At 43.1% G+C, this 70555-nt stretch overlaps 2 protein-coding genes across 12 annotated transcripts in view; both read left to right on the forward strand.

The window, feature by feature from the left end:
- Positions 1-9838, forward strand: part of LOC115616516 (myosin heavy chain, skeletal muscle, adult-like) — a 15760-nt gene extending 5922 nt beyond the window's left edge. The window contains exons 14-38 of one of the 5 annotated variants that reach the window (XM_030505839.1): positions 333-646; positions 765-843; positions 1355-1442; positions 1535-1652; positions 1820-1943; positions 2029-2165; positions 2267-2522; positions 3419-3661; positions 3874-4050; positions 4133-4278; positions 4368-4458; positions 4547-4936; positions 5083-5209; positions 5314-5432; positions 5702-5898; positions 6294-6477; positions 6564-6729; positions 6902-7026; positions 7237-7545; positions 7699-7902; positions 8268-8393; positions 8490-8660; positions 8747-8851; positions 8980-9075; positions 9677-9838. In XM_030505839.1, the coding sequence (XP_030361699.1) occupies positions 333-646; positions 765-843; positions 1355-1442; positions 1535-1652; positions 1820-1943; positions 2029-2165; positions 2267-2522; positions 3419-3661; positions 3874-4050; positions 4133-4278; positions 4368-4458; positions 4547-4936; positions 5083-5209; positions 5314-5432; positions 5702-5898; positions 6294-6477; positions 6564-6729; positions 6902-7026; positions 7237-7545; positions 7699-7902; positions 8268-8393; positions 8490-8660; positions 8747-8851; positions 8980-9075; positions 9677-9832 (4248 nt within the window). In that variant the 3' untranslated portion in view covers positions 9833-9838. Of the gene's footprint in view, positions 1-332; positions 647-757; positions 844-1354; positions 1443-1534; positions 1653-1819; positions 1944-2028; positions 2166-2266; positions 2523-3418; positions 3662-3873; positions 4051-4132; positions 4279-4367; positions 4459-4546; positions 4937-5082; positions 5210-5313; positions 5433-5701; positions 5899-6293; positions 6478-6563; positions 6730-6901; positions 7027-7236; positions 7546-7698; positions 7903-8267; positions 8394-8489; positions 8661-8746; positions 8852-8979; positions 9076-9676 lie in introns of all 5 variants that reach the window. The other 4 variants (XM_032920283.1, XM_030505838.1, XM_030505840.1 and 1 more) reach the window with 4 other exon arrangements.
- Positions 9839-24973: 15135 nt separating this feature from the next.
- Positions 24974-40892, forward strand: LOC115616517 (myosin heavy chain, skeletal muscle, adult-like). Of its 7 annotated transcripts, none has more exons than XM_030505849.1 (38): positions 24974-25177; positions 25267-25410; positions 25510-25666; positions 26311-26338; positions 26437-26551; positions 26645-26737; positions 27877-27940; positions 28033-28131; positions 28225-28328; positions 28408-28546; positions 28783-28901; positions 28995-29144; positions 30053-30223; positions 31371-31677; positions 31807-31865; positions 32308-32395; positions 32488-32605; positions 33152-33275; positions 33361-33497; positions 33599-33854; positions 34751-34993; positions 35206-35382; positions 35465-35610; positions 35700-35790; positions 35879-36268; positions 36386-36512; positions 36732-36850; positions 37142-37338; positions 37618-37801; positions 37883-38048; positions 38221-38345; positions 38550-38858; positions 38959-39162; positions 39528-39653; positions 39750-39920; positions 40007-40111; positions 40240-40335; positions 40698-40892. In XM_030505849.1, exons 1-38 carry the CDS (start codon positions 24974-24976, stop codon positions 40851-40853), a joined length of 5808 nt encoding a protein of 1935 aa, XP_030361709.1. In that variant the 3' UTR covers positions 40854-40892. The 7 variants fall into 7 exon arrangements, with proteins under 7 accessions (XP_030361709.1, XP_030361708.1, XP_030361703.1 ...); XM_030505848.1 differs by having other exon boundaries at positions 31371-31661; positions 31788-31865; XM_030505843.1 differs by having other exon boundaries at positions 31371-31681; positions 31793-31865; positions 40698-40853.
- The last annotated feature ends 29663 nt before the right edge of the window (positions 40893-70555 follow it).

Genomic DNA, 70555 nt, shown 5'->3' on the forward strand with positions numbered 1-70555 from the left:
TCTGTATAACGTAGGAATTTGATTAAAATAGAGAAACTGGAGTAAATATACAATAGACACATTTGTGGAAGATATTTTTAAATAGAATATTTCTCCTCCTGATTTTTTAACATAGTTTTTGGCAGAAAAAGCATTCCTGAAGGACTCTGCCAAACTGTGATTAGAGCAGATGAATCTTTCAAACACAGCTTTTTAGGAAGAAGTATTCTTCATGGCAAGGGTATTGGTTCGTTTCTCAGCTTCCTGTCTTTTACTATATACTCTTTAAGAACAAGTAGTGATCACATTGTTCTACAGCATTTTCTCTTCTTTATTGTACTATCATCCTCCAGCCCATGGGCATCTTCTCCATCCTGGAAGAGGAGTGCATGTTCCCCAAGGCAACTGACACCTCTTTCAAGAACAAGCTCTATGACCAGCACCTGGGCAAGTCCAGTAACTTCCAGAAGCCAAAGCCTGCCAAAGGCAAGGCTGAGGCTCACTTCTCGCTGGTGCACTATGCTGGCACAGTGGACTACAATATCACTGGCTGGCTTGAGAAGAACAAAGACCCTCTGAATGAAACAGTTATTGGGTTGTACCAGAAATCATCTGTGAAGACACTGGCTTTACTTTTTGCCTCCTATGGTGGAGCAGAAGCTGGTTAGTTTTCTAAAATTCTTTCTTTCCTAAAATTTTTCTTTATGAACATTTTTTTATATGAAAAAGTGCAGAAAAAAACCTCCATAATATTTAAAAACTATTTTTGTTTTTGAAGAGGCTAGCGGTGGTGGTGCTGGTGGGGGAAAGAAGGGTGGCAAGAAGAAGGGTTCTTCTTTCCAGACAGTCTCAGCTCTTTTCCGGGTAAAGTATGAATTGCATTACCAGTAAATTGACATGAACATGGTTTCAAATCTGATCTATATAAAATCCTGTTCTTTTCATGACATTGGTTTTATGATGAAACAATAGAAATTGTTAATTGAGCAGACATTATTCCCTGCTTTTTCCCAGTAATTGTTTGTTCACATTTGGGATTTATTTCAAGCAGTCTTCAGCTGGCCCCCTGAATTTTATTAAAAGTTCACTTATGTTCTTTGTGAAAAACATCTTTTAGAGTCTGGGATGTAATATAAATATTAATCCTGTAAAGCCTTGTGTTAAAATATTCACACAGTACTGTTTATTTCTTCCAGATTAAGGTGAAGGATTTAATATTTTTTTTTTAATGAGAATACAAAAGATTTAATTAAATCTATATTTTGAATTTGACACCTACTTCCTCCTAAGATTCACCATATTAGTTTTGTGGCATGAAGATACAGAATATAGAGAAGTAAAATTTTTACCTAAACTACAACACATGCTCCCATAGGAGAACCTTAACAAACTGATGACCAACCTACGGAGCACTCACCCCCATTTTGTGCGTTGCATCATCCCAAATGAAACAAAAACACCTGGTAAGATGTTCAAGCAGAAAGAGAACATGCTCTGATATAGCCATTCCCCTCCGCAGTGGAAACTAGTGTTCATTTATGGTCTACATTGCTAGGTGCCATGGAGCATGAACTTGTACTTCACCAGCTGCGCTGTAATGGTGTGCTGGAAGGCATCAGGATTTGCAGGAAAGGTTTCCCCAGCAGAGTCCTCTATGCTGACTTCAAACAGAGGTAAGAGCTCTGCACTTCTAAGCATCGCTAGAAGTAACTCTGGTTCAGTCATATGGCTTATTCAGGCTGTGTTATGTTGCCACAACTAGTTACATTTGAGCTGGCGGATTCAGTAGCTAGTGGGTACTGAGCAGGAAAAAGTACCTTTCTCCTTTCTCCTTTGACAGATACAAGGTGCTCAATGCCAGTGCGATCCCAGAGGGACAGTTCATTGACAGCAAGAAAGCTTCTGAGAAGCTTCTTGGGTCAATTGATGTGGACCACACCCAGTACAAATTTGGTCACACCAAGGTATAAACCTTTCTTGAGTCATTCACTGCATCTCTGTGCTCTGCTCTACCTGCCAGTGACGTGCAGCAACATTCCCTTTCTCAAGGTGTTCTTCAAAGCTGGGCTGCTGGGACTCCTGGAGGAGATGAGGGATGAGAAGCTGGCACAGCTCATCACCCGCACACAGGCCAGATGTAGGGGCTTCCTGATGAGAGTGGAGTACCAGAGAATGGTGGAGAGAAGGTAGACGTTCCTCATCTGCAGTTAAAGTCATTGTACTTGGAGGAAAGTGTTGACACTTGTCCTCCTGAAAATATTTAATGTACAATTTAATTATGCTTCAGGGAGTCCATCTTCTGCATCCAGTACAATATTCGTGCATTCATGAACGTGAAGCACTGGCCCTGGATGAAGCTATTCTTCAAGATCAAGCCCTTGCTAAAGAGTGCAGAATCTGAGAAGGAGATGGCCAACATGAAGGAAGAGTTTGAGAAAACCAAGGAAGAGCTTGCAAAGTCTGAGGCAAAGAGGAAGGAGCTGGAGGAGAAAATGGTCAAACTCGTGCAAGAGAAAAATGATCTGCAGCTCCAAGTGCAGGCTGTGAGTAACTTTTTTTATTTTTACAAAATATTTTACATTACATACCACGTAAAAAACGTAAAATTCAGGCCACCTTCTTTCCCACTCAGTCTCACCATTAGAAAGTGGAGTTTAAGCTAAAGAATCACTTTTTAGTCCTAACGCCTACACGTCTCCATGCAAGTTCATGACATAAAGCCTCAGTACAGTCACTGTTGTGTGTTTAGTGGAGTAGCGACAGTGATTGGATTGACCAAGTATGCCTTCATTCAGTTGTCAAAATGAAAATCCTACTGCCATTTCTTACAGCATATCTCACCCGGGCTCCTGTAGCTATTGCTCCCAGAAGACACAGATGCTCATTGCATCCTACCACACAAGCCCAGCCTTGTATGTTTGCCCCAGAGCCATCTGGCCTCTCGGGAAACTTAGCCAGTATGTAGGCAGTATCCTTGAAGTGTCCATTTCAGAGAAAGGTGAATCTTCTTCTAGAACACTGACTTGTAGTATCCACTTACTGTATTGGCAGGGTATAAATCTACTAATGGGAGTTTCAAACATTTTCTCAGGGGTGGAATTATTTACGTTTCTCAATGCTTCTACATAAAATTGAATATGTGGAATTATAAAATACTATCACTCATAACTTTCTGAAGGAGAAAAGGAAAACATCAATTAAATCCAAGTAAGCCACCCACATACCTGCAATAAACCAGGTGAAATGTGATTTATGTAGACACAGCGTGTGATGATGAAAAAGGTCAGGAAAAAATAAAAGTGATCAAAACAATTTTCAAAATTGCTAATTTGCAATGTAATTAATCAGTAATCTTTTCCCAAAAAGTAATCCCAAAGGTCTTGCTGATGCACATATGTTCCTTCAGCATAAAATAAACTTTCCCATATTTTACCCCCAGGAAGCTGATGCTTTAGCTGATGCTGAGGAAAGATGTGACCAGCTCATCAAAACTAAAATCCAGCTTGAAGCCAAAGTAAAGGAGGTGACTGAAAGGGCTGAGGATGAAGAAGAAATTAATGCTGAGTTGACGGCCAAGAAGAGGAAACTGGAGGATGAATGTTCAGAGCTGAAAAAAGATATTGATGACCTCGAGTTAACGTTGGCCAAAGTGGAGAAGGAAAAGCATGCCACTGAAAACAAGGTACACACAGAGGGAATCACATAAGGGATCAAAAAATCATTGCTTCTTGGAGCAAAAGAGCCTGCTGCCCCAGGATGCGTTGGCTTTGGAACATCTGAGCTGGCCCTCACTTGAGTAGCAAAAAGAGAAATGCAACTCCTGGCTAAGTACTGCAAAGTGAACATTTCGCTGCATGTTTTCCACCCCATTTTGACGATTGCTTATATCTGTAGGTGAAAAACCTCACAGAGGAGATGGCAGCCCTGGACGAGACCATTGTCAAGCTGACAAAAGAGAAGAAAGCCCTCCAAGAGGCCCATCAGCAGACACTGGATGACCTGCAGGCAGAAGAGGACAAAGTCAATACGCTGACCAAAGCTAAAATCAAGCTGGAGCAGCAAGTGGACGATGTAAGTAAAGATGCATATGAGAAGACTAAAGCTGTTACACAGTCAGACACTACCAGCAGAACACTGATGGTCTTTGCTTTAGCTGGAAGGGTCCCTGGAGCAAGAGAAAAAACTGCGCATGGACCTCGAGAGAGCTAAGAGAAAACTCGAAGGAGACCTGAAGCTGGCCCAGGACAGCATCATGGATTTGGAAAACGATAAGCAGCAACTGGATGAGAAACTGAAGAAGTAAGTGTGGCTGTGGGGCACCTGAGCGCTGGGCTGTTGCACTTGTGGTTTTTTTCTTTCAGTTCTAACTCGGTTTTCTTTGTCCAAAGGAAAGACTTTGAAATTAGCCAGATCCAGAGCAAAATCGAGGATGAGCAAGCCCTGGGCATGCAATTACAGAAGAAGATCAAGGAGCTGCAGGCAAGTCTCTGTTCCTTCCCCTCTCTCACTCACCCTCAGGTCAGGTAAGAGGAGGGCAGAGGTGTGAAGGGTCCCTGATGTTCCCCAGGCCCGTATTGAGGAACTGGAGGAGGAAATTGAGGCAGAGAGAACCTCTCGGGCAAAAGCAGAGAAGCATCGGTCTGACCTCTCGAGGGAGCTGGAGGAGATCAGCGAGCGCCTGGAGGAAGCAGGAGGGGCTACAGCAGCTCAGGTTGAGATGAACAAGAAGCGTGAGGCCGAGTTCCAGAAGATGCGTCGTGACCTCGAAGAGGCCACGCTGCAGCATGAAGCCACGGCTGCTGCCCTGCGGAAGAAGCACGCGGACAGCACTGCTGAGCTTGGGGAGCAGATCGACAACCTGCAGCGAGTGAAGCAGAAGCTGGAGAAGGAGAAGAGTGAGCTGAAGATGGAGATCGATGACTTGGCCAGTAACATGGAGTCCGTCTCCAAAGCCAAGGTACGCAAATACCTTCTAGATATTCCTGCCCCAATAGAAATCTAGAAAAATTTTCTAGAGAAAACTAGAAAATAGGACTTTTTGCAGCTGCTGTTATTAAGTGTTTGCATTACAAAACCCCTCTGCTTCCATCTATTTCCACACAGGCAAATCTGGAGAAGATGTGTCGCACGCTGGAAGACCAGCTGAGTGAGATTAAGACAAAGGAAGAAGAGCATCAGCGCATGATCAATGACCTCAGTGCTCAAAGAGCTCGTCTGCAGACAGAGTCAGGTGAGAGAACCTCCTCTGTGTCCTTGAATAGGAGAGAATCCCAGAAAAGGTTTTTTGGGTCACAAATGACATTGCATATATTTCCTTTATTTGTGCTTTTCTAGGTGAATATTCACGCCAAGTGGATGAGAAAGATGCTCTGATTTCTCAGCTGTCAAGAGGCAAGCAGGCTTTCACTCAACAGATTGAGGAACTCAAGAGGCACTTAGAGGAAGAGATAAAGGTAATGACTTCTCCTGCAGCTGGCCAGTTGAAACATTCTAACCTCCACACTACCTAGCGGAAATAGGGTGTGCTTAGTACAAGCCCTAATGGGGGAAAATTTAAATTTCTGCAGGGAATGTGATTACTGGATTCTATCCTCAGGTCTACATCTGTCCTTCATTGCAAACACTCTCCCAGATGTCATCATATTCCCACTGTTAAATTAATTCACTGGGAGAGATTTCCCAGGATTTTAGCATTCCTGTCACAATCCCACTCTCTACCCAGGCCAAGAACGCGCTGGCCCATGCCTTGCAGTCTGCTCGCCACGACTGTGACTTGCTCCGGGAACAATATGAGGAGGAGCAGGAAGCCAAGGGCGAGCTGCAGCGTGCCCTGTCCAAGGCCAACAGTGAAGTGGCCCAGTGGAGAACCAAATACGAGACAGACGCTATTCAGCGCACGGAGGAGTTGGAGGAGGCCAAGTATGTGGGAAAGTTGGGGAAGACAAAAAAAGGGGTACACTAACTAAGGAAATTGAAGACACAACTGTGATATTGTCATAAAAAGTTAAAACTGTGCGCTGGGGCAAGGTAAGTCCTGAGGTAAGGTATATGATCCAAAGGCTGTGGTGTAGGATATGTAGAGGAAAACATTAACCTGACCCAGAGAATGGTATAGAAAACCTGTGGACAGTAGATATAGAAGGTACATTGTTTACTCAAGCCTGGAAATCAGAAATATTAAAAAAAATGACTGGCTAGTAGTGGGCATCTGTACATAGGATAAATACTCACAAAGTGTTAAAATGTCCTATAATGAAAAGCCCATCGGCCTCCGCTTTGCTTTCAAATCATGAGCTGTGCTCATCTCCTTCCAGGAAGAAGCTGGCACAGCGCCTGCAAGATGCAGAGGAACATGTTGAAGCTGTCAATGCCAAATGTGCCTCCCTGGAAAAGACAAAGCAGAGGCTGCAGAACGAAGTGGAGGACCTGATGATTGATGTGGAGAGATCAAATGCTGCCTGTGCAGCTCTGGATAAGAAGCAGAAGAACTTTGACAAGGTCTTTTGGGGTCCAGCCTGGGGGCTCCTGGACAGAGCATCCCCTCCTGATTGCCACGTCCCTCCTGACACCCCATTTCTCTTCAGATCCTGGCAGAATGGAAGCAGAAGTATGAGGAAACACAGGCTGAACTAGAAGCCTCCCAGAAAGAATGTCGCTCTCTCAGTACGGAGCTGTTTAAGATGAAGAATGCCTATGAGGAGTCCTTGGACCACCTGGAAACGCTGAAGCGTGAGAACAAGAACTTGCAGCGTAAGTCCCTGGCCCTCTGCTCCTGGCAGGGCTTTCTCACCACCCTCCAGCACCCACCGCTTCACATGGCTCTGTGCCTGCAGGTGGGCAAAGATGCCTGTCATCTTGGTGTGTCAGGGCCCTTCCCATTCTGCTCTGTGCCCAAACATGCCATTGATCCTTGTTCCCACAGAGGAGATTTCCGACCTCACGGAGCAGATTGCGGAGGGAGGAAAAGCGATTCATGAGCTGGAGAAAATCAAGAAGCAGATTGAGCAGGAGAAATCTGAAATCCAGGCTGCCTTGGAGGAAGCTGAGGTACATGTCTGTATTCATTGCTTTCCAGAGAGGCCTACTGACAAACAGTGTGAAACATAAAAGCTTGGGGCTGTCAAGGAACGTCAAGGCCTCAGTTTCCACATCATCCAAAGAAAAAGAGCCCCATTTTTTTTTCTGGAAGAGGTAGTTTGGAATAGAACAGCTGTATATAAAATTCTTTCATTGACACCATGCTGCTTTCTTATTCAGGCATCCCTAGAACATGAAGAGGGCAAGATCCTGCGCCTCCAACTTGAGCTCAACCAGGTCAAGTCTGAGATTGACAGGAAGATAGCAGAGAAAGATGAGGAGATTGACCAGATGAAGAGAAACCACCTCAGAATTGTGGAGTCCATGCAGAGCACCCTGGATGCTGAGATCAGGAGCAGGAATGAAGCCCTGCGGCTGAAGAAGAAGATGGAGGGAGACCTGAATGAAATGGAGATCCAGCTCAGTCATGCCAACCGCTTGGCTGCCGAGGCACAGAAGAACCTGAGAAATACACAGGGAGTGCTCAAGGTACGGCACAATGAAACAGGTGCTCACTGGCTTATGAATCAGCTAAATATTTCCCTGTTGTGCAATTCTATCAGATCTATAATGATGTAAAAATAGGAAAAAGGAAAATAGGAAAAAAAGCCACCTCACAATCTTTCTTATTTTCCTGTCCAGGATACTCAGATACACTTGGATGATGCTCTGAGGACACAGGAGGACCTGAAGGAGCAGGTGGCCATGGTGGAGCGCAGAGCAAACCTGTTGCAGACTGAAATTGAGGAGCTACGGGCAGCCCTGGAGCAGACAGAGCGGTCCAGGAAAGTGGCTGAGCAGGAGCTTCTGGATGCCACTGAACGTGTGCAGCTTCTCCACACTCAGGTTGATTAACGCAGTTCAAAATCTCAAGAGCTTTTTTTGTTTCCCTTTCCAGATTTTTCATCTGTGTGAATTCTTAAATCACCTCTTGTAACAAAAAGCTTAACCTGAACCAGAACTCTTACACTTGTACAAAGAATTGGGTTATCCCTAAGTGAGTAGGATTGTACTTACAGGAGTCAGAAATATTTCTTAAAATTTCAAGAACTCTCTGCTCTCTAGCTGTGTAGTACCTGACAAGATGCATCATTTGAAGGACAATGCTAATATTAGATACATAGATCATAACTTTAAATTTACACAGTCAATTACTAAACCCAGTGTTTGGTTCTGGAACTAATGGGACAATATTTGTGGTGGTTCAACAGAACACCAGTTTGATCAACACCAAGAAGAAGCTGGAAACAGACATTGCCCAAATCCAGGGTGAAATGGAGGATACTATCCAGGAAGCCCGCAATGCTGAAGAGAAGGCCAAGAAGGCCATCACAGATGTGAGTCGGGGGCTCCTTTCATTGCTGATGGTGGATGTATTCTCCCCCCAAAATATCTCCAGCCCCAAAATGGCTTTGACCCTTTGCTCTCATCAGGCAGCCATGATGGCAGAAGAGCTGAAGAAGGAGCAGGACACCAGCGCCCACCTGGAGAGGATGAAGAAGAACCTGGACCAGACGGTGAAGGACCTGCAGCTCCGTCTGGATGAGGCTGAGCAGTTGGCACTGAAGGGAGGCAAGAAGCAAATCCAGAAGCTGGAGGCCAGAGTGCGTAGGGCTGGTATCTGTGCAAGAGTGAGCAAGTCCCTCGGAGAGATACCAGGGAAGCTCCAAAGGTGGGCTTGTGATTGCAGGTGCGGGAGCTGGAAGGGGAGGTTGATGCTGAGCAGAAGCGCAGCGCTGAAGCCGTGAAGGGTGTGCGCAAGTACGAGAGGAGGGTGAAGGAGCTGACCTACCAGGTAAGGCAGGAGGTGTCCTTGCTCTCTCAGCAACTCTCACAGCACACATCATCCCCAAGGGGAATTCTTAACCTCACATGATGCAGAACCAATAATTCACTTTCTTTTCTGTTTGCCAACCACTCTAGTCTGAGGAAGACCGGAAGAATATTCTCAGGCTCCAGGATCTGGTGGACAAGCTGCAAATGAAAGTGAAATCCTACAAGAGACAAGCAGAGGAGGCTGTAAGTATTGCCTGGAGAATGGGCACCTTCCATTGGGGCAGCAGGCTCATTGACATGACTGTGAATGCCAGGACAGGGTCAGGAAAGAAACTGCTGAGACACACCAGTCTTGGCCATGCCGTTTGGTTCCTGTCAGGAGGCCTTTCTGAGCTCTGGGCACCCTGCAGCAGGCAGGGACGAACTGAGGGAAGTTCTGCAGCCTGTGTTATGCTGCAGGTCAGACTAAACAATCCCAGGGGCCACAACAATTGACTCAGAAGATCATGACTCTGCTAGTAATCAACAGCAGAAGGCTTCAGGTTCTTCTTCAACTGAAAATGTCACACTTTGGGCATGAAGTAGTGGGAGGATAAGCACATAAATGACAAATCCAAGTAACGAAATATTTTCTCAAGTGTGACACAGTGCTGCTGAAGCTTGTCACAGTGGGGTCCCGAATAAGGGAGGAGAAGGAGGTCTGTGTGACGCTTTTGTGTGGTGACTGGAGAATGGAAGTTTGTGCCTTCCCCAGGGAAGAGCTGTAGCCCTTCAAGGCTGAGGTGCAGCAGGAGTGAAACCTCTGCCCTGGGCTCCTCACCACCAACTCCTTCTCCTTGCACAGGAGGAGCTGTCCAATGTCAACCTCTCCAAGTTCCGAAAGATCCAGCACGAGCTGGAGGAAGCTGAGGAGCGGGCTGACATTGCAGAGTCCCAGGTCAACAAGCTCCGAGCCAAGAGCCGGGAGTTTCATGGCAAGAAGATAGAAGAGGAAGAGTGAGGCTGTCATGAGGCAGCAAAGTGACCTGAGGGCTGCACAAAATGTGAACCTCTCGGTCGCTTTCTCTTGTAATTAGTCTTTGTAACCATGTCAATGTCTAGAGAATAAAGACTATAGATTCCCTTGCATATACAGCAGAAGCAGTGCTTTCGGTTGTTAGAATTCGGTTCTGCAGTTGCATAAGTTTGAGGCATTTACAAATGAAACATTTTATTTTGCTTAACCCTTGGATAGCAGTAGAGTCTTAATTATCCCATCTCCAGTATTTCTCCACTATCTTATTACATTACTGGGTAGAAAATAACACTGATTTAATTCTCATGCTTGGAAAAGGTTAGGATCACGACAAAGGCAGGAGAAGTATCTTGTCTGTCCTAGCACAGCAAAAATGTTTCTACCTTGGGAAGTCCTTTTTCTGAATGGGTGCAGTACACAGAGGCTCTCTTTGCTGGTTCCATCACACTTCGACAAGTTGGATTTGGAGGCAAGTTGTCCCATTAAAAAGGAAAAAATGGAGTCCCAAATCCATTTGAATGTCTCTGAGTCCTCATGGAGTAGCTTATGGAAGAACTGAGGTGCTGCCTTCTTTGAACAAGGCAGGCGAAGGCCATGAACTGTAGAAAGTGGCTTTTTATTGAGCAAAACTAAAGATCAGGTAAAGCTTTTTTTATAGAAGACATTATTAATAATTAGTTCTAAACCAAAACAAGTAATGCATTTTGATAAGAAGACATTGTAATTCCTTACTTTCATTGTTAGACAGAAGAACCAAAACTAAGACATAATGTTTCTGTTGTAAATTAAATGCAGATTGATGAACAGATTGGTAGAAGTAAGTGTGAACAAGAAGACTCACCACAGGATAAATCCCAACCAACATAATGTGTAAAGCCAGCATAACTGCAGTAGACTGCTGCAGTATGCTATAGCATTTTCCAGTACTGAAATATTAATAGAATTCTATAATAAGCTTTTGTGCCAAAGAATAATGTGTAGTTATATAAATGCAAAAAGCTAAAGGAACTATTTTTGATCATGAAGATGATACTCCAAGTGGGAATAATTCTGGGATCATTAGAGCTTTAAAGAAATCCCAATACCTAGAACGTTACAGTGGAAAAAAAACCCAGATGATAATTTCAAACATCCTACCTGTCTGACTCTTGCATCAGTGGATGAGTTGGAATGTAGATACTAAGTGCATCCTGGCTGGATAAAGAAATAAGAAGTCACCTACACAATGTGTGCTGATATGAATTCTTAAACAAATGACAGCCTGTTTTCTGCAAGGCAAGAAGTAGTACTTAAAATACAAAATAACCATTCTGGCAACACTGGACTGTCCTGCATCATGTAGCTACTCAGGGCAGATTCTACAGGCAGATGTCAGGAATGGTAAAGGAGACTCATCTCTCACACTGCAGGGACACTTATGGGTCTCTCGAGGCTCCTGGCTAGCTCTACACTGCTACATTTCCAGGGATACTTCAAGAAGCTGTGAAGTTGCTGGGGAAAGGAGCTAGAGTTGGAGTTGCTGGAGGGGAGCTGCAGAGGAGGCAGCAGGAAGAAAACCTTTTGCACTGACCACAGCTGTCAGCGTGTTTGCAAGATTAGGAGGTCCTCCTTCTCACAGACATGCTGAGGTTCACACCCTAAGAATCCTCCCATGTTCCAACTAAATATGGAAGAAGTAGTTTGCTAGGCAACAGCTAAATATATTGAAGGAAAAAATGACACCCTGTGTTGACCCCTGCTTCACCTTAAGTGATGCTCTTGAGAAAGACCATCTTTATGTGTGAAGCTGTGAAAGCTGCATCAATGCCAGCGGTATCTGGGCATCAAAGGGAAACGATCTCTCTCCTCTCCCCCTTCGCACACTATGATACCATGAAGTAGGTGGGATCCTTTCTTTCCAGACAAAATCTTTGTTGTCAAAACTTGAAAGGAAGCAAAAGGATTTTGTTTTACTAAAGCACATAATCCTTTAAACAAAAAAACCAACCCCAAAAGCTTAATTTGGAGGTCAGTGTATTGCAACTGTGGCTCAGTAAAAGCATGAACAAGCATTTCTAACTCCATAGGTACCCTTTCAAACCTGCTGACTGACTAGCAAATACCACAACAACTTTGGAGACCATGTTTTGATGCCTAAAATCCCTGTTCCCCTTGGACAGCATTACAAGGACCACCCAAAATGAACAACCTGGCCTGACTGTGGAAGAATCGGGATGCACTTGAAAGCATTGGTGTTCACCTCTTACCTGTAAGAAATTATGGCTTGAGAATTTGTTCCTAAATGATGTTCCAACTGATGAAAGGTAAGGCTGCAGGTTCCTTAAATGACAACATCTTGGTCTGGTTATCTACTTCAAAATGCATGTGTGGGAAATGGAGAGAAGTCCCACGCATTGCACTGGGCTGACCCGGCCTTGCCAACAGACATTCTAGAAAGCATGATTGGAGACTTCTTGGAATCAGAGTGCAATATTAATGGGAGGGGTAAGGAAAAAACTAGTTTCTCCTCACCTTGTGATTTGCTGCCTTAGCTGAGGACAGGAGTCATTTTGCATTGACACGCTATTTCTGGAGTCACAGGGCTTGTGACCTGATACGTGCTGATGCACAGGTAACTGATCTTGGGAAAAACATCGATCCATAATAGGCATAAAGGAGCATCGCTAAGAGAAGGTTTAAAATAGATGCAGCTGATGAGCTCCACCAGAGCTGCTGCCACCTGTGGACTATGGAGTTCTCTGACCTTAAGCAGCTTGGGCATGAAAGAGTGTGGTGTGTCTCCTAAGCACAAAAGCACCAGCCCTGTGAGAGGTGCTAAGACATGGAGAAAGTATTTCTGCCCTGCAGAAAGAAGCTCCTTATGAGACCTCTTGCCAACAATGCCAAGTTCAGTTTTCGGTTCTCTAAGTACTTACAAACCATGCCACAGAAACACCAAAATGTGCGTTCCTACCCAATGACAGAAAAGGATAAGGACAGACAGTGAACAATCACATGAACATCGTCTAGCTGCTGGTACCTGACCTTGGACTTGGAGCCGGCTCCTTTTGATCATCTGTGAGAGCATTTACTAGTTACAACATCAGTCTTCTGGAAAATAGTTGGGTCGTGGTGCATGCAGCTGCTGTTACTAGGTGCAGAATTGCGGCTTCAGTTACCAGATATGTGGCAAGAAGAACAAAGAGATGCAGGGAACTCAGGAGTGTCTGTAACAGCTGTACCTACACCCGAGAGGGGAATCCACACGGATCTTGTGGACCCATTGTCCCTTGACCCATTTCATGCTCATTGCTTTTAGTACCTCAGTGGCTGTCTTACTGGCTAAAAGTGCCTTGGGAAACAGATTTTTTTTCTGAATCTCTACTTTGTCCTGGCACTACAGGAGAAGCAGTCAGCAGCTTATGTCTGGTGCCTCCTCACACCCCAAGTCCTTTTGAGTGATTGTGCCAAACAAATGGCTGAAAACACTCAAGAGAGGTGCACTTTGGGAAAGCTGAGGTACTGATGGGAACTGGGTGGATGTGTAGAGTGTAGGATGCTTCTGGGAGAGTGGGGAAAGTAAGGCCACACTTACCTTTGCATGAGATGCTTTTTTATAAGCAGGTAACTCTTTGAGGTACAGTTAGTGTGAATGTGACCTTCATGCAAACAATGAAGTACAGAGCAGTGATGTCATGGTCCTTCTCCTCACAGCTTCAACCTTCTCCTAGCATTGGCATAAGTCTATCCTGCAGGGCCACACCATTATATTCCATCCAGTAGACCAGTAGCCTTATGTGAGCTAACAAAGAATTGAAATTCACCATTTAATGAAGGCAAATCTGACCCTGGGCTGCATCCTTAAGGGTATTACTAGCGGAGTTAGAGATGTGATCTTCCCGCTCTAGTCAGTACTTGTCAGACCACATGTGGAGTACTGTGTCCATTTCTGATGTTTACAATTCCATAAAGACATGGACAGAGTGGAGAGAGTCCAAAGGAGGACCACAAAGATGATCAGTGGACTGCAGAACCTGCCTTGTGAGGAAAGACTAAAGGAGTTACATCTTTTCTCTCTGGAGAACAGATGGTCCAGGGGAAAGCCTCATCACAGTTGTCCAGTAATTAAAGGTCACTACAAAGAGGCTAAAGGCTCTCTTCTCACAAAGAGCCACATAGAGAGGACAAGGGGTAAGGGGTGCAAATTGCACCAGGAGAAGTTTCACCTTGATATATGTAATAAATTCTTATAGTGACAACGATCATTCACTGGAACAACCTCCTCAGGGAAACCTCCCCAGGGAAATGGGTGGACACCCAATCACTGAAGGTTTTCACAATGTGACTGGACAGTGTGCTAAGTAATTTCAGCTAGGGTTTTTTCCTCATGAAAGGCTGAGACAGGTGATCTGTTGATGTCCCTTTCAACCTGGGTTGTTCAACATTTCTATGATTTTTGAGATTTTTCATAAAGAAGGTTGTGGCAAAAGAGATGCAATGTCTGAACAACTAAACTGAAAATGAAGCTGATATACTTCCATACAAAGATATTAAAGTTTCTACTGCAGGTAGATCACACCTCATCATCATTTTTCTTGTCTCAATGCAAGCTCTTTGCTGTTTCTAATATTGAACTTTGAACACTGATTTCTGTCATTTCTGATTCATTTTCCAACATCTCAGACATTTCCAGAGATCCTCTTCTTCCCATTGACTTCTCAGTCTTTCCACCCTTGTCCTCTTCTGCGTAACTGAACCTCCACTGTGTGGTGGTAAAAGTATCCTCTGTACCACCCTCCTTTTATTTAAAACACTGCTCAGATATCATCCTCTCAAGTTTGCCCTGATGGTAGGAGGAAGATAATTAGCTAGTTCTGATACACTTTCGAGAACTGCTTATCCTAACATCACAGGTCATAGTTCCTCCATGGAACATCACCTTCCCTTCCACTGCTCAGTGAAATATCTTCTCTTTAACTGCAGATTATCTGTCACTGTAGCTTTTCAGGAAGCCATTTGGAATTCACTCTGAAAAAGAATGGCATCACCTTTACAAAAATGCAGCTTCCAACATTCTGTATCAGAGGAAGTAACCACTTTGATTTCCATTTAACTGAAGCAAAATCACAAGTATACCTACGAAGCATTAAGAACAGAGGGACAAGACTTGAAGAGAGAAAAGCCAGGCATTGATTTAAAAAAATAAAAATAAAATAAAATAAAACAAAACAATACAAAACAAAACAAAAATAAAATAAAATAAAATAAAATAAAATAAAATAAAATAAAATAAAGTAAAAGAACTTACAACTTTCACCAGAGGCACTATCCTCAGTCTTATGCTCTAGCTCCATGGATTTTAGCTTGTATCTCTCATAGCCCATGCAATGAACATGCTGAACTGCTTTTCATCCAAGAGGATGCATTCAAGCCCCTTGTTAGTTATGATGTTTACCAACTTTCTTCCTGAGGTCAGTACACATTTCCCACTTCTTGACTTTTTCTCTCTGTACCAGCATGGAATTCCCTATTAGGAATGCCAGAGCAGATCTCCAAAACACTTTTCCTTATCAGGCAACACATTGTGCCAGCCACAGCATGGCACACAAGCTGCCTTCAAGAAATACAAAATATCTCCTTGCTTTAATTTAATCTAACCTAGTCCTTACTGATTTTTATATGCAAAGGGTGTTCTTACCGTTGCAATGGTCCAGTACTCAGCTGCATCTTAGCAGAAGGGCAGTAATCAGAAGTTTTGCACTGGTAGATTAGAGCATCAGCATTTCCTTTCTCCTGGTGCTAACATTCCTGGGAGCTCTCGTTTTACACAGAGGACAGCAGAAATGCTGCTGTGGCAGAAGCTGAACATTCCCTATCAGACAGTTCATCAGGGTCCACAGGGTGCACTGATGCCTCCAGCATGCCCTGCTCATACTGAGAGCACGGCCAACAACAGCACTTGCAAACTGCAAATCTCATGGGGAACATTTTTGAATAAAATAACATAGTGTATCAGATAGATAATCCAAAAAAGTAAGAAACTCAATTTAACTGGGAATGTTGGTATGTTTGTCTGTGCTGTGAGCTTTTTAATGTAATTTATTGCATAGTAGATGTCTCTGAACGTCTTTTTCAGTGTTTGCTACAGCATTTCCGACAACTTCAATATTAACATTGAAAGTGACAAAAACTATCACTGAAGAGTGATTACATTAACTGCATCCCTGGGACTAATTTGTTCCAATGTGAGAAAAGGTTCCAAAAGATAACCCAGATGGTTATATGTCTATATATTTATATGCCTATTATAAGCGTTTTATGAACAGAGGGCCTGTGTGAGAGATTACGTAAGAAACAGTAACAAGTAAAGTACAAAAAGAGCACTAAAGGAAAACAAGCAGAAAACCTGAACAGTTTGTGCAGGTTTTTACTTCAGAAGGGAGCAAGTTTTCAGAAAGAACATCTATTAGTAGAGAAAAACTTGAGAAACCCTGCTAACTTAGGGTCTTCATTCAATACTTTAGGTTGTAGGAGAAAAAAACACATTGAAAACATCTGTCGCAGCAAATTTTTTATACCCAGGAATAGCTGAAACAAACCAGCAAACGGATTGAATTGTTGTAGAAGTGACCTGCTGTTTAAATCATGCTTAGTATGACAGGAATAAAATGTTCCATCTGTGATATTAGACTTCTAAAACTTCCCTGACTGTGGGGAAGTAGATCTGTCAGTATGACACCTGCATAAGACAAACTGGTAGAAACCACAATAGGAACAGAATTTGCAAATGAAAGCAATGTCTCACAATACATTTCACTTCAAGAGAATCAACAGGGACATGGACCTAGTCAACACAGTAGGATGAGCTTCTGGAAAGTATATGCATGCTCCCACATGACATGGGCAAAAGTTGCTTTGACTGGAAAGAAATATTTACCTTGTGAATCAAAAGACAGGACATGTAATGTGGAAATGAATGCTTAGCTGAGGTGGGAAGCCATCAGCAGAGTCCCACAGAGATGTGAGTTAGGACATGTGCAGTTCCACATTTATGCATAAATGGTTTTGGAAAAAGGACTTTAAAAAATGACAAAATCATGGTAAGATCTGCAGTGACACTAAAATGACACAAAATGTCATGACACAGAATAATTGGATGATTTTCTTACAGGTTAGCTGAAATATAAGTTAGTGGTATTTAACATTTATAAACTAATAATTTCTCTACATCCCTAAAACCTGTTTATTCATGAAAAAGGTCTTGGTATATTTATGATGGTTCTCTGAACTGTCATCCCAAAAGCAGATTGACAACACAGATGGAAATTTTTTTTATGTTTTTATGGAAGACACTGATGACAGATTAGAATGTATCATTATGTCATGGTAGAAATTCTTCATGTGCCCAAAGCTTGGATATTGAATTTAGTTTTGGTAACCAGATCCCAAAAAAGTGCAGAGAAGGGTCTCAAGTAATATCAGAGACAGAGAACTGTTTCCATACAAGGACATCTTCAGATTGGAGAAGAGATGACTGAGGCAGGATTTGATAGACATCTATAAGATTAAGTCATGTGGAGAAGGGCAAGATAAATAGATTGTCATGTGTAAGCAAGTAAACTTATTTTTGATGTTAGTAACACAGACATGCCTTTCTGCATTTCTTTGTCAGCTGGTACATGAGGGAACAGAAGATAAATTTTCCTGTGCCATCTGGAACACATTAAACAGCACCTCATGTGACAGTCCACAGTGCTCAACTGCAGTGTCTCTGGGAGACACAGCAGGATGAATCCTCACAGCCAGTGGCCCAGCTATGCACCCAGCAAAGCATCCTTCAAGCACACTACCTCCTCAGAGTGGTTACTCAACATCTACATAATCTTTGTGCCCAAGAGATCATGTCTTGAGCACAGCAGCATGTAGTGCAGCCTTGGTAACACCACTACTGCGGCCTCTGGAATGGCGTGCTGTCTTCCTTCTGTGCATGGGCTGCAGGACACTGTGGTGTGACTACTGTTTCATAGCTCTCTGGATATCCACAACCTTGATCTTTATTGCACACAGTGTGCATGTGACTTTTGTGCCACTTAACTCATGAGCACAACAGCATTCACTGTAAAAGGAGTTGTTTCCCAAACAAATCCTAGCTTCTCCTTAGCACTTCTTTTACTCTCTTGCTGCCTACTTATCTAATGCTTTCCATAGAAAGCCAATGACACTGAGGATTTGATTCGAGGCCACCTCCATGCAGTGGCCTAAGGCCAGGCCAAATGTGATTTTAATGGCCTGGTTGCCAGCAGCAACGCAACTCAGACCTGTGTTATTAAGCAAAAGTACTAAGCAGCGAGACTACAGACCTATTATAGGCAACACAAGGTAATCTCAATGGAGATGTGAGTTCTCCTCTGGAGTCTGGGATTGTCTCACTCAACAAAACTGTGTTGAGCTAACTGGATGAGCTGGTTCACCATAAGCCTGCTGGTGGCTGACATCTTGCAGACCACGCTTTTTCTTGTGGTCCGTATGAGTTTGTCAGGAGCTTTGCTTAGAAAGGATTTCCCCACTGTGGAATATACTCCTACATTTGCAGAACTGTTGCTTTGTTCTTGCAAATAAATGAAAGGCCTTGATAACTTCTTTTGTAAGGCACTTTATTATAGAAAGTTCATGAATGATGCAATGAGTTAGGATAGCAAAGTTTATATAATGATGCTTCACTATGATAACATGGAATTTTTTTGCAATGGAATACATTAGGTTTTGCACCAGAGTGATGTACAATTTGCCCCTCTGGTATAGAACTACCAAACTCCAGCTCCAGGAAATGGACAAGTACATAGAATAAAAATTAGGTTTAGATGCAAAATACAAAGACATTATCACTGCCTTAGAAAGTATCCAAACAATACATCAGAGGGGCTGTGGAAGTATTTGCAGTAAGATCACTACACACTTGCTATGTTCACATATTCTAACTGGCAATCTCCTTTTGGCAAGTGTCAGAGAGAAGATACTGGGCTTACCTTCCTTCCCATAATATGAACAACTAGGACTCAAATGTGGCAAGGGAAGTTTCACAGGGTCAGAGACAGGCATTCTTGAGACATTTCCACTTACTTCCACAATTCAAATTGCACAAAAACATGGCCTCTCACTCTCAGACTCTTTTTAGTATACACAGAACATAGAGGAGAAGCAGTAGTATCTAAGATGTGGCAGAAAGTGAGGCAGCTGCCTGATCTGGCTCTAGGTGTCCCTGCTTGTGCAGGGGCATTGGACCAGATGACCTCCAGAGATCCCTTCCAACCTCAGTCACTGTGTCATTCTGTAATTTGCGATCTTCTTCTCAAGAAGGATCTGTTTTCAGCATGAATCCCCTCTGCTCGACAGGGAGTATCAGCACTCCAGCACTTTGCCCAAGCTGCATTGCTGTGCAGGGCAGTCTATATCCAGAGCTGTCTTTCAATCTGCTTCTTTTCTTTCAGCTGTGCTATGCTTTGCTTCCAGTGTGGCTGGAGTCCAGCCCTGCAGAGATGGATGGGAACAAGAATGGAAGAAAAATAATGGTTAGCAGGAACCACTTCACTTTTTTTTTTTTTTTGCTTCAAAGTTTGTTTCATTCATTAGATGAAAGGAAACATTGCTCAAATGAATTTTGAGCAGTTTTACATGGTAAATGTTAAGACATTTCTTTGTTTTTCAATAGGTTTAAAAAAAGAACTAAATGCTTGCTGTTTCATTGGGAGCTCTCACAAATGAACCTGACTTGGCCTTCCAACCTCACCTAGCTCCTTAAAGCTGACAATGACAGAGATTTATTAACACTGAAACCATAGCTGAACCTAAAGAAGCAGTTTCTCAAGATGAGGTCAAGTTGAAATGGCAGATAGGGTCTGCATATGGTGGGAGATTCCACATCTCCTCTCCAAATCCTCCTTTTCCAGGACTGAACAAAAATGAGGAGCAAGGGGAAGAACAGGGAGAACAAAATCTGCTATTTCCATCAGAAGTAAGCTGTTCCATTGGCTCAGTAGACTTTCACTTAGCAACACCTAAGATTATCCAGTCGGGAGATAAACAGACAGCAACAGATAGTGACAGATAGTAACTATGGTAGCTCTGTACTGAATAACATCACTGAATCTTCCTAGGAAGAGTAGAAAAGCCACAACCATATTTTCAAGCAGAAAAAGTAAGTTTTCAACAGAAGGCTGTAGTCCTTCACATGAGATGTCTTAGAAATTCCTGGACTCTTGCAGAAGACAGGAAAAAGAAATGATGCTGCAGTGACATAGCACATAATGCCAGGGAAGCATGAAACAAAATACTAGAGTCACTCTGTGAAGCAAAAGACACATGTTAACAAGTAGCAGAAAATTTCTTTGGATTGAAATTGCAAGTCAAAGCAGAAAAATGCGGTATAGGATTCATCTAACCAAAATGGTGACAACTTAATGGCCTGAAGGGGAACAAGAGGTTGCAAGGCAGGAAACACCACAGTGATGGTAAATTTAAGTATTCCTATGTAGACTAGATAAATAATATATCAGTATGTGATACAATGAGTGAATGCTTATGGCAGCACATAGCATAGATAGGTGAAAGGGTACACTTGGCATGCAGCAGGATACTCTCTAGTGGGGTGTATTACTGTGCTGGAAATGTTTGTACTTCCTCTATGGCTTTCAAAGGCACATCTGAAGGATTTCCCTTTGCTTGGGAAGAAGCAGTTCGAGGTAACTTGAACCTCAGAACACCAGTAATTGTAAGCCATCTTATCAATATTGTTTATTTCAGTCCGCACGACACCATCTGCCAAAATTGTTCAAGCACTAGTTCTCTCTCTCTCTCTGGCTTTCCAAAGCCTTCAGACCTTTCATGCAAAACATGAAGAGAATGAAGCTATTGCTCCCTATATCCCTCACTAATGAGACCTAGCCTCTTGTGCCACCCAGTAGAGAATGTCAAAGCATACAAAACAAGAAAAAGCTCCAAATGGTTCTTGCCACCTCTGGTGGACAGAGCAAGCACCATTCAAATGTCAGTAAGAGCAGTCATGACTGGCTGAACTGCTCAGCAGTCGAGGTAACCACCACCAAGTATTTTTACACAGAAAGGGACCCTGTCTAATGTCAGAGGAATAAACAAATGAAATAGTAGAGCATGAAACTTAAGCAGTCCAGCCACAGTGGTATGACCACTTTTCCTGCATCAAGACATACCTAAGGACAACAGTATTGGATGCATCAGATACTCAAGAGTACAGCAGCATCCACAGTCTACAGTTATTAGTAGTTATCCTTATCTCTCTTGCCAGCATTAGTCGAAATTCCCTCCTTGGGAATCTGCTCATATTATTTATAGGGGATTTATTTACATAGCTAGTCAGAGACCAAATATTTCTAATTATATCTAGTAGCATCACTTCCCAATTTTCAGTTCATTCAGTTTGCCAGACAATGCTTTGCCAAAAACAAGGTTTGCCAAAAATGCTTTGCCCAAAGACAGAGGGAGGCATCTGCAGCATGTGCTGACCAGACTCTATAAAAGAGTCCTTGAATCTGGGTTGTCCCATCTCCAAAGAAAACTTCATGGTAAGTGCATGTCTGTGGCTGGCAGAGAGCAATAGCGTCCCTGCAGTCCACACGTCCCACTTCAGCCCTGCTGTCCTGGTGTACGTGTCTGTGTCTGCAAGGATTTAATATCTGTAAGATAAAGAATGTTGTTATTTTTACTTTCTGACCTGCCTGTGGAATACTGTGCAACAGTAACGAGGGATCTGCCATTTCTGCTTTACATCATTGATTGTCTTCCAGCCTGCAAGGCAACTTCTCATATCACAAGCGGTAAGAGCCTAATTTACTCACAATTAAGGGACAAACAAAAAGGTGGTAGATTTCTGTAGAACAGATTTCTTCATGGTGACAGATTTCTGTAAAATGTTGTGGGCAATTGCTGTGTGTGCACATCGTCCTGCTAAGTTATGGTAAATACAGCATGGTTGGGTAGGCTACTCATGGCAAGAAAGCTCTCCGAAGTGGCTGTGCTTGAAGCCACTAGCTACTGATGTCATGCCAGGGAATCCTTCTTGGGGATTCCTTATGTTTAATTATGGATCAGTGAAGTAAATGATACATTTTGGCACAAAGTACAGACAGATAGAGCCAGCCAGCAGAACAGACTATCATAAAATCTTAAAGGTTTGTAACAAATTATATGTACTACTGTATATGATACTGGCCAAAAGTTTATATGAAATTACTTTTCAGATGATACTGCAGGGTGATGATCTGCATGTGAGCTTTGTATTAGGAAGCTTGTTAAAAATTTAAAAGTTAACTAACTAAACAAACAAACAAAAAAGGAGATGTACTGCTCCTATTCCTCTGAAACAAAACAGAGTAAAGTGGAGGATCTGCATGCTGCTAGGAGTTGATGTAAATGTTAATATTTGGTTGGGTTATTTAGGTAACTAAAAGTCATTACATGACATCTACTTAAGTTGCTTATTTGTCTGACTTCCTAGGAACTCAGGTGCTTTCTTTTACTAGACATGGTATTTCCTTAGAAATCCAGTACTGTATTTAGATATCCAGTTTTGATTTGTAAATTCTTGAACTAAGGTTTATAACTTTGAATATAATTCTTTTCACAATTAGTATGCAAAGAAATAGTTGGTGATGCAGTATTTTAACATATTATCTGTCCTTATAGATCATTTGCAAATACTACTTCCCAGAGTTAAGTCACTTATAACAGATTTCTACTACTGTCAAAGAAATATCAGTGCAGTCAATTTAAGGTAAGAGTCACACTAAAATTTAAGCATGAGATCAAATAGCTGGAAACTAGACTTTAAAGTTCTTGGACAATAGAACATGGGAGGAAACGTATTTTATTCAGACAGAAGAGATCTCTAAAATTTCTAGTTTGACTTTCTTAAATAATTGAAATTGTTCTATTGTCTACACCCAGGATTATTTCTAATTTAGACCTGGGTATATGTCTGTTTAAACCCAGAAATAAATTTGTTTGTATCTCTAAGACACCAAAAGGACACAATTTGATAGGCAAAGAGGTCACAGAGAGCACTGATACCACTGATAGCACAGCTAACATTCACAGGTCCTTTCAATAGTAAGAAAGCAGTTTTACGCATTTAACTCCCACTTTACAATCAGAGTCTATACTAAAAAATGCAGAGGCTGGAAGCTAAGCTTCCTTTAGCCTGACAGGGTTTGATTTGCCCCACTCATGCTTTAGATGATTGCCCTTGCCACATGCTTGAAGGCATTCTTCATCACAGGACCTTTGTTTCCGCTGGAGGAAGTGTGGCATTGTGAAACAAAGAAAGCAGCATTCTTTAGTGTGGCAGGAAAAGCAGGATGGTAGTTGCTGGAAGGGTGTAGCCATTTAGAAAACTGCATTTGGTGTTTCTACCCCTAAATCTGTGCTTTGAGAGACAGAGAGAAAGTACACACATTATTGCAAACACTAATGTTACCATGTTGAGCTGCTTAAACATTTTGTGATGAGAAGCAAACAACTCTAGTGAAGTATTTAGAGCAGCAGTGAAAACCACCATGCATTATTCAGAACACCTTCTGGACTCACCTATCTGTATTTTGTGTACTGGCAAGCAGGGCTTTTTGGTTTGGTAACTCCAGGTAGGTGTGAATACCTTCTTCCTCTGGCATGGTGGCTCACTGTGGTGCTTCAGTTCTGCTTTGGAACCCATTGCTTAATATTTACCTGCAAAGGGGCACAAAGCACTTGCAGCATGCTTTCAAAGCTTTGAGCTTAACAAATTGCAAGTGCTTTATTGATGTTACAGTCAATCACAGCAGTGTTCCCCCACAAATGCTTTCATTTAAAATTTTCCTAGTGAAATCTCCAATCTCCTGGGATCTAGCAATCTAACTGGAAAGAGCAAAGTTTTGAGGAGGGGTTGGGAGCCCTAGACACAGAATATTAAAAGAATGTAAAAGTTACCCTGCTTAGCTTGATAAGGCGTGACGTAACCATTTTCTAAAATTATGCCGATGTCTAGAAATGTAAAAAGGAAACCCAAATCTTTCAGTTGGCACTTTCCACGGTATAGAACACATCAGTGCTAGAAATATGTGAGTGCTAGGAGCTTGATATTTATCATCATCATTAGCAATCCAATGACAGATGGAATGTATCCTCAGGAACTGAGCAGATGAGATCAAACCAAGGGACTCACAAGTATGTTACAGACCAAAGTTACCCTTAAGAAGGCTCCTAAAAGTCTTCTGCCTGGAGCTGAAAAGAACCTCATGATTTTTTCTAAAGGCAATATGAAGTCCTGCATATAGGAAAGAATTGTCCCATACAACAGGATATGTTCGCTGTCATTTGGCTAGAAAACACCTTTGCAGAAAGAGGTCATCTGTCCTGGTGCACATGTGTCAGCAGTGTGCCTTTGGGGGAATGAAGCCCAAGTATATGCAGTCATAACAGTGTAGTCAGCAGGTAAAAGGAATTTGATTCTTCACCTGCATTCAGCTCCCATATCTGGAGCACTGTGTTCAATTTGGTGCTCTCCCATGGCAAGAAAGACACTGACATTCCTGAGGGAGTTCAGTGGAGAATTTCCAACATAGGCAGGAGCAAATGCTGTATGAGGAGAGGCTGAAAGGGGAGTGAGGGTTGTAGACTGAAGACAATGTTGAAATGTGGTTGTCTTCTTGCTATCTTTAACAAAAAGTGTATGGTTATATGGTAAAAAGAGCCAGACTGTTCTTATATGTGCAGAGTGAAAGCATGAGTGACAACAGGCCTGTGTTGAAGCAATAGAAATTTGATCAGGAATGAAAATGAAAAAATTCACAATCAGGGTAGTCAAACATTAAACAGGGATGCAGTGGGAATGAAGAATCTACATGCTTGGAGACAATGAAAATTTCACTTGGAAAAGGCTCTGGGTAATTTGATCTGATATTTGCCCTGCTTTGCACAGAAAGATGGGCCTAAGAACTGCCTTCCCAAATCACACATTCTATGACGCTCTTTAAAATTTTCAGCAAACTGTGTGGCAATGAAGCAAGTTGACTTATTTGGGCAACGCATCTGCTCTTCTATAGGGTTCTCTGCTGACTAGTCCCTCCAGAAGCTGCAGCCATGTCGTCAGACGCTGAGATGGCCGTCTTTGGGGAGGCAGCTCCTTACCTCCGAAAGTCAGAAAAAGAGAGAATTGAGGCCCAGAATAAGCCTTTTGATGCTAAGACATCGGTCTTTGTGGTGCATCCTAAGGAATCCTTTGTGAAAGGGACAATCCAGAACAAAGAATCGGGGAAGGTCACTGTCAAGACTGAAGGTGGAGAAGTGAGTAAGAAACAAGGCTGAATAACACCATTTGATTCCCACTCTCAGGTCTTAGCTGACATACATGCATCTCCTTCTTCCCCTGACAGACCCTGACCGTGAAGGATGATCAGGTTTTTCCCATGAACCCTCCCAAGTATGATAAAATCGAGGACATGGCCATGATGACCCACCTCCATGAACCCGCTGTGCTGTACAACCTCAAAGAGCGTTATGCAGCCTGGATGATCTACGTAAGTACCAGCAGCAGTCTTCCTCTGGGTAGCTGCTCTTGGGAGGAACTGCTCTGCCAGGCTAAGTGGAAGCCAACGTGCTGTCTCCCTTCCCCACAGACCTACTCGGGTCTCTTCTGTGTCACCATCAACCCCTACAAGTGGCTGCCGGTGTACAACCCGGAGGTGGTGTTGGCCTACCGAGGCAAGAAGCGCCAGGAGGCCCCTCCACACATCTTCTCCATCTCTGACAACGCCTATCAGTTCATGCTGACTGGTGAGTGGTTCTCTCTCTCAGAGGGATTGTACCATGGAATTCTCTGAAGGAATACTCTGTCTTAGTAATATGAGGAGACTTTTTGAAAGCTTTCATGGTTCTGATGCATACATCACACTGTGTGCTTTACTATCTTCCCACCATTGAAGGAAACTTCAGTATCACAAATTATCAGATTTGTCTTGATAAGACCATGACATAAAAAAATTAAATAGAATTATATATTGTTGCTAGTTTTGCTTCCAACATTCCATACCTTTCCTTCTCTGTGCTATTGTGTTCAGAACTATTACCCAATCTCAGGATTCCTTTGTAATTGGATCTCATTATCCCTTTCTCTACAACTTTAATTACACTATGTATAGCCGAAAATTAAAACAATAAAACAAGAAACAATTTACTGTATGCAGGAGAAAAAAAATTGTAAAGAGTGCAGTAGGCAAGAAACACATGTCCCCTCAAGGGGTTTTATCTTTCATGGAAAATCATTACTCTGCCAAGAATTGAATTTTTAAAAACTCTTAACTAGTAAGCAAAGGAAAACCTGTACAGATATTTTTCTTGTCATAACTTACATTCACTGAATTAGTTTTCAGTCTTTTCCTGTTCTTCATTTACAAAGTCCATTTATTTCTGCTTCACAGATCGCGAGAACCAGTCAATCCTGATCACGTATGTACACTCCCTGCTCTGGCCCCTGCAGGGCTGCCCACTGCCAGGGGACCTCCTGCCTGACCACATGCTCTCTGCTTCTCTCTTTGGTTGCACAGTGGAGAATCCGGAGCAGGGAAGACTGTGAACACAAAGCGTGTCATCCAGTACTTTGCAACAATTGCAGCAAGTGGTGACAAGAAGAAGGAAGAGCAGACGTCAGGCAAAATGCAGGCAAATTGATAGACACTGGCTGGAGTCTATGCTTTTCTCTGCTTCTGATATGGTTTTTGGAACGGATAACCAGCAATAATTATCATCCTGCAGGGAACGCTTGAGGATCAAATCATCAGCGCCAACCCACTGCTGGAGGCCTTTGGAAATGCCAAGACTGTGAGGAACGACAACTCTTCACGCTTTGTAAGTTGTTGACTGGAGAAGTTGACATTTAAAGTTGAATAAGGATGTCACAACAGAAGCTGTCACTTCTGAACTGTCATGGTCAGATGATTGACTTAATTGAACTAATATTTTTGTCAACTAAAACCTACCTAACCAGACTATTTAATTAACAATATAGCTTTAAAAGTGTAGTACAGCAAAGAAGTATATACAAATGGGGATTATTTAAAGATGTATAAATATCTCTATTATTTAATGTTTGTAAATATATATATGCATACTCCTGGTATCTGTCATAGAGCCTGAATATACACATTTATGTGAATTGATATCATGTAGAAGGAAGGGAGGGAGAGAGGAAAAGACAAGATGGAAATTGCCTGCATCAGATCAGCAAAAATATAGATCTCTTTTTCTTTAGACACAGAACTGAGCAGGTCTATTAATCAAACATTGATGCAAGTTTTCTGGAAAGGGATGACTTCGAGACGTCCTATCAGAAACCAAACTAATCTCTGATATGTCCTTTTGATAATTTTAATGCAAAAAGACATTTGTAAATTTTATCAGATAACCTGTGAATGTCCTTGAGAAATCACAATACAAATCCCCAGCCTCAGCTTAAAGTTCCATGTTCTGGGTGTGTTGCCCCTATCCCCACAACTCAGAAAGTAACAGCTGCCTTTTCAGCAGGTTCTAAAAATCTCACCTAACATTTATACCATCAAAATCTACCTTCATAACTGAGTAAAACATGAAGCAACTACATCTTGCCATCTGTTTGAATTGAGGCATAATTATTGCCCTAATGAAAGGCTTGCTTACTGTTTTTCTTGTTCCTGTGCATTCAGAATTATCTGTTAAAAAACAATACCTCAGCTCAGTTCTCTACCTAAGTATTTCTAGTAAAGAGAGTTTCCTGATTTATTTTCTTTGTTTCACTTTGCTTTTTTAAGAAAAATAAACGCTAATAAAAAACAAAACAAAACAGAACAAAAAAAACTAACCAAACAAAAAAAAAACCCCACAAAAACCAACCAAAACCAAACAATACAACAACCTGTAAGTTTAAATCTTGTCCTCTGTGGAGAATGTAAGATTACATACTTACCATCTTAGTGAAATTTCAAAATGCCTTTTTTCTTTCCCCTCTAAAGGGCAAATTCATTCGAATCCACTTTGGGGCCACAGGGAAGCTGGCTTCTGCTGACATTGAAACATGTAAGAGACTTCCTGACCTGATCACATTCCTTCTTTGCTTTCTACCTCGGTGTACTTTCTCGGACCTAACTCTGCCCTACCATCCTTGTCAGATTTGCTGGAGAAGTCCAGAGTCACTTTCCAGCTCAAGGCAGAAAGAAGCTACCACATATTCTATCAGATCATGTCCAACAAGAAGCCAGAGCTAATTGGTAGGAAGTATTAGAAATTGTTTGATGGCATCTGAATGTGTTTAACATTCATCTTCATTCTTATACCTAAATATATCCTATTCCTCTTTACAGACATGCTCCTTATCACCACCAACCCGTATGACTACCAGTTTGTGAGTCAAGGTGAGATCAGTGTTGCCAGCATTAATGACCAGGAGGAGCTAATGGCTACAGATGTAAGTGACACAGAGCATAATGGGAAGGTGAAAGTTCCTTTTAATGGTCCAGAGGTTTATTTGGCTGATACTGTTGCAGAGTGCCATTGACATCCTGGGCTTCACCGCTGATGAGAAGACAGCGATCTACAAGCTGACAGGGGCTGTCATGCACTATGGGAACTTAAAGTTTAAGCAGAAACAGCGTGAGGAGCAGGCAGAGCCAGATGGCACAGAAGGTATAAACAAAATCTAGAACTCCCAAGAATAGAAACAGTTAGATAGCTGGAAGCTGGCATTCAGGTGTCTTGCTCCAAGTTACTTTCATAAAGACATAAATCTCATCTTCTACCATATTCATGTTTCTCAATTTCCCTTCAAGCTATTATAAGGTTGCAGTGATGAAACCTACAGCTACGTCTAACATTGACTTTCAGTGACCACTTCTCCTCTGTCACTGTCTCTTTGAGTATAGTTGCTGACAAGGCTGCCTATTTGATGGGTCTGAACTCAGCTGACCTGCTGAAGGCCATGTGCTACCCCCGAGTCAAGGTTGGGAATGAATATGTGACCAAGGGTCAAACTGTGCAGCAGGTAACAGCCACCTGGAGACTGGGAAGCTCTATCTTGATTTATTTTCTTGCTCTGGGTATTATTTTCCTTATGCTTGATTCTTCTTGTTTTTAGGTGATCAATGCAGTTGGTGCCCTGGCAAAAGCCGTCTATGAGAAGATGTTCTTGTGGATGGTCGTTCGTATCAACCAACAGCTGGATACCAAGCAGCCCAGACAGTACTTCATTGGTGTCCTGGACATTGCTGGCTTTGAGATCTTTGATGTAAGTACTGCAGAAATCATAGTAAAATCTTGAAAAGGCACCTAGGCCTCAAGAGAAACTGGGGAATTCCAGTAGAGTTTTTGAAAAAATTCCATTCACTTGCAATTTCAAATCAAGTTTTGTGTGTTGGTTTGGTTGTTGTCTTTTTTGTTTGTTTGTTTGGGGCTTTTTTTGTCTGTGGGGGTGGTTTTTTTTGTTGTTTGTTTTTGGGGGGTTTTTTGTTGTTGTTTGGGTGGGTTTTGTTTTTTAATAATTAGTATTTTAATTTTTATTTTCTGGAAATGTTTTCTTCCTTTTATATGTCACTGTTTTTTCTCCAGGACAGTCCATGAGCTTCAGTGAATCTGCATGTAATAGCTTTATGTGATACACATTAGTATTAATCTTAGTATTAAGAAAATCTACTGACAAAAGTACAAAAATACTGAATACCATGACGTGCAGGAAGAGAAAGGTAGACCTGAGCCCCACTCACGAAATTGGGCCAAGGCTTTGGAAAAAGAGAGCAATATATATCCTTTCCTTCTGAAGAGCTGAAGGGTGATTCCCTGAGTCCAAGCCAGAACTGGCAAACTCTGACAATGTCTAATTATTTCATAAGGGCAATGGGAAAATTTACATAATACAACAGAACAGAGTAATGTAAATTGCACCTTGATAGGGATAAGACTAACAAATAATTTTGGAATCTGATTTGAAAAAATAAATACATAAATATTAGTCAGGTAGCAAAGAGCAAAAAAACCCCAATCTCTTTAAAAGTAATTAATTAAATGCTTTAACATCAAAAAAAAAAATCTTTGTTTTAACTGAGCATTCCCTGTATGTGATTCTAAGTGTGCAGAAGGAAGCTATACAGGTGGTTCTTCATCTTGAGAACGAATAAATCTTGTCTTTGCCCTGAGCAGTTCAACAGCTTTGAGCAGCTGTGCATCAACTTCACCAATGAGAAACTGCAGCAGTTCTTCAACCACCACATGTTCGTGCTGGAGCAGGAGGAGTACAAGAAGGAAGGAATTGAATGGACATTCATCGACTTTGGGATGGACCTGGCTGCCTGCATTGAGCTCATTGAAAAGGTACCCTTCCTGTTCAGGTGCATTGTGCATCTGGGAATTCTTTTGTTACTTGGCACCAGTTTTCACAGGACTTTTCCACATTCATGTCCAAACATTCAGTTATTCAAAATACCTGAATATGTAGCTTATTTTGTCCGTGAGCTCATTGAAAAAGTATGTTGATTGCATTTAAGATTTCATTATTTCTTCTTTGTGACAGAATTATAGGATTTTTCTTCAGTTTTATTTTTTCTTGCCCTAATGCTTCACAAAACTATATATCATTGCCCATCATAGCCATATCTGGCTCTTTGACTTCAAAAAAGCTTTGGGTACCTTTTCATTTCAAATATTGTTTTTATTCAGAAAGCAATTTCTGAGGACCCTTCTGATTAGGCTACAAATGAAAGAACTTTAGGTTACCTATTAACTACGTTATATTAACTACTATATTTTAAAAAAATAACTGTAATTTTGCTTATTTGGTAAAGGCAATAGAAGAAATAATGTGATCACACATAATTTGATGACAAGTATTCACTGTAGGTGTGTTTTCTAGTCTGCAAAGGTGAAAAATCTCTTTTCAGAAATCCAGACACAGTTTTCAGTATTACGATAATAATGTTAATACTGTGATTTCTGAAACACAATTTCAGAGTGAAATCATAGGTGTATATAGAAAAAGGTACTGGATGAACAGGGAGGAATAGCACCATCACTATGAGCTGACACCATTTTGTGTAACATCATTCTCTTGAGGAATAAAAATGCAGAGATATCTCATAAGAAATAAAATTACAGGAAGTAGCTGAAAGATCTGTTGATCTGTTGAACAAAGGACAGTTTTAGTAAGACAGTTTCAACTACAAAAATCTACATCATGAAAGCATTAATGCAGAAAATAAAAATCTTCTTTTGAGTCATCAGTTTCCAAATTATTTAGAAAACTTTGTGTGATGATTGCGACACTATCACTTCTGAAATACATTAGTTTCAGACACAAATTCATATCTTGTCTAGAAATGCATGTGCAAAACTAAACAAAGATTTGATCCACTTTTTGATCCAAAAACATAACCCATTTCTCAGCTTCCTGTGCCTTACTGCAGTCTCCTTCCAAAGGCAAATCTATATTTTATTGCTGTCATTTTTTTGCTGCTTCTCCCAGCCCATGGGCATCTTCTCCATCCTGGAAGAGGAGTGCATGTTCCCCAAGGCAACTGACACCTCTTTCAAGAACAAGCTCTATGACCAGCATCTGGGCAAGTCCAACAACTTCCAGAAGCCCAAGCCTGGCAAAGGCAAGGCTGAGGCTCACTTCTCGCTGGTGCACTATGCTGGCACGGTGGACTACAACATCACTGGTTGGCTTGAGAAGAACAAAGACCCCTTAAATGAAACTGTCATTGGGCTGTATCAGAAATCATCTGTGAAGACACTGGCTTTACTTTTTGCCTCTGCTGGTGGAGAGGCAGGTCAGTTCTCTAAGATCTCATCTCTTTGTTGCACAGTGGTTCTTCAAAATTATGGAATCATGAATGAGTTCCAGAGCCATCAATGTTTTGTTATCTTTACTTTATCAGAGGCTAGTGGTGGTGGTGGAGGCAAGAAAGGTGGCAAGAAGAAGGGTTCTTCTTTCCAGACAGTCTCAGCTCTTTTCAGGGTAAGCAAACACTTTATTTTTTCATCTATGCAAATTAGAATTAAACTGCACTTTGAAATGGCTCAACAACAGTAAAAAAAAAAATAAAAGTAAAAAACTTTTGCTCAGATTATCATTAAAAAACAACCCCACCCCACTTATGAAAGAAAAATGACTCTGTAATGTCCTAAACTTCTACTTAAAATACACACTAATTTTCTCATAAAACTAAGCAGTACTCACCTTCTATCTCTCATTGGGTTGATGGCAACTTTTTTTCTTACTCTAAAAGATGATGTTCAGTGTTCAGAATCAGAGGGCCTTGAGCTATTTACTGAGGTATCAGTTGATAATTTTCATCACAGTGCATCTTCACTGATAGGCTTTTATGCTATGTTCCCAGAATTTAAGAGTTAGTTTTTCCATATATCATATGAACACACACTAAATCATGGTCCAACAGGAGAACCTAAACAAGCTGATGACCAATCTACGGAGCACCCACCCTCATTTTGTGCGCTGCATCATCCCAAATGAAACAAAAACACCTGGTAAGATGTTCAAGCAGAAAGAGAACATGCTCTGATATAGCCATTCCCCTCCGCAGTGGAAACTAGTGTTCATTTATGGTCTACATTGCTAGGTGCCATGGAGCATGAACTTGTACTTCACCAGCTGCGCTGTAATGGTGTGCTGGAAGGCATCAGGATTTGCAGGAAAGGTTTCCCCAGCAGAGTCCTCTATGCTGACTTCAAACAGAGGTAAGAACTATAAAACGAAGAGGTAAGTCAATGTCCTTACTATTTGCTATTCATCACACAGCTGAACCTTACCAGTGTCTCTGAATGTGGAAGCACAATAGAGCAACACAAACCAGTGATCACAAGATTTAAAAATGCAGATTGGCATGTGGCTACAATAATTTTTCAAATAAAATTTCCAAACTCCGCAGAGTGCTTTGGCCATTGAATCAGTTGTAAATTTCAGGGGAAGATGCTTTCTTGCTATACGCATAGTGGCAATGTTCCTCTCTAGATATTTTCTTCAGCACAGCTTAAGTGAAAAAGATCTTGTAATAAAACAGCTGGAGATCAGTGTCCTCATCTACGACTGATCACCTAAACACAGTCAGTTTCCTTAACTTCATTATCAGATTAGAACTTCAATATAACTGTATCTCTAAACAAGAGATGAATTTCCAACTTCCTCAGCCCGATTCAGCTGAACAGACTGATGGTAACTTCAAAAAACTTTATACCCTTATGACTTCAGATTATCCTCATTTATATTTCCTCCTCATTCCACAGGTACAAGGTGCTCAATGCCAGTGCGATCCCAGAGGGACAGTTCATTGACAGCAAGAAAGCTTCTGAGAAGCTTCTTGGGTCAATTGATGTGGACCACACCCAGTACAAATTTGGGCACACCAAGGTACAAACCTTTCTTGAGTCATTCACTGCATCTCTGTGCTCTGCTCTACCTGCCAGTGAGGTGCAGCAACATTCCCTTTCTCAAGGTGTTCTTCAAAGCTGGGCTGCTGGGACTCCTGGAGGAGATGAGGGATGAGAAGCTGGCACAGCTCATCACCCGCACACAGGCCAGATGTAGGGGCTTCCTGATGAGAGTGGAGTACCAGAGAATGGTGGAGAGAAGGTAGATATTCCTCATCCGCAGTTAAAGTCATTGTACTTGGAGGAAAGTGCTGACACTTGTCCTCCTGAAAATATTTAATGTACATTTTAATTATGCTTCAGGGAGTCCATCTTCTGCATCCAGTACAATGTTAGGTCCTTCATGAATGTGAAGCACTGGCCCTGGATGAAGCTATTCTTCAAGATCAAGCCCTTGCTAAAGAGTGCAGAATCTGAGAAGGAGATGGCCAACATGAAGGAAGAGTTTGAGAAAACCAAGGAAGAGCTTGCAAAGTCTGAGGCAAAGAGGAAGGAGCTGGAGGAGAAAATGGTGAAACTCGTGCAAGAGAAAAATGATCTGCAGCTCCAAGTGCAGGCTGTGAGTAACTTTTTTTATTTTTACAAAATATTTTACATTACATACCATGTAAAAAACGTAAAATTCAGGCCACCTTCTTTCCCACTCAGTCTCACCATTAGAAAGTGGAGTTTAAGCTAAAGAATCACTTTTTAGTCCTAACGCCTACACGTCTCCATGCAAGTTCATGACATAAAGCCTCAGTACAGTCACTGTTGTGTATTTAGTGGAGTAGCGACAGTGATTGGATTGACCAAGTATGCCTTCATTCAGTTGTCAAAATGAAAATCCTACTGCCATTTCTTACAGCATATCTCACCCGGGCTCCTGTAGCTATTGCTCCCAGAAGACACAGATGCTCATTGCATCCTACCACACAAGCCCAGCCTTGTATGTTTGCCCCAGAGCCATCTGGCCTCTCGGGAAACTTAGCCAGTATGTAGGCAGTATCCTTGAAGTGTCCATTTCAGAGAAAGGTGAATCTTCTTCTAGAACACTGACTTGTAGTATCCACTTACTGTATTGGCAGGGTATAAATCTACTAATGGGAGTTTCAAACATTTTCTCAGGGGTGGAATTATTTACGTTTCTCAATGCTTCTACATAAAATTGAATATGTGGAATTATAAAATACTATCACTCATAACTTTCTGAAGGAGAAAAGGAAAACATCAATTAAATCCAAGTAAGCCACCCACATACCTGCAATAAACCAGGTGAAATGTGATTTATGTAGACACAGCGTGTGATGATGAAAAAGGTCAGGAAAAAATAAAAGTGATCAAAACAATTTTCAAAATTGCTAATTTGCAATGTAATTAATCAGTAATCTTTTCCCAAAAAGTAATCCCAAAGGTCTTGCTGATGCACATATGTTCCTTCAGCATAAAATAAACTTTCCCATATTTTACCCCCAGGAAGCTGATGCTTTAGCTGATGCTGAGGAAAGATGTGACCAGCTCATCAAAACTAAAATCCAGCTTGAAGCCAAAGTAAAGGAGGTGACTGAAAGGGCTGAGGATGAAGAAGAAATTAATGCTGAGTTGACGGCCAAGAAGAGGAAACTGGAGGATGAATGTTCAGAGCTGAAAAAAGATATTGATGACCTCGAGTTAACGTTGGCCAAAGTGGAGAAGGAAAAGCATGCCACTGAAAACAAGGTACACACAGAGGGAATCACATAAGGGATCAAAAAATCATTGCTTCTTGGAGCAAAAGAGCCTGCTGCCCCAGGATGCGTTGGCTTTGGAACATCTGAGCTGGCCCTCACTTGAGTAGCAAAAAGAGAAATGCAACTCCTGGCTAAGTACTGCAAAGTGAACATTTCGCTGCATGTTTTCCACCCCATTTTGACAATTGCTTATATCTGTAGGTGAAAAACCTCACAGAGGAGATGGCAGCCCTGGACGAGACCATTGTCAAGCTGACAAAAGAGAAGAAAGCCCTCCAAGAGGCCCATCAGCAGACACTGGATGACCTGCAGGCAGAAGAGGACAAAGTCAATACGCTGACCAAAGCTAAAATCAAGCTGGAGCAGCAAGTGGACGATGTAAGTAAAGATGCATATGAGAAGACTAAAGCTGTTACACAGTCAGACACTACCAGCAGAACACTGATGGTCTTTGCTTTAGCTGGAAGGGTCCCTGGAGCAAGAGAAAAAACTGCGCATGGACCTCGAGAGAGCTAAGAGAAAACTCGAAGGAGACCTGAAGCTGGCCCAGGACAGCATCATGGATTTGGAAAACGATAAGCAGCAACTGGATGAGAAACTGAAGAAGTAAGTGTGGCTGTGGGGCACCTGAGCGCTGGGCTGTTGCACTTGTGGTTTTTTTCTTTCAGTTCTAACTCGGTTTTCTTTGTCCAAAGGAAAGACTTTGAAATTAGCCAGATCCAGAGCAAAATCGAGGATGAGCAAGCCCTGGGCATGCAATTACAGAAGAAGATCAAGGAGCTGCAGGCAAGTCTCTGTTCCTTCCCCTCTCTCACCCAGCCTCAGGTCAGGTAAGAGGAGGGCAGAGGTGTGAAGGGTCCCTGATGTTCCCCAGGCTCGTACTGAGGAACTGGAGGAGGAAATTGAGGCAGAGAGAACCTCTCGGGCAAAAGCAGAGAAGCATCGGTCTGACCTCTCGAGGGAGCTGGAGGAGATCAGCGAGCGCCTGGAGGAAGCAGGAGGGGCTACAGCAGCTCAGGTTGAGATGAACAAGAAGCGTGAGGCCGAGTTCCAGAAGATGCGTCGTGACCTCGAAGAGGCCACGCTGCAGCATGAAGCCACGGCTGCTGCCCTGCGGAAGAAGCACGCGGACAGCACTGCTGAGCTTGGGGAGCAGATCGACAACCTGCAGCGAGTGAAGCAGAAGCTGGAGAAGGAGAAGAGTGAGCTGAAGATGGAGATCGATGACTTGGCCAGTAACATGGAGTCCGTCTCCAAAGCCAAGGTACGCAAATACCTTCTAGATATTTCTGTCCCAATATAATTAAATTAAATTTAATGTTTTGCAGCTGCTGTTATTAAGGATTTGCATCATTAACTACTTCCATATGTTTCCACACAGGCAAATCTGGAGAAGATGTGTCGCACACTGGAAGACCAGCTGAGTGAGATTAAGACAAAGGAAGAAGAGCATCAGCGCATGATCAATGACCTCAGTGCTCAAAGAGCTCGTCTGCAGACAGAAGCAGGTAAGACATATACATCTCTGAAGTGGAAATTAATAATGCCAGAGACCTTTCTGGGCACATAATTTGTCCAAGATGTTTTGTCTCCCTTGTAACACGAAATGTGTGAAATGGCATCACAAGCTTCTACAGGGTTTGCTAACTGTCTGGTTTTCAGCCCTAAATGTCCACAATACTGTCATCAACACAATAAAAAGCTTTTGTATCTTCTAACTTGTGCAGGTGAATACTCACGCCATTTGGAGGAGAAGGATGGTCTGCTTTCTCAGCTATCAAGGGGCAAGCAGGCTTTCACCCAACAGATTGAGGAACTCAAGAGGCACTTAGAGGAAGAGATAAAGGTGAGAAGGCATTCTATATTCATTTTTATCTTTTAGATTCCTCTTCTCTAACAGGCTCGTTAGACACTTACGCAACTATAGAACTATCATAAAACCTCTTAGTTAATTCATTGCATCTTAGCTATTCCCTGGAGTTTAAACATTATTTCTTTTGTCAATCCCAGCTTCTTTCCACATTCAACATACTGTTGTCATTTTGCATAGAAGAATAATCCAGTGTAAAACAACATGTCAGTCAGGATATTTCCCAGGATATGTACATTCATTGTCCCAATATTCTTGTTGCTGCAGGCCAAGAACGCGCTCGCCCATGCCTTGCAGTCTGCTCGCCACGACTGTGACTTGCTCCGGGAACAATATGAGGAGGAGCAGGAAGCCAAGGGGGAGCTGCAGCGCGCCCTGTCTAAGGCCAACAGCGAAGTGGCCCAGTGGAGAACCAAATATGAGACGGACGCTATTCAGCGCACGGAGGAGCTGGAGGAGGCCAAGTATGTGGCAAGTGGGATGTAGAGAGAACTGGAGAACACTGGGACTCTGCAGGGAGATGGGAGTCTCTGATATCAGATTAGGACAGGAGAGGAAAAAAAGGCTGGGATGTAGTGTCTTTGTGGTAGGGGGAAGAGAGGGAAAAAATGTGTAGACTGGAAGGAAAAATGTCACCTTTAGGGCTAGAATGGTTAAGACAGGCCTAATAATCAGCAGGTACCGGGACAAAGCTGTGGCAGACCCTTCACCTCTAACCTGCAGCTGTACTTACCACATTGCAGGAAGAAGCTGGCACAGCGCCTGCAGGATGCAGAGGAACATGTTGAAGCTGTCAATGCCAAATGTGCCTCCCTGGAAAAGACAAAGCAGAGGCTGCAGAATGAAGTGGAGGACCTGATGATTGATGTGGAGAGATCAAATGCTGCCTGTGCAGCTCTGGATAAGAAGCAGAAGAACTTTGACAAGGTCTTTTGGATTCCGGCCTGGGGGCTCCTGGACATCCCCTCCTGATTGTCACATCCATCCTAACACCCCATTTCTCTTCAGATCCTGGCAGAATGGAAGCAGAAGTATGAGGAAACACAGGCTGAACTAGAAGCCTCCCAGAAAGAATGTCGCTCTCTCAGCACGGAGCTGTTTAAGATGAAGAATGCCTATGAGGAGTCCTTGGACCACCTGGAAACGCTGAAGCGTGAGAACAAGAACTTGCAGCGTAAGTCCCTGGCCCTTTGCTCCTGGCAGGGCTTTCTCACCACCCACCAGCACCCACCGCTTCACATGGCTCTGTGCCTGCAGGTGGGCAAAGATGCCTGTCATCTTGGTGTGTCAGGGCCCTTCCCATTCTGCTCTGTGCCCGACCATGCCATTGATCCTTGTTCCCACAGAGGAGATTTCCGACCTCACGGAGCAGATTGCAGAGGGAGGAAAAGCGATTCATGAGCTGGAGAAAGTCAAGAAGCAGATTGAGCAGGAGAAATTTGAAATCCAAGCCTCCCTGGAGGAAGCTGAGGTACATACACATATTCATAGTTTTTCAGCGAGGTTTACTGACAAGTAGTTTAAGATTGGGATGTCAACGAAAGTCAAGGCCTCAGTTTCCACATCATCCAAAGAAAAAGAGCCCCATTTTTGTTTATAAGAGGTAGTTTGGAATAGAACATAAATAAATGGACATAAAATTATTTTATTGACACCGTGCTGCTTTCTTATTCAGGCATCCCTAGAACATGAAGAGGGCAAGATCCTGCGCCTCCAACTTGAGCTCAACCAGGTCAAGTCTGAGATTGACAGGAAGATAGCAGAGAAAGATGAGGAGATTGACCAGATGAAGAGAAACCACCTCAGAATTGTGGAGTCCATGCAGAGCACCCTGGATGCTGAGATCAGGAGCAGGAATGAAGCCCTGCGGCTGAAGAAGAAGATGGAGGGAGACCTGAATGAAATGGAGATCCAGCTCAGCCATGCCAACCGCGTGGCTGCTGAGGCACAGAAGAACCTGAGAAACACGCAGGGAGTGCTCAAGGTCCATTCACCAAAGCTGCAGAAAGAGATATGACATCCCTGAGATTTTTGACACCCAGGCTCACACTGCCACCTTGTAATTTCTGTTGCCTCTTTTACAGGATACCCAGATACACTTGGACGATGCTCTGAGGACACAGGAGGACCTGAAGGAGCAGGTGGCCATGGTGGAGCGCAGAGCAAACCTGTTGCAGGCTGAAGTTGAGGAGCTACGGGCAGCCCTGGAGCAGACAGAGCGGTCCAGGAAATTGGCTGAGCAGGAGCTTCTGGATGCCACTGAACGTGTGCAGCTCCTCCACACTCAGGTTGATTAACGCAGTTCAAAATCTCAAGAGCTTTTTTTGTTTCCCTTTCCAGATTTTTCATCTGTGTGAATTCTTAAATCACCTCTTGTAACAAAAAGCTTAACCTGAACCAGAACTCTTACACTTGTACAAAGAATTGGGTTATCCCTAAGTGAGTAGGATTGTACTTACAGGAGTCAGAAATATTTCTTAAAATTTCAAGAACTCTCTGCTCTCTAGCTGTGTAGTACCTGACAAGATGCATCATTTGAAGGACAATGCTAATATTAGATACATAGATAATAACTTTAAATTTACACAGTCAATTACTAAACCCAGTGTTTGGTTCTGGAACTAATGGGACAATATTTGTGGTGGTTCAACAGAACACCAGTTTGATCAACACCAAGAAGAAGCTGGAAACAGACATTGCCCAAATCCAGGGTGAAATGGAGGATACTATCCAGGAAGCCCGCAATGCTGAAGAGAAGGCCAAGAAGGCCATCACAGATGTGAGTCGGGGGCTCCTTTCATTGTTGATGGTGGATGTCTTCTCCCCCCAAAATATCTCCAGCCCCAAAGCGGCTTTGACCCTTTGCTCTCATCAGGCGGCCATGATGGCAGAAGAGCTGAAGAAGGAGCAGGACACAAGCGCCCACCTGGAGAGGATGAAGAAGAACCTGGACCAGACGGTGAAGGACCTGCAGCTCCGTCTGGATGAGGCTGAGCAGTTGGCACTGAAGGGAGGCAAGAAGCAAATCCAGAAGCTGGAGGCCAGAGTGCGTAGGGCTGGTATCTGTGCAAGAGTGAGCATGTGCCTTGGAGAGATACCAGGGAAGCTCCAAAGGTGGGCTTGTGATTGCAGGTGCGGGAGCTGGAAGGGGAGGTTGATGCTGAGCAGAAGCGCAGCGCTGAAGCCGTGAAGGGTGTGCGCAAGTACGAGAGGAGGGTGAAGGAGCTGACCTACCAGGTAAGGCAGGAGGTGTCCTTGCTCTCTCAGCAACTCTCACAGCACACATCATCCCCAAGGGGAATTCTTAACCTCACATGATGCAGAACCAATAATTCACTTTCTTTTCTGTTTGCCAACCACTCTAGTCTGAGGAAGACCGGAAGAATATTCTCAGGCTCCAGGACCTAGTGGACAAGCTGCAAATGAAAGTGAAATCCTACAAGAGGCAAGCTGAGGAAGCTGTAAGTATTGCTTGGAGAATAGTCAAGCATTCCTTTCTGTAGGTGTCAGACGTGCTGACGAGATGAATACCAGATATTTAGAATATCCAAGTCATCAACGTTCTAAGGTTTTGGGGTCTTTACATCTAGATAAACAAGTGGGACAGTAAGTACACAAATGACTTGACCAAGTGGCAAAATCGCTCCTCAAGTGTGACACAGTGCTGGTAAAGCTTGTCGCAGTGGGGTTCTGAATAAGGGAGGATGAGGAGGTTTGTGTGACGCTTTTGTGTGGTGGGTGGAGGATGTAAGTGTGTGCCTTCCCACAGAAGAGCCGCAGCTCTGCAGGACCTCCTCACCACCAACTCCCTTTCCCCCCACAGGAGGAGCTGTCCAATGTCAACCTCTCCAAGTTCCGAAAGATCCAGCACGAGCTGGAGGAAGCTGAGGAGCGGGCTGACATTGCAGAGTCCCAGGTCAACAAGCTCCGAGTGAAAAGCCGGGAGTTTCACAGCAAGAAGATAGGAGAGGAAGAGTGAGGCTGCCGTGAGGCAGCAAAGTGACTTGAGGGCTGCACAAAATGTGTACCCTCTGTCTTGTCTGTAGTTAGTCATTGCAACCATATCGATGTCTAGAGAATAAAGACTGTAGATTCCCTTGCACACACAGCAGAAGCAGTGCTTTCGGTTGTTACAATTCAATTTTGCAGTTACCTAAGTATTGGCTGTTTATAAACAATTCATTTTCATAGTATCATAAAATCATGGAATACCATGTTGGAAGGGACATCATGGATCATCCAGTTCAATTTTCATGGCAAATGCACAATGTAGACTAGAAGTTCCAGCACCCTGTCCAGCCAAATCTTGAAAGTGTCCAAAGTTGGGGAATCCATCACTTCCCTGGGGAGATTATTCCCATGGCTGATTGTTCTCATTGTAGAAATTTTCTTCATGTGTCCAACCAGAATCTCACCAGGAGTAACTTGTACCCATTAACCCTCTTATTTTCAATGTGACTCCCTGTAAAAAGGGAGTGTCTATCTTCTTTATAGACACCCATTAAATACTGGAGTATGGGGATAAGGTCTTCCCTGAGCCTTCTTTTCTCTAGGCTGAACAAATCCAATTCTCCAGCCTTTCCTTACACAGCTTTCCGGTCCTTGGACCATCTTTGCGGCCCTCCTCTAGACCCTCTCCAGCCTGTCCACATAATTTTTGTATAGCAAGGACCAAAACTGAACACAATATTTCAGGGGTAGCCTGACAAGACCTGAGTAGAATGGGACAATGACATCTTTATCTCTGCTGGTGATGCCCTTGTTGATGTTCCCCAGCAACCTGTTGGCTTTCTTTACTGCAGCAGCACACTCTTCACTCCTATGTAGGAGTTCATTTCCACAGAGCTGCTCCCCAGCCAAGTAAATCCCAGCCTGTGCTGCACTCTTGGATTGGGTTTACCCAGGTGCAAGACCTTACATTTGTCCTTGTTGAACTTCACAAGGTTCTTGTTAGCCCACTCTTACAATCTATCCCAGTTATTCTCCTGGGAGACTCTTCCTTTCAAAGTGTCGACTTCTCCACTCAGTTTGGTATCATTGTCAAACCTGGTCTTAGTGCACTTGATTCCCATTTTCCAGATCATTAATGAAGATATTTAAAAGCGCTGGGCCCAATATTAATCCCTGGGCGACCCCGTTAGTGACAGGTCACCAGGTGGAAAACGAGCATTGTGTGCAGCCAGTCAACCAGCTCCCCACCTAGCACACAGACCATTTGTCTAGACCATAACTCATCAGTTTCTCTAGGAGGAGGTTGTAGGAAACTGTATCAAAAGCCTTGGAGAAACCCAGGTAGATGATGTCCACTGCTTATCCCCACCAACTGAGCAGGTTACTTTATCGTAGAAGGTGACCAGTTTTGGCAAGCACAATTTGCCCCTGGTGAATCCATGCTGGCTTATCCTAACACGTGCTTCATTTGACTTGTGATAGCCCCAAGAGGATTTGCTTCATTACCTTCATGGAGACTGAAGTAAGACTGATGGGCCTATAGTTTCCTGGATCCTTCTCTGAGACCTTTGTTGGGGTGATGGGGTGATATTTGCCTTCTTCCAGTCTTCTGGGACATACCCATCTCTCCATAAATACTCAAAGATTATGGAGAGTGGCCTTGCAACAACGTCAGCCAGCTTTCTTAACACCTTTGGGTGGATATTAATTGGGCTCATCAATTCGTAAGGGTCAAGCTCCTTTAATAGTTCATATACCAACTATTGAACTAGTTGGTATATGTTCTATGAATATATTGAACTATATGGTATATGTTGGCATATAACCTGATGTTAGGTCTGTATTTGAATCAACCTGAATTTTTGTTCCCAGGGCCTGGAGTTCAACAGTTGTGGTAAAGAGAGAGGTAAAGAAAGTGTTGAGAACCTCTGCCTTTTCAGTGCTGTTAAGCCCTACATGCTTAACAGCAGCCATTATTTTCCTTGTGTTTCTGCTTTTTCACATAACTGAAGTAGGAGTAAGCTCAAGAAATTAACTTATTTTCTGGAGTAAGATCCAGAAACTGTACTACTCCAGCTGCTGTAACAGTTACAGCCGTCAGAGCAAACAAACTTTTTTTGCACTACACTACAGTGTTTCCTAGCAATGGAATTGCAATTTAAAGTTAGAATTATTTCCTATAAGAAGAGAAATTGTAAACCTATGTTTTACAAGGTGTACAAGGATACATATCAAGAGGAACTGCATTTGGCTATCTAAATATGGAAATGAGAAAAACTCTGGGATCACAACAGTATGAGAGAAATCTCAGAGTCTGACACCCTAATAATACAGGGAAGAATTAAACGTGGTAGCTTCATGCTTCCAAGCAGTGCTGCTTGTATGCCTTTTGCAGCAATGGGTGAGGTTTTTGTGTAAGTGAACTGAACGCTGGGAGGACAGAAATAGCCAACAGTCACTGATGGTTGTCTTTTTTTATCCCACATGGGGTAACTATGCAAACAATTAAAATAAGAATATAATGTGTGGATGGGACAAAAATAAGGAAAAGCTGACCATTAGGAAGAGTTTCAAGGCAGAAAGGATGGCTCCCAACCCCAGCTAATCTCATCACTGCCACGAGGGGGCTGTGCAGCCTGAGCAGATGGCAACTGGATACCATTGGTGCTTCCACCCTGAAGCAAAGAGCATTGTACCCACTGGGGAGATCACAAAGACACATTAGTGCTTCATTTATCTGGAATAGGTGTTTAACAGAAGCAACTGCCTAATTAACTGCACAGGAACCAAAAGTGCATCTTACAATATGGAACAGCCATTCTTGCAACACTGGACCATTCTGCATCACTCAGGGCAGATTCTACAGGCAGATGTCAGGAATGGTAAAGGAGACTCATCTCTCACACTGCAGGGACACTTATGGGTCTCTCGAGGCTCCTGGCTAGCTCTACACTGCTACATTTCCAGGGATACTTCAAGAAGCTGTGAAGTTGCTGGGGAAAGGAGCTAGAGTTGGAGTTGCTGGAGGGGAGCTGCAGAGGAGGCAGCAGGAAGAAAACCTTTTGCACTGACCACAGCTGTCAGCGTGTTTGCAAGATTAGGAGGTCCTCCTTCTCACAGACATGCTGAGGTTCACACCCTAAGAATCTTCCCATGTTCCAACTAAATATGGAAGAAGTAGTTTGCTAGGCAACAGCTAAATATATTGAAGGAAAAGATGACGCCCTGTGTTGACCCCTGCTTCACCTTAAGTGATGCTCTTGAGAAAGACCATCTTTATGTGTGAAGCTGTGAAAGCTGCATCAATGCCAGCGGTATCTGGGCATCAAAGGGAAACGATCTCTCTCCTCTCCCCCTTTGCACACTATGATACCATGAAGTAGGTGGGATCCTTTCTTTCCAGACAAAATCTTTGTTGTCAAAACTTGAAAGGAAGCAAAAGGATTTTGTTTTACTAAAGCACATAATCCTTTAAACAAAAAAACCAACCCCAAAAGCTTAATTTGGAGGTCAGTGTATTGCAACTGTGGCTCAGTAAAAGCATGAACAAGCATTTCTAACTCCATAGGTACCCCTTCAAACCTGCTGACTGACTAGCAAATACCACAACAACTTTGGAGACCATGTTTTGATGCCTAAAATCCCTGTTCCCCCTGGACAGCATTACAAGGACCACCCAAAATGAACAACCTGGCCTGACTGTGGAAGAATCGGGATGCACTTGAAAGCATTGGGGTTCACCTCTTACCTGTAACAAATTATGGCTTGAGAATTTGTTCCTAAATGATGTTCTGACTGATGAAAGGTAAGGCTGCAGGTTCCTTAAATGACAACATCTTGGTCTGGTTATCTACTTCAAAATGCATGTGTGGGAAGTGGAGAGAAGTCCCACGCATTGCACTGGGCTGACCCAGCCTTGCCAACAGACATTCTAGAAAGCATGATTGGAGACTTCTTGGAATCAGAGTGCAATATTAATGGGAGGGGTAAGGAAAAAACTAGTTTCTCCTCACCTTGTGATTTGCTGCCTTAGCTGAGGACAGGAGTCATTTTGCATTGACACGCTATTTCTGGAGTCAGAGGGCTTGTGACCTGATACATGCTGATGCACAGGTAACTGATCTTGGGAAAAACATCGATCCATAATAGGCATAAAGGAGCATCGCTAAGAGAAGGTTTAAAATAGATGCAGCTGATGAGCTCCACCAGAGCTGCTGCCACCTGTGGTCTATGGAGTTCTCTGACCTTAAGCAGCTTGGGCATGAAAGAGTGTGGTGTGTCTCCTAAGCACAAAAGCACCAGCCCTGTGAGAGGTGCTAAGACATGGAGAAAGTATTTCTGCCCTGCAGAAAGAAGCTCCTTATGAGACCTCTTGCCAACAATGCCAAGTTCAGTTTTTGGTTCTCTAAGTACTTACAAACCATGCCACAGAAACACCAAAATGTGCATTCCTACCCAATGACAGAAAAGGATAAGGACAGACAGTGAACAATCACATGAACATCATCTAGCTGCTGGTACCTGACCTTGCTCCTTTTGATTCAGCCTTCCAGTTCTCTAAGTACTCACAGGCCATGCGCTCCAGCCACAGAAACATTGACTTGACCAAGAAGTGCATTCCTCACCATTGACAGAAAAGTGAGAAAGGGAGAGCAAGGAAGGGACTGAAGGAGACTTCAGGAGATGTTTTGTGTGTTCAAACTGGTGTTTGGATCATAAGTAGTTTGTGACAGTGCTTAAGAAGAGTATAGCCAGAGCTCAAAGGATGATACACATGTTCTTTCCACTTACAGCATTCAAAAGCATGGCATCAAAACCCTATTAATTAGCTGATATTATGGTACCTCTGTTACGTGTGTTACATGTTGCAACTGATTCACATGTTCTCAGACCTTCTTTGGGGAGTAGTCACTTTCTAAAGCTTAGACTATGCTAGTAACCCTAATTTTCCTTCACTCCAAATCCTTCTCCTTCTTCACCTCCTTCTACCACCTGTTGTCTCTCTTCTTGCCTGTTCTACCCAAAGAACAGCCAGCTTTCTCACCCCACTCACCTGTTCTGTAAGACGAGCTCCTCAGTTGCTTTAGTGAGTGATGGGAAGGGCATCCTGAATGTCACATCCTCATCCAAGACCCACTCTCCAGTTCTCTTCCACTGATGCTTGCTGGAAAGCTGGGAAGAGCCTAACTGCAACTTTGACATTCATTCAACACCTGCCCAGATATTATTTTTTTACCTTCTTCTCCACTTCACAATTAAGTGGTGCTGAGCTACCTCTGGAGTCCCAGTTGCACTCCTCCTGTTCTCTCTTCTGAAAGACATTTTAAGTGTGAAATATTTTACATACTTAGGTGGAATACTTCTCTATACCATTGAGCTATACCTCAAATGCATTGCAAAAACTAACCTTGAAGTAGAGTCAAAAGAGTACAGTTAGGAGACAGAAAGATCTTCGCAGTCTCTCCATGCTTTGGTGCATGGGACAAGTCAGTCTTCACAAGTAACGTCTGGCCCCAGAAGAACATAGGAAATGTTAGTCTACCTTTGCCATTGGCCAATGTCATGAAAGGCCAATATTGCCCTTAACCCACTCTGTATGTCTCCCCTCAGTAGGTCTGTTCATCAATCTGTTTCCCTCAAAGATACTTAATGCCTCTGATTTTATTTCATGCTCATTACAGCATTTTTTAAAACTACATAGCACACCACTGCTTGGGACTAGACATTTCCTGCAGGGAATATTAAAAGCATGCATTTCATTTATCAACAGAAGAAATAGAGGTTTTCATAAGGGAAGTGTGTCCTACCACCTCCAGAGTCCAGTGGCCAGCTTCATCTTAGTGTTGGGAAGTCCTGGGATGAAAAATCTTGCTCTGAACGATCAGTGTTTCAGCAATTCTGTTTCTTTGGTGCTAACATTCCTGGGAGTTCTCATTTTACACAGAGGGCAGCAGAAATGCTGCCATGACAGAGGCTGGGCATTCCCTGTCAGGCAGTTCATCAGGGTCCACAGGGCACACTGATCCCTCCAGCATGCCCTGTTCATACTGACAGCATGGCTGACAACAGCACTTGCAAACTGCAAATCTCATGGGGAATGTTTCTCAAATAAAGTGTCGTACTGAACAATCCATAGATTCATAAGATCTGACCACTTTAGTTGTTTGGGGTTTTTTTGTTTTGCTTTTGGTTTGTTTTTTTTTTTCTGGAGATCTTGATAGATTTATTTCCTTCTGAATCACCGTATAGTCTTTCTCTGGCAAGATTCATACCTGGTTTGGCTACTTAGCTACTTGCAAAGAAGGAAAAACATCGTTCATTGAGGGGAGTAAAATTGCTTCTGTGAGTAAGGTTGGCCACCGCAAAGGTGTTGCAGCAAGAATAATTTTCATCAATATGACTAAAAGAAAGATTATTTTTAAGTTAAAAGCAACTTCTGGAGCTAACTCTAGATTACGAGAAACCCCATGGAGTTGCTTGCAAGATTTTTAGTCGCAGTGAAGATTTCAGGAGCATTTAAAAAGCCAACAGATGATCAGGCGTAAAAAGAGCACAGAAGAAAATAAGACCTCTGCGGGAAAGCTGATTTTTCACTACAGAGAAATTAAGGATAGTCCCACTTTTTCCATACAAGATGTTTTGAAATAAACAGAAGAGGAACAATGCACCAGGAATAGATGGTACTCACCCAATGTTGTTAAATGAATTAAAATCTTAAGAAATTGAATTATTTTCTGTGGCATATAACCAGTGCATAAATCAATGCCAAAGAAACAGAAATGGCAAATACAACGTTAGGCTTTGAGAAGGATTCAGGAGTGAATCTGAGAACACATCCCAGCATGTGTGATTTCTATATCAACAGATACTGCTAAAAAAGGAAGAAAGAAAATACACCACATAATACCAGCACAGCTTTTGTAGAATGAAGTAATGCTTTAGAAGCCATTAGATGTGGTAAAGACAAAATTGCACTTCTCTCACTAGTAAGCCTCTGGATCTGGGCATGGAGGAAGGTCATTGCTAGTCAGTGCTTTCTGGAAGTATGCCTCTGCTGGGAAAATTTAGTGGCAGCAGCATTAGGTTGCTGCTACCTTGAGTTGGCAGTAACCAATTTACTTGGTTAAGGCTAGATCTCAGTCTGGTTGAGGCCAGATCCACTCCAGAGCAGAGCTATGCCTGTTTAGATCTAAAATAAATTAAAAAGGTTATCAAGGAAAACAGAATTGTCCATTGATGGTAACTCATCATCACTCTATTTAGATGAGAAAGATTTGTGCACACCACTGTTACTTTCATCTCAGGCCTAAGATCCTTCTATTTGCTGAGACAATAGGATACAATGTCAGCAGTCCAGTTGTGAAGAAAGTAGAAAAAGCTATGAAAGATAGGCACCTTCTCTTCTTTTTTTTTTTTTTTTTTGCCAAAGTTACTTTTAACTCTGTCCACTACTTTAATCAGTTCATTTGCAGTATCAGAAATAGATGTGTTCCTCTACACTGGAGGGCACAAGAATTTGCTTAGCCAATATTGCTACTGAAGCACCTCACAACCATTATCAAAGTCTTGGGTGTGGATCAACCTAAATAACTTTAAATTAATGTTCCTAACATTATCAGGGATTTCTATCCTGATAAGCACATAGAAAAGATTTGCAGGAATGGGTTCCCAGTGGAACAATATCAGAAAGGATATAGGTATAAGAAGCCCAAAAAGAAAGAAGAAAAAAAAAAAGGAAGAAAGAAAAAGGGACATGCTCCACACTTAGAACTGTAAATCAACTGTAAGAAAGCAACTGTACTTTAAGAAAGGAATTAAGACATAAAGCAAATAAATAAAACAAAAATAGATAATTAGTCTCCCTGTGAAATGAAACCACGCAGAAATTAAACGCAAGTTAGTGCAGCCTCTGGGTTGAAGAGCAGCAATAGGTTTGCAGTGCCAAAAGACCTTCTGACACCAAGGAAAATTTTGTTGGGCACAGTGCAGCTACAGCATGAATTTGCTATACAATTCCTGTAACCAGACAACATTATCATAAACGACCTGGGAGAGAAAATCCTATGGGCTACTCATACAGGGATTGCCCAAAGGCTATGATTTCCAATTCACAGATGCGTCCAGGTGGTCCAATTCCTTTTCTGAACTAATGAAATAAGTAATGTTGTAGTATTTGGGGGATCAGGGACAAGACAGATGCCAACACACATCAGGCATTAACCCTCTTTCCAAATGGCAGGAATGAGACTGACCTCCATCAAGAATGTACACACTGAAGCCAAGTCCAATACAAGGGAAGGAATATGCAACCCACATTCATTTACTCCTTTGCATGATCCAGTAACCTAGCCCTTGCTGAACAATGTGGAAGAGTTTTACCTACAGGAATGAGAGCAACTGCCCCATCATGCAGTACAGGTAAGCAACAGCATGCCTGTCGTTACTCTAGAAAGGCATTCCTAGAACAACGACAAATCTGATGACGACTGCAAAAACAGTATAGTCATCAGAGAACTGGAGCTGCTGGGGCACAGACATACAAAACACTTCTGGAAATATCACAGGCTGCAGGTTCTGCAGATGTCAACAAGGTGTAACTCAAAGGAGCTGGGGAAGTCAGTGTTTTGCATGAGAAAAAAAAAAAAACCCAAACAAACAAAAAAAAACAAACAAAAAAAAACACCACCAAAAAAAAAAACCAACAATGGTTTTGAGGTGACCTCAAATGGTTTTGAGGGAAAGTCCTCCCACTCCTTCGGATATTTAACTGCTGTCCAGCCCCTCTTCAGGAAGGGTTTCCAGAGCTGCCTTCTTACAACCATGAGGAACATGTCATGTGGTCTGGGTGAGACTGGAAGCCAGGGATAGTTACAGGGCACACTGGGCATCTGGGCCCAGGTACAGGCAGGCTCATTTTGTACATATGTGTATCTATATTGCCACTACTGGAACTTCATCCTGAACTGTCAGATGGGAACAGGATGAGGCTGTTTGTGCTGTTTGTATTTGTGCAAGTGCTGAGCATGCTGCTGCCACTAAATTTTTTTTTGTGCTGTGCTGATCTGTGTGGCCAGCTGTGTATATATATATACATGTTGCATATGTGTACTCTATGTGCATTGTGCCTTCTGGCACAATGGGGCACATGCTCAGCCTCACTACTTGACTGGACCTGGGCTTGGAACCATAGCAGTCTTGCCCCTATCATACTGTCAGATTCACCCTGTTTCATGACAAGAACCACAGCTGGAACAAAGCTAGCAGGGAAACTCTTGCTAAAGTAGAAAACAGTCAGGTATTGAGCACTGTGAGGTGGGGAAAGGAGTGTTTCCTTACTGAAGAGCCAGCCTGCCAGCTGACCCCTTCCAACTGCTGCTCAAAATATTCTGGCAGTGTCTGAGATAACAAGTGAATGACGAGACGAGCATATTTGACAAGTTCCTCTGGCTGACCTGTCTGGGAGGGCACAAACCTTGCTATTCCTTTTCTATATTAGCCACATGTGTTACTTGCTCGGTGCTGACAAGGAGGAAGCTTGATGGAAAGCAAATCAATCAAAATAAAATGGAGAGGAACCAACCAAAATGGCACGTTTGTGATCAAAGTGTCTAGCCCAATATGCCCTCAAAGGATTATTGGTAAAAGCCCTTTTCCATAGGCCAACCAGCCTTGTTCACTTGGGATATTTCCCAGTAGGAGAGATGGCACAGCATTTGGCTCAAACCAATAGAAAATGCAGGTGTCTGTGGGAACCCCTGCACATTGCCACAGACACACACACACTCTCACACATGCACACACTCTCTTGCACACTTGTATATAGCCTGAAAAGGTCTCTTTTCGGCATCTGCAATTTGACAGCCACAATTCAGGAAACACCTTTCCAGCATTTTCTCCTCTAAATCTTGAGGTTGAACTCCTCCCTTTCCCTTCTCCTTTCTGAGAAGACAAAGCTCAGAATCAGAATCCAGTCTGTACCCTGTCCTGGCTCTGAACTACTTGTTCTGTGCATGTCTTCCTCCTACCACACTGTATGGTTGGCCTGTGCTGGAAGTAGCCTGGATGCTTTGCATAATGTGGAAGCCAAACTCCTCAGTGCCAAACTTCCTTGTTATGCAGATAATCCACTGTCTAGCAGATGCCATGCCACAGGCTATTCCCAAACAATCCAAGTAGCCATTGCGTGTGTGGATTGTTTCCTGAGCATGTTAACAATACCTTTGCCATTGGCAGACTGCCGCATGGGCATCTCAGCTGAGGACACGAGGGAACTGATGCTTTGGCAAGAGTGCATTGGTGGAAGCCCAGCACCTTCCCCTGAGCTAAATGCAAGCCACTGCCAAAACCAGCCCAGTCTTCTCCAGTCCCTGTGGTACAATGTCAAGTTCCTGATAACACAATTTACTTTTCTGCAATACTTCTGTGACCACTGAGCGTATGCTGTTTTCTTTGGCACAGATGTAGCATTCCTCGCTGAACAGAAAGAGGAGATAACTCGTTTGAGCATAAAGCAGGTTGCTAAGTGAAATATTCCATGATAATGTTCAGATACAAGGGATAAAACTTCCCCTATAATTTTTCTCAGTTACTGCCTCTTAAGACCCCTGATATTGAAGACAGAGATCCTGCTGCAGACACTTCTCGTGAGCACACCACATGATGATCCTGGTTCCCTGTGGAAATCCGATGCCACACAGGACACGTCGCTCCTGTTACACAGAGAACAGGTAAGCATTAGTCCAAAAGGATGTGAAGACTCTTGGTTTTTTCTTCCTGCAGCTCCATAGCCACACTTCTGCTGCCAAAGAAGGAAATGAGTCCACCTCCCATTGCAAAAACAGCCGTGGAAAAATCCCTCTCCATAGAACAATTTTATCACATAAGGAGAGGAAAATGTTTATTCACTGGCACGCAGGATCCTATGAATGTTGTTTCATGTACTTAGGTGAGAACTGGGATGATGAAACAAAGGGTGAACATGGTCATGGTCAACAGTGTCCATAGTTCTCAGAGGAAAAACTAGTCTGTTTACACATTTACCCAGATATTCCCTCTCAGGAAGGCTTCAGGCTCTGAACAACAACAGCAAAGCAAATCTAGAGGAGAAACATTAGAATACCATAAATGCTGCAGGACAGGCATATGTGAGTATGGCTGTAAGGAGAACCATCACTTTAAATGAACTTCTAACATTTAAAACAAATGTATAAATCCCTGAGTTCTTATATTTGGCCCAGATCATATTCCCTGTGCAGCTGGTGGAGCCAAATGCTTCACTTATTCCCCAGAGACCTCTGACCACCCCCTCAAATTTTACAATGTCAGCGAAAAATTAGATTCTTTCTTCTGAAACCTGACCCTGGAGAGCAGTGATATCAATAACCATAAAAATAGGCACTTTAGCTGGGTGCTCAGAGATATGTTTGTATTGGAATTGCTAAGCAAAGAGATTTTCATACAAATCAGGCTCCGCTGCGTTCACCCAATATAGGAGAGTTCATTTTGAGGAGAACAGCATGCACTTTATGTACACTGAGGAGACAGATATCTTTTTCATCTCTTCAACACAAACATGAATCAGAATGAGAGATCTTTTCAAGCACCCAGCAGGAGTCCATCCCACTGGAAAGAACATTCAGTGTCATCTGGCACAAGTGTCTGAAATGTCCTTTAGCACTTGAAAATGCCCAGTCAGCCTTGGGCCCTTCAAGCTAGAGAGGAGACAGCCAACAGGTGTAAGATAAGGTCTGTAAACTCAAGAGAGGACAACGAGAGGAGTAGATGGATGACAGAATTTTCCTGCACAAGAAGTAAGGGCATCAAGTGAAATTAGCAGGCAACCAAAGACAGAAGGATGGGATCCTTCAAACCACTCATAGTTACTCTGCACAGCCCCTCAGCATCAATGGAGTGGCTACTGAATGTTCCCATTTGTTCAAGCTGCCACACAAATCCATGGGAGGAGAACCAGGAGCAGATTCCTGATCTCAAACACAACAAAAGCATCAGGATTGGGATGTGCCCAAGCCCAGAGCACCTGGGGAATGGGGCAATGATCAGGAAAGCCTCAGCACAGGTGTCTGTTCCCATAATTCCTGAACTTTGTCAGCCTCAGGCAACATCGAGGCTCTCAGCCACTGCCAGGGAGACAATACTCCAGGTTGTCCTTTGGGCTGACCCAGACCAACTGCCATGTCCTAACATACCTGTCACAACAAGCCAACACACAGCAGCAAGGCAGGTAGGTCCCCTCGGGGACAGCACCTGGAAAAAGGCTGCACAATGGAGACCCTGGAGCCTGGGTGCTGCTGTGCCCTCATGGTAAAAATTCTGTTTATATCTAATCTAAATTTCCTATATTCTAGCTTGTGTCCACTCTTTCTCATGATACCAGATAGCCGTAGATAGCAGTATGATCTCTCTTTAGCCTCCTTTTCATCAGGTTGAACTAAACCATTTATTTTAGCTTCTCATTATATATAGTATGCTCCAGTCCTCTGACCATTTTGGTGGCCCTAACTCTACAAAACCATCCTTAGAAACCAAACTCTCACCTAGAGTTACTTGTGACCATGTTATATTCTTGGAAGTTTTACTTTTTTTTGTAAGTTTTTGTAAAGCTGTTCTTTAGATCCAAACATTCTTTCCTTCCACTGGAATAAGCCCTCTTTATGTACACTTTTTCACTGAAAGTCTTGGTTTGACTAGGCTAAACCAAACAAGCCTTTTTATTTGCTGCTACTTAAATCAGTAGTTAGTTTTCCAGATCACTTTTTTCCTGTACCAGTTCCAGCCTGAATATGCCTCTTCTATTGTGCAGAAATGACAAGTACCCCATCCAGTATTCTAAAGGGGCTCATACAGCAGCTTTAACATTTCTACAGTTGTACCAGAATTACTTCAAATTCCTGATCATGTTAGGGATCATACTGGTGACTTATAATCCTGCTCTGACTTCCTAGGGCAGTGGGGCTGGAACATTTTTTATCATGCCTAGAGAGGTGACAACATAGTCTTCCAAGGTCTGAGCTTGCAGTGACTGAAAGACTAGCAGACACTCTGTATTGAGATTTCTTCCCATCTCCATAACGTTTCACTTTTCTCTGTACCACAGAGAAATAAAAACACTAGACACAACTCTTACATATTCACCTCCTTGCTGTGAGCTTTCTGATACTTGTAATTCAGATATCAACAGTGTGAGTGAGGAATCATCAGTGGGTAGGGCTGCCTACACAAGTATCTCTGGCACACCAAGGCGGGACCTACAGAGTGTCTGTGATTCCTTTAGTGTCAGAGACAAAGCAAAACTAAGCTTGTTGGCCTCTGAGCCAAAGAACAGCTTGTGCCATATTTTTAGTTTAGTACCACAGACAAAGCCTGAGTTCATACCAACGATCTATACTGTTTGGGGGCCATTACATCATCTATTCTAATATGATGCCCCCCCCCAAAAGAGACTCTGCTGCTTGTTTAGGGTCTCAAGCACTGCACTCCCATAAGGCACTCGTGTCTGCAATAGAGTTGTGGGAAATGTACTGTTGGGAGACGGGAATCGTGAAAATTTTGAGTTATAGCTCATAATACAGCATCTAATTACCCACTCTTTCTGAAAAGCATGTGAGGAAAGATCGAAATTGAGTAGACTGCTCACTCTTTACCACTGCCAGAAATTTGTTCAAACCCAACTACAAGTTATAGTTCTAACACCAAACATTTCCTCATAAAGACCTAGTGAGCCTTGGGAAAATATACAAATGTGTAAGCCCAAAATCTGGCAAAGTCTCACAGAAAAGCTGTGATTCACAGATGATGAAGAGTGCCTGGGGCAGAATAGCATTTCAGGAAAGGGCAGAGGAAACCCACAGACTCTCAGAGTATCTACACCTGGGCCACCTCCACCCACCCATCAGTGCACCTGCTCAAGCAGCATTTGTATGGTAACCTGATGGCCATTATGGAGTGGGAAAACAACTCTCCCAGCATCATAGGAAGGGTGTTCCTTCCTGGCAACTGGAAATGGCCAGTAATGATGAGTATGTAGAGATGGGTAACAGGAATCGCTTTTGGTTTGTGGTTCAACTCTATATTGCAATTGCTCTCCTGTGTTTGTATTGTGTTTTCATCACACTGCTGTATCACTCTGCTATTTCCAAAACACATGTAACATCAAATATCTTCAAATAAGTAAATTTGGTATTAAACCTTAAACCATCCTTATGTGGAATATCTAAAAGGACCAAAGAGTATTAGTCTCTGACATAATGCCACAGGAGTTGCTTGCACATGGATCTGTTGTGGGCAGGCATGGTGAAAATATGCTGCTTGTCACAACAGGTAGAAAGGAAGTAGGCTCTGGCACAACTTCTATATACTGAGGAGCTGGTGATGTTGCTGAATCTGTATGGGAGGCAAATCCCTCTGGGAACTTCCCAACAGGGAAGAATGTGAAAGAATTAATACAAATTTGATGAAAGCCAAGTTGGCAATTCACTTGCTTTTAGAATTTCAAACTACTGTATGCTGAAGATTGCTGTGACTTAAATGCTGGTCACACTGTTTATTTTATCTGAATTTATCTTCAACAGACCATAAAGCTGCTGGGGAAGGCTACAGCTCTTTTTTCCTTCTTCACTCAGTTTGGTAAATCTACATCATTTTATCCTGCTCTCACTTCCTAATGTAACTACTTGCTTCCACCAGAGGTAGGAAAGGCAGTTAAGTGAATTGTCCTAGCACACCATTGTTTTTAAGAGTAGTAGAAACATCCTTAGAAAGAAAAAAGCTTTTCAGATAGTTATTTTTTGCTCCCAAGAAAAGAATGTGCTCTTTCTAACTAGCCCCAATGAAGGACTTTCACGTTAACCGAAGGTGCAATCGTGGTCTGAGATAGATGTGAACAAGCTGTAAAAGCTCCATATCCAATAGTGTACTGCAAGGAGAGGCAGGAGGGAATAGACAATGCAGGTTGCTTTCTGTATCTCATAGAATCATAGAATAGTTAGGGTTGGAAAGGACCTTAAGATCATCTAGTTCCAACCCCCCTGCCATGGGCAGGGACACCTCGCACTAAACCATGTCGCCCAAGGCTCTGTCCAACCTGGCCTTGAACACCACCAGAGATGAAGCATCCACAACTTCCTTGGGCAACCCATTCCAGTGCCTCACCACCCTCACTGTAAAGAACTTCTTCCTTATATCTAATCTAAACTTCCCCTGTTTAAGTTTGAAGCCATTACCCCTTGTCTTATCACTACAGTCCCAAATGAAGAGTCCCTCCTCAGCATCCTTATACACCCCTTCAGGTACTGGAAGGCTGCTACGGGGTCTCCATGCAGCCTTCTCTTCTCCAGGCTGAAGAGCCCCAACGTTCTCAGCCTGTCTTCATACAGGAGGTGCTCCAGCCCTCTTATCATCCTCGTGGTCTTCCTCTGGACTTGCTCCAACAGCTCCATGTCCTTTTTATGTTGAGGACACCAGAACTGTACACAATACTCCAAGTGAAGTCTCACGAGAGCAGAGTAGAGGGGCAGGACCACCTCCTTCAACCTGCTGGTCACACTTTTGATGCAGCCCAGGATACACTTGGCTTTCTGGGCTGCAAGTGCACACTACTGGCTCATGTTAAGTTTCTCATCAACCAACACCTCCAAGTCCTTCTCTGCAGGGCTGCTCTGAATCTCTTCTCCACCCAACCTGTAGCTGTGCCTGGGATTGCCCCAACCCAGGTATAGGACCTTGCACTTGGCTTGGTTAAGCTTCATAAGGTTGGCATTGGCTCACCTCACAAGCATGTCAAGGTCCCTCTGGATGGCATCCCTTCCCTCCAGCGTATCAACCGAACCACACAGCTTGGTGTCGTCAGTAATCTTGCTGAGGGCACACTCAATCCCACTGTCCGTGTCGCTGACAAAGATGTTGAACAAGATCAGTCCCAACACCGATCCCTGAGGGACACCACTCATTACCGTTTTCCAACTGGACATTGAGCCATTTACCACAACTCTTTGCGTGCGGCCATCCAGCCAGTTCTTTATCCACTGAGTGGTCCATCTATCAAATTGATGTCTCTCCAATTTAGAGACAAGGATGTCATGCGGGACAATGTTGAACACTTTGCACAAGTCCAGGCAGATGACATCAACTGCTCTGCCGCTGTCCATCAGTTCCGTTGCCCCATCATAGAAGGCCACCAAATTGGTCAGGCAGGATTTCCCCTTAGTGAAACTATGTTGGCTGTCACCAACCACCTCATTGTTTTTCATGTGCCTTAGCATGCTTTCCAGGAGAATCTGCTTCAATATTTTGCCAGGCTCAGTGGTGAGGCTGACTGGTCTGTAGTTCCCCGGGTCTTCCACCTTCCTCTTCTTGAAAATAGGGGTTATATTACCCTTTTTCCAGTCATCGGGAACTTCACCTGGCTGCCAGGATTTTTCAAATATGATGGACAGTGGTTTAGCAACCTCATTCGCCAGCTCCTTCAGGACCCGTGGATGGATTTCATCAGGTCCCATGGACTTGTGCACGTTCAGGTTCTCAAGATGGTCTCGAACCTGATCCTCTCCTACAGTGGGCCTAAGGTCTTCATTTTCACAGTCCCTGCATCTGCTTTCCAAGACTTGGGTGATGTGGTCAGAGCATTTGCTAGTGAAGACTGAGGCAAAGAAGTCATTAAGAACCTCAGCCTTCTCCAAATCCACGGTAGCCAGTTCTCCCGATAGCTTCCGGAGAGAGCCCACATTGTCCCTAGTCTGTCTTTCATATGCTACGTACCTATAGAATCCTTTCCTGTTATCTTTTACATCCCTTGCCAGATTTAATTCTAACTGGGCCTTAGCTCTCCTAACGTGGCCCCTAGCTTCTTGGACAATGTTTCTGTATTCTTCACAGGCCATCTGTCCTCACTTCCACCTTCTAGAAGCTTCTTTTTTCTCTCTAAGTTTCCTCAGCAGCTCCTTATCCATCCATGGAGGTCTCCTGGCCCTCCTGCTGCACTTCCTTCTAGTTGGGACGCAACACTCCTGAGCATGTAGCAGGTGATGCTTGAATATCAACCAGCAGTCTTGGGCCCCCCTGCCCTCTAGGACTATATCCCATGGAACCTCACTAAGCAGGTTCCTGAAGAGGCCAAAGTCTGCTCTCTTGAAGTCCAGGGCAGTGAGCTTGCTGCATGCTCTTCTCACTGTCCTGAGGATCTTGAACTCGACCATCTTGTGATCACTACAGCCAAGGCTGCCCTGGAGTGTCACATTTCCAACCAGTCCCTCCCTGTTGGTGAGCACGAGGTCAAGCATGGCACCTCTCCTTGTCAGCTCCTCTATTACTTGAAAGAGGAAGTTGTCTTCCACACAATCAAGGAACCTCCTCGATCGCTTGTGCGGGGCTGTACCGTCCCTCCAACAGATATCAAGATGGTTGAAGTCCCCCATGAGGACAAAGGCCTGCGAGTGTGAGGCTGCTCCTATCTGTGTGCAGAGCGCTTCATCCACAGAGTCCTCTTGATCAGGCGGTCTGTAACAGATCCCCACCGTAATGTCCCCCATCGCTGTTCTCCCTTTGACCCTGACCCACAAACACTCTGTTGACTCATTACCCATGCCCAGGCAGAGTTCCATACTGTCCAGCCTATCACAGACATAAATAGCAATGCCCCCTCCTTGTCTGCCAGGCCTGTCTTTTCAAAGAGCCTGTAACCTTCCATTCCAACACTCCAGTAATAGGAGCCATCCCACCATGTTTCTGTGATACCAGCGACACCATATCCCCGTAGCCTTGCACACATCTCTAATTCCTCTTGTTTGTTCCCCATACTACGGGCGTTTGTATAGAGGCATCTGAGCAGAGCTCCAAATGAAGCCAACTCAATGGCTGTAGCAGCTGAAATACCTCTATATCGCTCCAAGCACTTATTATAGGTGCTGGCAACTGACCGGGAGTGTTGGGATGGATCAATGCTCCCCTCCGCCAACACACCTAGTTTAAATCTTTCTTGACCAGCCTGGCAAGCCTCCTACCAACACAGCTCTTCCCCTTTGTCAGACTAGCTCCACCAGCCTCCAGTAGACCTGGCCCCCCAAATCGACTCCCGTGTTCTAAACAGCCAAACCCCTGACTATGGCACCACTGTTCTAACCATTTATTAACCTGCCAAGTGCGCCTAGCATTTTTAAGGTCCTCTCCTTTGTCCTGGAGAATCGATGAAAAACTACCTGAGCTCCAGAGCCCCTAACCACCTCTCCCAGGGCTCTGTAATCCTTCTTGATGTTCTCCAGACTACTGCTATCTATATTTCTAGCACCCACATGAACCACTAGAAGGGGGTAATAGTCGGGAGGACTTACTAGACCAGGCAGCCTCTCAGCAACATCCCTGACCTGAGCCCCTGGCAGGCAACACACCTCCCTCGAGACTGGATCAGGCCGACAGATGGTTGCCTCTGTGCCTTTCAAAGTAGAGTCACCTACTACTGTGACCGGACGCTTTTTCCTGGAGGCACCAGTAGTGATCCTCTTTACTGGTGCATCAGCAGGATGTTCATTAGGTGTGGTGGGTGTTTTCTCGTTAGCCCCCTACAAAACTGCAAAGCTGTTCTGGGTGGGGACATCGGATTTAGGAGGAAGCCCCTTGCTGTTAATTGTCCTTTTCCTCCTTTTTTTGTTGTTTTTTCTTGTTACTAGTTCCCAGCTTTCTGAGTTGTTGCCCTCCTCCTTTCCTGTATGCGCTATGACGGACGCTTGCGGCCCCTGCACAGTTTGGGCCTGGAGCAAGCAGCCCAGCTCCCTCTCAGCTTCCCTGGCATCTTTTAGCTTACCAACAGCTTCCCGCAACTCAGCCACCTGCTGCAAGAGGACCTCCACTAGGGCACACTGAGTGCAGCCTTGTCCTTTGTGTGCCCTCTCCTCAAGAGACCAGTCGAAGCACTTTCTATGCTCCGAGGTCTGCGTCGCAGCCTCCCCTCTCATTGGCTCTGTCTGGGTGCCTACTCTGGTCACCGCTAGGGCAGCCAGAGCAGAGCTCCAAGGCCAGGCGCTGGTCCTGAGGTGAGTGCTCACCATCCCGCTCGCTGCCTGCGCGAACTGCCGCACCACGCCCCGACTGTTTGCCTGCCCTGCTCGCCACGCTCCTGGTCGCTCGCACACCCTGGGATGTGTTTTTACCCACTGAGGGCTGCTGCCTTCACTCCTGGCGCCGCCCCCTGTGAGTCACTGCTCACGTCAGCGGAGCTGCCGGCTTCTGGGCAAGACCTGTCGAGGACTTGAGGCTGCCCTGGTGGCTTCTGCCGCTCCGAACCGAGGCTCCTGGACGGTGTGCTTCCCCCTGCTCCGCTGTTGAAGGCGTCCTCTCTGGAGATACTCACCTCGGCGATTCAGATACTCACCTCGGCAATTCATACTCACCTCGGCAATTCAATCTCAATAAGAAAGGTCCAACAACAAATGCCTTAATAAAGAAGCCAGTTGAATAAGATAGAACAAAAAGATGAACATAGATGCTGAGTAAAACTTAAATCCCTTCAGATGCTGGACACCCTGTCTTCATGCAGCATTGGATGGATTTTCCCATGACACATTGCACAAATGCCATCTGTGGAGAGGTTCCTTGTTTTCCAGTCATTTGTGCTACTACATTTTTCTTACAAAAACCAATTCTATTCATAAAGGATGAAGAGCCCACTTGAGAACTTCTTTTTGCACTTTTAGATACAGGCAAGGCCAGGGAGGTTTTGTAATCACCAGCACAGAGAGGGAGCTGCCTGCAGGGTGCTCCCTTACCATGATGTGGCCGAGTGTGCCCTGCAGCCAAGAGATTTGTGCAGCACATCCAGCCTGCCATGCTGGATGGGCAGCACAGCACAGCATAGGCCTGGGTATGTTCAGGTTAACTGTGATGTGGATCACCAACTCCTCTATGTACAGTGGGTTCCTGGTCAGGATCAAAGCATTCCCCCCCTTGATGCAGATACAGTTTACCTTTCTCTTAGATATTATAAGTTAGTCTTAAGTACAAGGACCAACAGAGTAGACATGGCTTGTTCAAGATCACTGACTCCTTGAATACAGTGTCTTACACAAGGTTCCAAATAAGATTCATATTTCAACCCACCACCCCAATCAAATCTCTGCCACAGCTCTTGGGTGTATTTTCACTGGAAATGAAATGTAACTGAGGAGTATGAAAATAAAATAATACACACACTGATTACTGTGAAAAAAATTGATGACTGTAGAAAAATGTCATTAGGGTTTTTTCACATAATTACAGAACAGAACATCACATCACCGGATTCCTCCTATAGAAATAGACAGACAGGCTGAGTAATGGCCTAAATAGACATTAGTGAACCTTGGACAGGTCAGTAGGGAGGGGTGAGTACTGACAGAGCCAATATACAAAATTTAGATGCCCAGATTCCCACTCACCTTCTACCTAATTCCGAAACTGAAGCTTATGGGAACAGACAAAAAGCATGCAGGATTCAGCATCCCAAAGTAGAGAATGGTTTAGCAGAAAACCTGTGTGTTATCCCAGCTACCAGCTATCAAAGTTAAGGTTCTTAAACCTCTGTCTTCTCCACATGGTCTCTCTACTCCACCAGACGCTACTGAACTGCTCCACATGTGATCAATATTTAATGTAAGTGATATTTGTCCCCCACACTCTCAGAAATTAGGTTCTCCAGGGACTGTATCTAATAGGAGTGGGGAGGGAAAGAGGGAGGAGAAGACATGACATGAGGAGAACCTATAGAAAATGGTCTGGAGAGGTGGAATGTAGAGTTTGAAGGCTCTGCCTAGGAAAAAGAGATTAAAAGGAAGGATCACCAATCAATGCTACAGCTGCTTTCTCCTATACAGTAGCTTTCTCCTGCTTTCCAATCCCAGAGCCTCTGCCTGTACAGACTACTAGGTGTTATCAGCTGTTACAGGTCCTGTCACTGTTTTTCTCCCACTCCAGTCCCTTTCCCCTTATGTGTCTTGGAAAATTTGTATAGCATGAAAAAACCTGTTTCTGAGGGCATAAATTTCTTTTATATACTCTTTTCATTTCTTCTTCGTAACATGATTGCCAATCTCTTCACTGAAGTTCTTTATGCCCTTCTATGTCTCTGTCTGCATGCAAAAGCAGGGGAAAATTTTGGATAAAAAAATTAAAGTCTTCTCCTCATCTTGGGGTGATAGTATATAATCTCAAGGTTATAGATTAGGACTGATCATGCAAAAGAACCTGTTCAGACCAACCAGAGAGACATCTCTTACTGTTACATTGCAGTGTCTACATGCAGTTGGTTAGAGCTGCTACCTGTCCTGGGACGCTTGTCATGTGTTTTTCTTGAGCCCGTGTTGAGAGAGATGCTGCTGCATTCTTACAGGCTCAAGCTTCGAACCCTCTCCTCTGAGCAGGCATGACTAGGCAAAGTAGAGAAGCTTCAGACCACACCAGTGAAGAGTAAGATCAGAATTTACAGCGTGGGAAAAAGACCACAAGATGGAAACTCTAGGAGTCCAGCAATAACATCAGACATGGGGGAAAAGGAAAAAGCACCGAATCTATTAACGAAAGAGAGCTTAATGTAAGCTAGAGCCCAAATACAAAATGCATCAGTGAAAATTTTAGGGTTACAGAAAACATTATTGTGGGCATGCCAGAGCTGGCAAGAGTTATTTTCTTGCACCTGCATATCATGAGCTTTCACAGATTTCTTGCAAGTATTACAGCAATGTTGACTTTTCTGTCTTTGACTGTCTATTGTGCTACATTAAAATCAGTGGCTAATATTGGATGAAGATAGTATTGTAACAATTGTATTGCTTATGAATAAATGCTCCTTTCAGAACAGTGCATTGTTCATATCAGTTATTCCTACCTGGAATACAAATGTCACCTCCAAAGCACAATGAACAGGGGGAAGATAATTTCTTTCAGGGGTCTTGGAAGAAACAGGCCACAAACTCAGAATCTGAGATACTTCAACTTTATTTTATCTGAACTGCTGAAAATACCTGTCTGTCCTTTCTGGTGCTTCTCAGCATGAGGGAAGGGAAGTCATACCTTCAGAGCTGGGAGAAAGTAAGGCAGCTGCCTGATCTCCATCTCAAGAAAGATCTATTTTCAGCATACCCAAATCCCCCCTCCTCTGTAGGAATGTCAGCACTCCAGTGCCTTGCTGTGCAGGATATTCTATATCCAGAGATGGCTTTCAATCAACCACTTGGCTTTGGCTATGTTTTGCTTCTGGGGCCAGTGGTGTCCAACCCTGCACAGATGGGAACAGACAAGGCAGAAGGTCAGTTATGGGCTGGCCCCCTACTTGGTTTTCTTTTCACATATAAATGTTGCTGGCTTTTTCAGGACTGTCCTCATCATCTAGTTGAATCTTTATTAGATATGGCATGTGAATTCACAGACTGAATGCAATCTCATGGCATATTTCAGAAGCTATTCTGTATATCTGTTCATAATCACCTTCTCTTTTGTAGGAACACTTCTTGTATTTTATTTTGTGGGTGTTTTGAGTGATTGTCAGCTTCCCTTGGCATGTATCTACCTGACACTAACCTGTGCACATTATTTGCATTTCCCTTTGTTGAATATCATGAAATTCCTGTCTTTCCATTTCTCCAGCCTGTCAAGGTCCTTCTGAATAGAAGCATACACTACAGTAAGAGTATTCAATAACATCATTTCAAGCAACAGAGTGACTGATCAACAAACCCCCGCAACAGAAGGCTCAGAGCTGGTAAGCAAGGATGCTGTGCCCAGGAAGCTCAGAAAAGAATATAGGAAGTGATTACAGCAATACTAAAGGGAGCTGAAGTTAACACAAAGATAAATAGCTGTATCAGTTGAGTGGCACAACTGTTTATGTAAATGATTTTCCTGAAAACAACCAGGAGAATGTATAATTCTCCTGAGCCACTGAGACCAAGCAGGAGGAGAGAAGAGGTGGGGGGAAATGTGTATGTGGCTCAGGCCAACACAGAGTATAAAAATCAAATAATAAGCAAAACAAAACTTAGAGGAGAGCAATGGGCTTGGGCTGGCTTCAACCCTCATATTCCTTCCCAGTGACTGGGGATGCTGAGCATCATGATGGTGAGCACCTAGAGATTTAACAGGAATCATGTTTGTGTTGTGATTCAACTGTATATTATAGGTGCTATATTGTGATTTTGTGATTTCCATATTTTGCAGTGTCAGTCTGCTAAATAAAAATAATGTGTAATGTCAAATATCTTCAAATAGCTAAATCTGATATTAAAACTTGAAAAACCCTTTGTGTGGAATATCCCAAAGAGCCTGGTCAGAGAAATTTAGAATGTGACAGTCTGGAAATTTCGCCTTAAAAGACTTTTTTTTTTTTTAACCAAAAAGAAATTATAACTATTAAAGTGTTAAAATAAATAAATGGCTAAAATTAATCCCAAATGCTTTACCAAATTAACCTTCTTTTTAGTTTTTTTTAAAAACGTGTTCCTGGATACCTGGTGTGATAGCAGAGCTAACAGGATCACGGAGGTACATAGCACAGCATTGATGTTATGCTCCCCTGGTGCTGAAACACAGTAACTGCTTTGCAGTTTTCCGATTCATAGATGCCAGTACGATAAGAACAAGCTGCAGCTCACTACAGTGACACAGTGCGATGAGGAAAGCATGTGTTGCACCACATTACATTAGGTTACAGGTGGCCTATCCCATAGCTATACTGTCTGTCTGGAGCAGAATCTGGGGTGCACTTAATATACAACATTGCGCCACAGCTGCCAGGTTGGAGAGAACCAGCCAGTGTGCTCCAGACTGGATTCTGGGAGCAAAATGTCATGTCTGTATGTGGAGTCACATTGAAAAAAACAACGAGACATGCTGACAGTAACAATGGTTTTAAAGAAATCTCATCAAATTTCTCCATCACCTCTACTTGGCCCTGCAAAGAATAATGTGCATCTCCCCTAAGTTATTCATTTGACACCTGTCGAGATGAAAGGTTTAGTACCTCCGGAGAAGAAGGCTGTGATTATGCCATGCTTCAGACTGAGATGAGGATCTTTACCTAGGAATCCAAAGCATAGAAAATGGCGTTGTATAGGTGGGAGTTAACTGTAGGCTGGTTTAGATTGGCAGGCAAGATGTCATCCTGATGCTCCCACAAAAGAAACATTATCACCAGCTCAGATAGTCCCATGTTACGCATGATATCCAGTGACATCCCTGAGATAAAGAAGTTTATTTGGGATCCCCTAGTTTAACAACAAAAAAAAATAGGTGCAACTGAAAAACCACAAACCATATGGACTACAGGGACAGAAAATATAGGTTCAATAGCGTTTAACATCATTATTAGCAACCTGAATGACAGGACAAAAACATGCTCAGCAAAATTTGCACACAATACAAAATTGGGAGGGGCAGTTTATAGGGACTTCAGCAGCAGGCTGGAGTAAAGGGCTGACATGAAGTCCAAAAAAGGGAAGTGTGAATTCCTGTACCTGAGAAAGAGTTGTCACATGCACCAGCACAGGCTGAGAACCAACTGTCTGGAAAGCAGCTTTGCAGAGAAGGACCAGGAGTCCTGGTGGACAACGATGTGCCCTTGCAGCAAAGAAGGCCAAGCAACCTGAGCTGCATTAGGAAGAACATCATAAACAGGTTGAGGGAGGTGATCCTCCTCCACTGCTTAGCACTGGGAATGGGGTAAAACAAACTGAAGACATTATCAGAATAGGGAATAGAGAAAAAGAAAACAACAACAAACACAAAATAAACAAAACAATAAAAAACTCCCAAACAAATGAGTCCCCAGATTTTTGCTGGATTGCAATATAAGTCTGTAATACCTGAATACAGTGGCTCTTCTTATCCCTCATATCAAAGAGGAGATAGATAGCAGAACAAGATAGAACTGTTTAGTTCTATCTAGTGCTAGCAGGACTAGCAGAACTGTCCAGAGAGAACAGAAAAGATTGTGGATTAGAGATTTGAACAGGATGGTTCACCTGGGCTCATACGAGTTATTGCTTCTTAAGGACTTATTCTCCAATAATTAGTCTAAATTTTTATGTAATTGACCTCCCTCCCAAAAACAAAACAAAAAAAAAAGCACAACCAGAAAAACATTTTTAATTCTTTTTAATCTCATTTACCTTTTGACCCTCACAGTGTTCTGTGGAAATTATTTCTATAGTTAAATTGCACACTCTAAGAAAAACTATTATTTCATTTGTCGTCGGTATCCCTTAGCTATTTTTCCATACTCATTGTTGCATGCCTGACATTATTTTCCAGATTTCTTTGACACCTAAGTGTCATCAGCCACTCCCATTGCAAAAAAGAAGGGTTCTGTCCTAAGTAGTATTCTTTACATGAAGGCCACTCCTGATCCCTGGTCACTATCCGGTGGTGATTTTGGGGGGGGGGACTCTACTGTTTACATCAGTTTTTAAGTGAAGTGACTACATGGACTCCCATGCCTAATTGTGGGTATTCAATCAATTTATTAGCATATCAGAGTAATGTCTCCATGTCTCCTTGGCTTAGATTATATTAATGTTTTGAGTGCTGCCAAGCTCTGACCTATTTTTTTCTTCTCTTTTTCTTTTTTTTTTCTTGAATATCACATTTTTTACTTCCTTTTTCTGAAGTCTCTGAGATGTCTGATTCTGCCAGGACCCTGAACTGATCAAAACTTTGCAGCTGATTTTTATAAGGGACTCCATGTGATGCTGTTTACATTGGGTTGGCTTATCAAATTAGAAACAAAATCTGACATTTATGTAGCTCGTCTGTTCACTGCAGAGTTGGCAAAACTGTGTGCAACAGGGAGGCAGCTTCTAGTCTCTTCTCACAGAGGTCATCCCTGCAACCACTGCTACAGAAACGTTGCCACAGACACCCAATACATAGAGTTAAGTCATTTAGCACTGGGTTGTTTATTCTTGCAGTGGAAAATATCTGTGCTGTATGTTTGAAGAAGGATCAAATTATACTTTTCTAAGCATTTTTTACTTCATTTCTCTTTTTCTTTTTTCCTTTTTGTAACTTTGAAAAACATAAGAAGCCCTCAAACGTTACAGGACACCTACTGAAGCGAAGAAAAGAAGAAAGGAAAAATAATTGTGCTAGAAAAGATTTCTTCCATGAATAAACAAATAGATAGAGGGATGAGCGGAAAAAACAAGTGAACTTTAGTAAGGATCTTACATTGTATCCTGCAGCAGTCTTACTCAGACAATAGATTGGATAGATGGACTATTAGGTTTGTTGAATTTTGGCTGGACCTCTGAGTTGAAGAGATAGTTATGAATAGCTTGATATTCGGTTAGCTGGCAATAACCAGCACGGTGGTTCAACACTGTGGCCCATATTATTCAATGTTCTCATCACCATCTTGGACAATGATAATACAGGGAAATCCTTTGGAAATCTTCAGATGGCAAATGTGAATATGAGCCAGCAGTGCAGTATTATTGTAAAGGAAACAAACCCTATATTAGGTTATATTAGGAAGAGTGTCACCATCAGATTGAAGGAAGCTTTTCTTTCCCCTCTGTTCAAGAAGGATGGGGAGTAACTGGAGAGTGCAGTAGTAGGCTAACAACTTAGTCAGCACACACAACCTACAAGGAGTTTAGTCTGGCAAAGAGGCTTGGGAGTGGTACAGCAGCCTATAACTACTTGACATGTTATTAAAAAAGTGATGAAGGCAAACTCTTGGTAATGTCAGATAATAAAACACAAGTAGAGGCTTGGAAGTTTCAGCCTTGACATTGTTTTTCAGTACAACAATAGTGCACCATGGCAACAGATTTTTGAAAGACGTGGGGTGTTTTCATGACTCAAAAACATGACTAGGGCCCTCCAGAAATCCTTTACCACCAACATGGCTGTGGTTCTATGGAGGTACTATTCTTTTACTACTGCAGACAGGTGAGTTTGGGGAGCAAAGACCTGCAAAGCATCAAGCTGGAGAAGGAGAAAGATGAGTTAAAGATTAAGATCAATGATTTGTCCAGTAACATGAAGTCCACCTCTACAACCAATCACAGGACAAGTATAACCATCACTCTGTTGTATTTATGAAACCTTTTCCATCCACAAGTGAAAAATTTTCATGCAATTTTTTCCAAAACTTAAAAAAAATAGGGAGTGTCTGAAGTGCAAGTTGACATTATACTATCTTAGTTGAACAAATTCTGTTTTGAGTTTAATGGGATCCTTGAATGTCATAAACATGAAAAATTATTCAGAAGATTGACAGAACATTAAATTGTCACTTTTCTGTAATAATAACTTACTGTTTTCTTATTTTCTAGACACTGAAGATTACAGAGATCACTGCAAGTAATAAAAATACAAATTTGGGGGTGTACTATGGATCTGTCCAGTTTTTACTTACATTCTGCAGATACTTGCATTATGATATTGTCTACTGTTTCCATAACAGTTCATCCTCTATTGCACCCTTCTGTTGTTGGCTGTGGGGAAGAAAACCCATCAGTTTACCACAAAAATAAGAAAGATCTTGACTTGACAAATTCCCAGACCTACTTATGATAGTTGTGCCTTTCCACCAACTGTTTTAGGCCCAGAAAATGCTGATTGTAGGGTAGTGACCTTGTTTAGGAAAGCCTTTATCTGACCATAGTCCTTGCTACAGCAACAACAGTCTCCTCAGGAACAGAAAATTTGATATTGAAGACCAGAGCAGTACTTCCTGGCTGGGACTGAGGATGCCTTCTGTGACTGTCTTCCTTTACTGTGTTCTGACCTGGCATTAACACTCCAGGCAGAATCAGCCTCACTCAGAAGATGGAATGGGGATCTTTAGGCCGAATATGCTATGCAATGTAGGAACAGCTCACTTACTGCTCTTTATACCCTCAGCAGGCTGAGAATCAGGATAGAAGTAATAGGAACACCTCATTTCTTATGCAGCAAAGTGAGCAGAAATGATTCTGCCTTGACAAGTTGTCTTTCTAGAGAGGTAATGGATAGAACCTCTTTCCAGACAGGTTAGAGTCTCACGATTCTCTCTTTTCCAAGCTAAATGGAGGCGCAAGGCAAACCATAAGAATTCAGGGCCTCAGGATGGCAAGTGTTCTTGCTGTGGGGCGAATATATGTGAGGTGCTATTTCTTGAGCTAGGCAGAGGAAAGCCGTGCATTATAGAAGGTGGACATTTATTACCAGCTTGCTAGCAAGAGAAGTTAAAGACATAGGGAATAGAAAAACGAGTCAGCTGTCATTCCCTCTGTTGCCCTCCCAGATGATTTCCGTTACCCTACAAGGTGAAACAAAACACAAGACATCAAACTGACAGAGAAGATGATGCACTTCAAGTGTGATCTTTGAACTAGCGTACTGGAATTCAAGTCATCCTCTTTAGAATGTGCAGAGGACCCAAGAAGGAAGCTGAAATAATAAGAATCATTTTGCAATTGCTACTAGAAACATAAGCAAATTAATGATGTAACCGCGGATATTGCCAGGGTCAGAGAGAGACTTTATCAGAATTAAAAATTTACCTAGGGAACTACAGACCAGTCAGTCTCACCACTGTGCCTGGCAAAATCTTGGAGCACAGTCTCCTGGAAAGCATGCTAAGGCACATGAAAAACAATGAGGTGATTGGTGACAGCCAACATAGTTTCACTAAGGGGAAATCCTGCCTGACCAATTTGGTGGCCTTCTATGATGGGGCAACGGAACTGATGGACAGCGGCAGAGCAGTTGATGTCATCTGCCTGGACTTGTGCAAAGTGTTCAACATTGTCCCGCATGACATCCTTGTCTCTAAATTGGAGAGACATCAATTTGATAGATGGACCACTCAGTGGATAAAGAACTGGCTGGATGGCCGCACGCAAAGAGTTGTGGTAAATGGCTCAATGTCCAGTTGGAAAACAGTAACGAGTGGTGTCCCTCAGGGATCAGTGTTGGGACTGATCTTGTTCAACATCTTTGTCAGCAACATGGACAGTGGGATTGAGTGTGCCCTCAGCAAATTTGTCGATGACACCAAGCTGTGTGGTTAGGTTGGTACACTGGAGGGAAGGGATGCCATCCAGAGGGACCTTGACATGCTTGTGAGGTGAGCCAATGCCAACCTTATGAAGCTTAACCAAGCCAAGTGCAAGGTCCTATACCTGGGTTGGGGCAATCCCAGGCACAGCTACAGGTTGGGTGGAGAAGAGATTCAGAGCAGCCCTGCAGAGAAGGACTTGGAGGTGTTGGTTGATGAGAAACTTAACATGAGCCAGTAGTGTGCACTTGCAGCCCAGAAAGCCAAGTGTACCCTGGGCTGCATCAAAAGAGGTGTGACCAGCAGGTTGAAGGAGGTGGTCCTGCCCCTCTACTCTGCTCTCGTGAGACCTCACTTGGAGTATTATGTACAGTTCTGGTGTCCTCAACATAAAAAGGACATGGAGCTGTTGGAGCAAGTCCAGAGGAAGACCACGAGGATGATAAGAGGGCTAGAGCACCTCCCGTATGAAGACAGGCTGAGAACGTTGGGGCTCTTCAGCCTGGAGAAGAGAAGGCTGCGTGGAGACCTCATAGCAGCCTTCCAGTATCTGAAGGGGACCTATGAGGATGCTGGGGAGGGACTCTTCATTCGGGACTGTAGTGATAGGACAAGGGATAATGGCTTCAAACTTAAACAGGGGAAGTTTAGATTAGATATAAGGAAGAAGTTCTTTACAGTGAGGGTGGTGAGGCACTGGAATGGGTTGC

The sequence above is a fragment of the Strigops habroptila genome, chromosome 14, assembly GCF_004027225.2.
Source record: "Strigops habroptila isolate Jane chromosome 14, bStrHab1.2.pri, whole genome shotgun sequence".
In the NCBI taxonomy this organism is placed as follows: domain Eukaryota; kingdom Metazoa; phylum Chordata; class Aves; order Psittaciformes; family Psittacidae; genus Strigops; species Strigops habroptila.

Excerpts from the sequence above, each read along its gene's own strand:
- LOC115616517 (XM_030505842.1), top strand. The coding sequence starts at position 24,974 with ATGTCGTCAGACGCTGAGATGGCCGTCTTTGGGGAGGCAGCTCCTTAC. Across the intron at positions 28,902-28,994 it reads AGGGTCAAACTGTGCAGCAG|GTGATCAATGCAGTTGGTGC; the intron begins GTAACAGCCACC and ends TCTTGTTTTTAG. Across the intron at positions 31,678-31,785 it reads CTCTGCTGGTGGAGAGGCAG|AGGCTAGTGGTGGTGGTGGA; the intron begins GTCAGTTCTCTA and ends TTACTTTATCAG.